We start from the raw sequence: 64,471 nt of genomic DNA, 5'->3' as shown, positions 1-64,471 counted from the left end.
AACCACTTAAAAAAAAAAAAAAAAAAAAAAAAAAAAAAAAAAAAAAAAAGATGCATAATATTTTGAGGCTTGAGGTACTAGAAAGGATATTTACTTTGCGGGATGTTCGGAGAGTAATGAAACCAGTAGGAATGAAAACAATACCCATCACCAAAAAGGTGCCAATAACCTGCAAATACCCAAATATTGTGATATGGCATATTACAGAAGAACTCATTACAATAGTTTCAGTTACTCACCCATGCTGGGGTGAGGACAGGTTTACATGCTGGAAGACTCTGCTGTGTAAACTGATATATAGCTGCAAAAAAAAAATCACAAAAGGAAAAATAAGTTATCAGTGAAAAAAATGCAATTCTCTTACCCTTTCTGATTACAATGCATTACGAATCAGTAAGCGCACCCTAGAATCATTAAACAAAGTAAAAGTATGATTCCCATATGACACTACATGGCCTACAATTTCTAGTCTGTCCATCTCCATCTTTAAAACCTATCTAAGGTTATATTCCCATAAGTTTAGTACATTTGACGTCCATTAAAACTCAAAACAGATTACCCCAGAGTTCCAATTCAAGCTGTTGCCCTGAATTCCTTAACGACTTCAATTTTTTTACAAACATCACATACTACAGAATCAAATGTCAAAAAAAAAAAAAAAAAAAAAGCCTACAGAATCAATGTAAAACTTACCTTTATGTGGTCTCGAATTCGATTGAGTTGATTGGGCACCTATCGAAGCTCCAGAGGTACTCCCTTCATCCACATCCATCAATTATAGACTTACAGAAGCCTGCAACCCACATATAAAAGGATCCTGTTTAAGTCCTAATGATGAGACTTAACTCGAAAGATGATACAACAATTAGATATGATGATTCTGAAACTCCTATTATGTGTTTTATGACAAACTAAGATTATGTTTTGATTGATTATGACATATTTATGAGTTTTCTTTAATATTATGATTTTCTTTTCTTCTTCATTCAAGGCTTAAGCCTTGATCAACCTTGAGACGTAAGCCTCACCTCGATTAGGAAAAACGTCTCAGTTCCTAAAATAACATGTATCCAAATGACCTATCAAGTTTTGTAAGTTCGAATATTCTATTGACACAATTTGCCCTCTTTAAGTGATCATCCGACAATAACTTTGAATCTCTTTTTACTTATACAATGTTTTATAGTGAAGAACCCAGAATTACATTTTTATAATCAGCAAAAGATCAATATTGATTACAGAATTACATTTTTATAATCAGCGAAAGATTAATACTAATTCCATCAATTTCAACATCAAAATAAGAAAATAAAACGACCCTAATCAGAATATCGTGCAAAAGCCAGATAGTAAAAGCGTTGTATTTCCACCGTTCATAGATTATGAAAGAACATAAGAACTTCATACACATATAAACCTGAAATTGGAATAAAGATTGAATAGAAAGTTTCAAAAAACAAAAAAACAATTGGGACGTGAAATTACCTCTGGAAGGGGAAGAAGAGAGAAAGAAAGATCTGGGAATTTGAGTTTATGGGTTTTAGCTGCTTTTGGAATGGAAAGAACGAGGAAGGAAAATATAAGATTCGAGGTCTGCAAAACTGAGAAATGAGTGTGTTGTTATTCTTAGCTTTCAGACAGAGCAACTGTATTATTACCAAAGAGAAGAGAAATGGCCGATCAAATAAATAAATAAATAAAATAAAATGCAAAGACAATTCGTGAGTTAGACAAAACAAAACCGGTTGTTGATAATAATTTAATAATTAATAAAATCCTTTTTTTTAATGATTAGTAAAGTCCTCTTTTGTTGTTAATAAATCGACAAAATACCGTTTTAGTGTTTTTTTTTCTTGCAAATTTGTGTAAAAATGGCTGTTTTTTTTGACTTATTGGTAGAAAATGGTTGAAGTTTGTAAAATTAGATAAATAATCTCTTCATCAGTGATAAAGGGATGTCTAGATTGATTTGGTGGTATATCCAATATCATTAAGAATCGGTTTAGACAATGATAAAAAAAATTACTTTATTATAGTACAAATTTTAATAAACATAGTAGTTCTCAATTTTTTATGTCAGGTTAATAATTATGACCATCAATTATTATAATTACCACAGGTAATTGTAAAATCACTATCATGTACTATTAATTACAATAAAAACTGAACGTGTTTTTGTATTTTATCAAAACAAACAATTTTTTTTGTTTTTATTTTTATTTTAAAAAAAAAACTAAGTAATAGTAATGCTACCATGACATGTGAACTTATGAAGGACTTAAGCATTGGTATTCTTTTTTTTCTTTCATTTCTTATGGGTCACCTAGCATTCTTAATTTTGTAAATAACTACGTGATTAAAAGAGAAAGAGAATCACCCTTTTCCTATTCTATTTTCCCTTTTATATGTAGTAAACGCACGCCATAATTGTGGTCTTCATCTGTACGCATGAAGCTTACTCTTATGGGTGTGTTTAAAATTGATTTTTATTTGTTTTTTAAACGTTTTTACATGTCTTTTGATGTATGAAAATGGAAACATTTTGCAAACCGTGTTTGTTTACCAAATATTTTAAAAACGAAACGAAAATAAAAAACTGTGAGAATAGTTTTTGTGAATGAATTAAAAAACAGTTGAAAGTTATTTTTCCTTTTCTGTTTTCATTTTCTAGTACTTATCAATAATATTATAATATATTAATTAATAATTATAACCAAACACGATTTCACTTTTTTATTATACTCAAAAAAAATTTTAAAAAAACTAACCAAATGTAATTTCAAAATCAATCCTAAAATGATTATCACAACAATCTCATTTTTTTCTTTTATATTGAAAATAAAATTATTTTAAAAACGTTACCAAACAAGCCTTATATCTTTTAAATGCCTTGCATTTTAAGGCCCACTCTTATATCACGTTGGGGGCATATTCACTTCCTGTGAGGGCACTTTACAAGAACACCATAAGTTTTAAGCTTAAATTGACATGCAAATAAACATAAATTATTACAAAGTATGTCATAGAAAAATATATTAAAAATCATAAATCCATAAAATCACAAAACTCTCACAAAATTTAAAGATACTGAATGGAATACATAAAAATATAAATATAATTTTGCTCAGCACATAAAACTTAAATGATATTATTGTGATATATTGTGTAATAATTTTAGTGCCCATGACAAAACTCAATCTAATCTTAAAAACCAGGACATATTGCTTAAATATCTCTCTTGTGATACCTTAGCTCCTTAGTTATTGAAAACCTAAGCCCGTGTTTGTTTCAATAACTCAAACCCAACAATTCAATTCAAACCATAGTTTATGATTCAAATTGACGTTTAATAGATAATTAAATGAGGACAATTCAAAATATTAATAATAGTTCAAACCCTTAATTTTAAAATTTACCTCTTTTTTAAATTCTAACAATCCACATTATTTTTACGGTGAAAACAATTCAAAAGTATTTTTCTTTTAGTAAATTTACACCGAAAGTCCTTAAACTATTAAACACTTAAGACTTAACACATAGGTCTTTATTTTTGAAATGTTGACACTTGGGGTCCTTAAATGTGTTTTTTTATAGTTTCATAGGTCCTCTCTATCAATTTGGCCGTTAACTCCTCCAACTGCAATAGTTTGGTGACTTACAATGCAAAGTGACTTTAAATAAAAGGACAGGTCATTTCATTTAAGATTTTTTTTTTCTTTCATTTTGAAGTTTTTCTTGTTTTCTTTACTTTGTAATCAATTGAAATTCAAGACATGAATTCAGAAGGTTATTGTTTTTTCTTTTCCTTGAATGAAGAACATAATATGTAGTTACATTGCATCAAATGCACAAAAGTAAAAAAATAAAAAATAAAAGCGACTATTAGGGGTAATCCATTTTTTTGGTAAATTTTTTTTTTTAGTAAATATTAGAAAAATATTGATAAAATTAATGATAGAACATTTTGGGAAAAAAATTTAAGCTTTATTCTTTTTAGATTTCGAATTATAGCTCATACTTTTTATTATAGTAATTTCTCTCATAATAGTTCAAATTCAACTTTTTTACTATAGTATTTTTCTCACATTAATTTATTTTTCAACTCGAATCAACAAAAAAATAGGTCCTTCATGAAAAATATTAGTAATTTGTAAATTGCATCAAATTACAACAATTAAAAAATTAAATCAAATTACCTTTTGCGAAACATTTTCAATAAAGGGGGAAATTTTGGTCAATATCGGAAAAATATTGATGATATATCTAGGGCTATTCATGGGTTGGGTTGGTGCGGGGTAGGACTTTTTTTTCCCCGCCCCAAAGGGTGCGGGTTGCACATATTTGGCCCCAACGATGTTAGAAAAATTTCACAACCCAACGATGTTCGGGTTGGGTTGGGGCGGTGCGGGGTGGGTTGGGTGGTCGGTTTTAACATTCAAAAAATCAAAGACTTAAAGTTCAATATAATATTCAAACTTCATCATTAAATAGAAATAGTAACCATCCTTATCAGTCCGGAGAGAGAGCACCAGAGAAAGTGGACAAGACGGCGGCCGAGAGGACTGAGCAATGAGGAGAGAGTTATGAGGGGGTTCACGGGAGGGGAAGAAGAAGGAAAACTGAAAAGGAAGAGGCAAGAAGAGGGGGTTCACAGGAGAGGAGACCGAGAATGAGATTGTGAACCCTAATGTTAGTGAGCCTAGGGTAGAACTTAGGCAGTTCGGCTTGGGCCAAAAGCTTGGGGGTATGTTGTGCGGGTTGGGTTGGGGATTGCAGGTTGTTATGGGCCCAACCCGCAATCCACCCCAAACACTTCGGGCTAGAGATATAATGAGCTGCAAATTTAAAAATAATGCTGCGGGTTGCTTTTTTCGGCTTGGGTTGGGGCGGGGGGGTTGGGTTTGCGGGTTGTTCGGATTTATGAACGGCCCTAGATATATCGATATTGGTTGAAAATATGAGAGAAAAATAATAAACATTAAATTCTTATAAGCAAAAACTATATACATGCTATATACTGAAACGTACACTTAAACTTTTCATATTGTAAAAACTCCCAAACATAGGGAAGTTTTTTTATGAGATTTTTGCGACCTGAGTCTCTAAACTTTGCAACTTTTGACATTTAGGTCCTCATTTTAGGAATTTAGACACTCAGATCTCTAAATTTTGCAACCTTAACACTTAGGTCCTCATTTTAAGAATTTGTATACTTAAATCTCGAAACTCGGTCTTGTTCATTTCACCAATTCGAGTTTTCAGTTTTAGGTTTCTACAGTAAAAAGTTCTCAAAAAATGTCACATCTAACTTTTTCTGCTACAGTAAAAAACTCTCAAAAAATGTCACATCTCAACTCAAATTAAAAATTTGAATCCGCGAAGTGAACGAGCCTATTGACGCTTCTTTATTCTATTGTTAAATGCCATAAAAGATGTCAAAATATAGAGGCTTTTTTATGCTTAGATTTCCAAATATATATACATACATATATTTACAAAAAGGTCTTCAAAAGCTCTCATCTTTTTTGTTTTGAGTATAATATGTTATTTTTTGTCAAAAATAAAGGGATAAAATTATTTTGGTGCCATGCATTATAATAAAGCATGGTATTATAATAAAGCATGCAGTTGGTACTTTATCTTTTTAAAAATATTAAAATGTACCTTCAAATTTTTAAAAACATCTTTTAAATACCTTAACAACCTTTTTTGTGATGTGAAATGTCTAAACTGCCCCTCACATTAATTTACTCTAAATTAAATTTTACAAAATGCATTAAAATTAGAAAAAAAGTACAATAGAAAAAATAAAAAATACCTCTCTCTCTCCTCCCCTCTCTGTCTCTCGAGTCTCTCTCTTCGCTCTCTTTCTCTTCCCCTCTCTATCTCTCTTACTCTGCCTTTCTCTCTCTTCTTTTCTCTAACCCAGATAAGATTTTCTTCATTTCTTCCCCCACCAAATCTTTAAACAATATTAAACGAACCAAACAAAATCTGCAATAAATAACACATATAAAAAGTGAAGGCTTTGAGTTTGTGGTTAACGCATGTGGGCTCATTACGCCGTTGCCGACTCCATCACCACCATCCCAAAAAGGCTGAGTTCATCATTTCCCAAATCAATAACCATATTACAGAAATCAAGTTAAAGGGAAAATTCAATCCATCAAAATCTCTCAAATGAAAGAAAGCATTACAAGCAAATCGAAGATAATAAGTCATAAATTAAAAATATATACACAAGCAGATCTGGAAATCAGAGATTAGCAAATGAAAATAAAAAATTAAAAAACCGAAAGAGAGATCTGAGAGAGAAAGACCATCGCCGTCCTTCAACTCGGAGTTCTGGTCGTCGGTGAGCTGATCGGCCATTGCTGAAGCTCGTTGGAGGGGAAAGAGGGAGAAATCACGGGAATCAAACATGGTCTGATCGAGATTTTGGAGGAGAAAGAGTGAGAAATCACGGGAACCAAAAGCGTCGGCTGGACTCGCCGGAGAGAGGAACAAGGAAGAGAGTTTGCTCGAGAGAGAAGTTATTTTTGTTTTTAAGTTTTTTTTTTTTGTTAATTTTTAAATGTTTAAAAATAATTTCAGAATTTTTTAAAATTTATTGATCTTTATTTAATTAATGAGAGGATATAATGACATTTTACATTTTAAAAAAAGTACGAAAGCATTTAAAAAATGTTTTTAAAAATTTAGTGGTATTATTTTAAATTTTTAATATTATAAAAAATAAAAGATATATAATACAAAGTATTAAAGTAATTTTATCTCATAGGTTAATTATAACAATGAAGGACAACAAAGCAATTGTTATAAACAAAAAAAAAGCAAGAAATTATCATAACTATTATCGAGGAAATTGGCGGTCATTCAAACAATTGTATTAATCTGGCCATGTTTACTTATTCGTAATCGGGGTGGACATCAATTGGAGTGGATAAGATTTAGAGTGGGCAGGAATCAGAGTCAGAAATCGGAGTTAAAATAAGCTGTTTACTTAGGTTTCAGGAATTAGAATCGGAATCAATCTCAATCCTATTCATGCGTTTACTTACACTCAGAATCAGAATAAACTGTTATAAATTTACTTACCTACCCTTTTAGTAGATTTTTGTGTGTTCAACTTTAAAAAAAAAAAAATTGTATATTATGCTAACTATATATTAAAATAACTAACTAGTAATTAGATTTTTTTAATCACACCTAATTATTCATCTAAGTTATTTTTCTCAATAAATTTTAATTCAATTTCAAGAAAAGAATATGATGATGAAATAAAATAAGAACAAAATAGCAAAACTAACTAAAGTAGTAATCAACGTGTTCAACCCAAAAAAAAAAAAAAAAAAAGCAAACTGAAAACAAAAATAAAAGATGATTTATATCCTACCTGCAAATTGAAGAACCGGCAGAAGAGGAGAAGAGGATATCGTAAATGGTTGAGAGAGAAAGAAGGAAATAAACCCTAGAGAGTTAAATAAAAGAGAAAAATTAATGGTAAATTCGTAACTTTGTATTTAATATCAAGAATGGGTGGCAATCCGGTGGGGGGTGGGGAGAGTGCCAATCCCATTCCTCAACCCCAAATTGGTGTGAGACCCACACATTTTCACTCTCATTCTAAGATATAAATGGGTAAGTAAACATAGAGTTGATTCTGAATCTCAATTCTCATTCCCTACTCTTGATAAGTAAACGTGCCATAATTATATTGGTGAGTTAGTTCTAAATACAACGATTTAAGTAAAGAACAATGACGCAATAATTTGTTATCTAACAATTTGTTTATTATGAAGTTAATGAATGTGTGATAAGATTATTAATTTTGTGATTATTAATTGTAATAGTATTGGTCTCATTATTTTAATTCTTTAAAGTACTATGTGTATAAGGATTATATAGATTTATCACTTTACAGATTTACTTGATTTTGAGATGTTTGTAGATTTGATATATTTTTTTTTCTTTAATAACATGAACCTCATTTGAGCTATTCTTAATAAAAAAAATTGACGATATTACAAACTCACTCAAAATATAATGGATTAGATGGCCAATATCTTAAATGATATTTATGAATTTCTTATTTTTTTTATATAATAAGTTGTTTTGTTGTCATCAATTGTCATCAATTATCGTAATTTACTCTGTGTTACAATATTTTAACATGATTTTTGGACAAAAATAACATGTTATACTTCAAAAAGAAAATAAAAAAGAGGAACATTGAGGACCTCTTTGTAAGGGAAAAAAATACATATTTTGGAGATCTAAGATATAAAAAAGCCTCAAAATATTGATGTTGACGGTAGAAATTCGTCAATAGAAGTAATTCAAATTTAAAGATAGATAACGTGATTTTTGTGATCAAGAATACAATTAAGGAAGATTTAGAGAAATCAGAAAATAAGAACACAGATTTATAGTGGTTCACCCTTTATTCAAGAGCTACGTCCATTGTGAGGAGAAGAGAAATTCACTATGTTATAGAAAAATGATTACATAATGTCTCTCTGACTTGTCCTTTCTACATATATATACCCCCTGCAGCTTGAGTAATTTTTCTGATTTTATTCTAGGATATTTTCCCCATATTTTGGGATAATATCCCCGGTTGGTTTGGATTTTTGCCAATCAACAAGATTTTCTCATTTGCTTCTCCATTTTCTTCACTTATTTTAATTACAAGTCACAAATCTCAGAGCATGCCCTATACCTCTCTCGATCTGCGTGGACTCCACTTCTTAGGCGCTCTTTGAGCCATCTTCGCTTACAACTGCTAGTGTGGTCGACCTCTTGTTTTTCTCGACCACTTGAAGCGATCGACCGCCTTCATACAGTTTTCACTTTACAGCGTTCTACTCCTAAGAGAACCTTTGTTTGACGTGGCTGCTAGGGCAAAGCCGTCTCCAATCATTAAAATGTCCTCATTTATGACGCGTGAGTCCCATCTAATGTCCGGATTAGGGTTTGGAATTTTTACCCTATATTAATTGACATTGTTATGACATTTACCAGCAAAATCAGGATATAGACTAAATGTGCTAGCAAATTAAGAGTTAGGGATCTGAGTATCTAAATTCTTAAAACAGGGACATAAGGGTCAAAGGTTGCAAAGTCTGAGAAGCTATAAGGCACTGTTATTTTTATAACTCAAGTCACAACTTAAATTCTACTGCTAAAGTATTTTATCTCATAAAAATTTAAATTTAACTTTTTATTATAATATTGTTCTCTTACATACACAACTCAAGTTGATTGTGAAACAAACATACCCTAAATATCTATATTCTTAAAATGAAGATCTAAATGTCAAAGGTTGTAAAGTTTGAGGACCCATGACGTAAAAATCCCTTTATATATAAACTATAATCAGTATAATGTAATATATTTTCAACCTAAATATTATTTTTTAGATTATATGTTTTTAAATTGCATGTGGGCCCGCAATGACTAGAAGTAAATTTTTTGTAAATATTTTTCAATTATAATTAATTTTTAGAAAAAAAATTAACTTGAAAAAAAAAAAAAAGGTAAACCTATGAAATAAACTAGTTAACAATTTTCCTTTTCAATATCGTTCTTAACAAATTTTTCTAGAGCTGAAGAGTGAAGAGTAAATGCTCGCAAGTTGTTGGGTTCTCATCTCCCATTTCCATCTAACATGCTAACCTCTCAACGATCAAGAAATCTCCTCCTCCCCAATTCTTTCCTTCCCAAATTCCGGCACTTTCCCGGTACCCAAACACGACCTCTCAACACTCTCTCTTCACTCTTGAACCTCTGCACCAAACCCAGACAGCTCACCCAAATCCACGCCCGCTTCATCCTCCATGGCCTCCACCAAAACCCGACAGTCTCATCGAAACTCATCGACTCTTACGCCACCTTTGGCCTGCTTAATCTCTCTCAACAACTCTTCAATTCTTTTTCTAATCCAAATTCGGTTCTTTACAACGCAATGCTGAGAAATCTGGCCATGTTGGGTCATTTTGAGAGGGCCGTTTTGGTTTACCGAGAAATGGTCGAGAAATTCATTTACCCGGATGAGGAAACTTTTTCTTTTGTTTTGAGGTCGTTTTGTTGCTTGGGAGATGTCGAAAATGGGAAAAGGGTTCATGGGTGTTTGGTGAAACTGGGTTTGGATTCATGTCGTTTGGTGGGTTCTGCTTTGGAAGATTTTTATAGGAAAAGTGGTGGTAACACGGGTGGTGGATTGGATTATTGGAATTTTTTTATTGTTAAGGCTGCTCAAAGTGGAAATGGAGTGGAAAGTTTTAGGCTTTTTAAGAGGATGAGATTAGAAAGTGTAGAGCTTAATTCGGTTACTTTGTTAAGCTTGTTGAGGTCTAGTGTTGATTTGAACTTGTTGAGTGTGGGAAAGATTGTTCATTGTTTGGTTTTGGTTAGCAATTTGGGGAAAGATTTGGCTGTTAATACTGCATTGTTGTCTATGTATGCAAAGTTGGGTGCTTTACGAGACGCCGGAGTTTTGTTCGAGAAAATGCCCGAAAGAGATTGTGTTGTTTGGAATGTGATGATATCGGCAAATTTTCGAAATCGGCGTCCCAAGGATGCCCTTAGAATGTTGAGCTGCATGGGAAGATCAGGAATAAGAGCTGATCTATTCACTGCACTGCCTGCAATTTCTTCGATTGCGCAGTTGAAAGCGATTGAGTGGGGCAAACAAATGCATGTCCATGTGCTCAGAAATGGTATAGACTACCAAGTTTCAGTTCACAATTCACTTATTGACATGTATTGTGAGTGTGATAAATTAGGTTTGGCAAGAAAGATTTTTGACTTGGTGAATGATAAAACTCTGGTTACATGGAGTGCAATGATCAAAGGATATGTGACACATGATCAGTTTCTTGATGCTCTTTCTTTATTTACCAAGATGAAATCTGATGGGCTTAAAGCAGATTTCATTACAATTATTAACATTTTGCCTGCTTGTGTGAATATAGGGGCACTAGAGAATGTGAAGTGCTTACATGGGTATTCTATTAAATTTGGTCTTGGCTCACTTTCGTCGCTTAATACAGCGCTTCTTGTTAGCTATGCGAAATGTGGATGCATAGAGATGGCTCGGAAGCTTTTTGATGAAGAGAAAATCAATGATAAGGATGTGATCACATGGAACTCTATGATCAGTGCGTATGCTAGGCATGGAGGTTGGAAACAATGTTTTGATTTGTACGACCAAATGAAGCAATCGAACATTATACCCGATCAGATTACCTTTCTTGGAGTAATAACAGCGTGTATAAATTCTGGTCTTGTGGAAGAAGGGAAAAAGGTTTTTAAGGAGATGACGGAATCATATGGTTGCCAACCAAATCAGGAACACTATGCTTGCATGGTTGATCTACTAGGTCGTGCCGGGCATCTCAACGAGGCCAGGGAACTTGTGAAATCCATGCCTTTTGAGCCAGATGCTCGAGTATGGGGACCTTTGTTGAGCGCATTTAAGATGACGAATTCAGAGACTGGCCTTGCTGAGTATGCTGCTGAGAAGCTTATAACTATGGAACCGAAAAATGCCGGGAATTACATATTGCTCTCCAACATATATGCTGCGGCAGGAAAGTGGGACGGAGTTGCGAAGATGAGAAGTATTCTTAGGGACAGAGGGCTGAAAAAAACCCCAGGGTGTAGCTGGCTCGAGATAAATGGACGCGTACATGAGTTCCGCGTAGCTGATTGGTCTCATCCAAGATCTAATGATATATACACAATATTAGGAAACTTGGAGCTGGAAATCAAGATGCTAAAGGACAAGAGATTAGAAAATATGATTTAAACCCAAATTCTGTCACCAGAGGATTGGTTTTTGCATTGATTATGGGAGAGTAGATATCCCAAATTCTGTTCACGAGAGGATTAGTTTTTGCATTGATTATGGGAGAGTAGATATCAGCTTCTACAATCGTTACTAAGGAACAATAGCTGAAACAAAAAGACCATAAAAAGACAACGAACTATTTTTTGCTAGCCATAAAGAAAACGCATCACGGAGAAGGTAAAAGATTTGAGCTGTAAGGTGTTGAGTTGTTACGCGGCCTCTTTATACTGTACACTTTCCCTTTGATCGCGGCTCGACCTAATTCTCGTAACATCACACAATGGACCTAATTCTGGGGCCTAGGCTCACTTGCACAGGCACTAACTTGGGACATTGTATCAGAACATCAGTAATATTGTTGCTCAAATCCATGTTCTACATCTTGGTATGCTCTGTTCTGAGGACTTTTACCTACAGAAACGCCATTGAAGTAAAGAGTTCTAATTCAAATTATTCATTGCAAAGTAGAGGCATTGGGTTGGTGTGGAAGAGTTCTTGTTCCAACTGGTATAATTATTGGATTTTACATCGACTGCGTGCGTAGCAGCAGAAATTTCCTTCCAATAATGTTACATGTTAACCATAAACTTGAATTCTGAAGAACAAAAGAATCAGACTACCTTTTCATGTCATTGTCGTGTTCAGTTTCTGAGTACTTTCCTCAGAACATATTGGCAACAGCGGGCCAACGAAAGACGAACGATAATTCATATGCATTTTGTTGTTGATGATGACATTGATAATCCTCTGCTGTAGATTTATGAGCTGATAAATTATACTAAAACAGAGCTGTTTATTGTACCTCATTGAAATGAGTTTTTCCATTCTCTTTGGACCATTTTTACTTTTGCTTAAATAAATATTATACTAAAGCATCTGAATGCAATGTATTCCTTTACCAATCATAAACTAGGCGTAGATTGTCATTGGACTATCTCGCAGGGGCTTTCAAAACAAGTAGTTCTCTTTGAGTATTGCAGAGAAGCAAGAGGGGCCTAACAATAATGCCAAAATGTCGAGAGTGCTGCTTGTGGGTAGGAGAAGAGCACGACTCAATTTTTTTTTTAAAAAAAAAAAATCAAAAAGTCTAGATGATACGGATTCAATTCTTTCTTCTTGCGCCAAAAATCGTACTATTTTCAAAAGAAATAGAGTTACATATCTTTTTCATTTTCATTCAAGAGTTCTTATGTGTCTGTACGCCCTTTGAGACCCTGAGAAATGGACAAATTCCTTGGATTTCTAAAGTAAAAATAACCCCAAAATGCCAAGGAATCATAGAGGAATACTGTCGACACTAGTTGATTAGAGCCACTACTTTGGCAGATCAATTGATGCCAAAGGATGAAACTTTTTTGGAGACATGCTAAGGAAGGAGGAGCAAACATTTAAAAAAAAAAAACAATAATAATAAATAAAAAGGAGAGGTAGCACAAAATAATAATTCAAAAAGTAAAGTATACAATTCTACACACAAAATTGATATGTTGGACCATTTGTACCAACATTTGAGCGACAATTGACAAATCTCTTTGGGAATCCAAGACACTTTCATATAAAGACCTTACACGAAGTTTCATACTAATTCTCTGGTTAGCCATTTTCACGATGTTGCATCTTCTGTTGATGCATCATTTCCTCCTTTTGAATTGTTGTTTCCAATCCGTAGCTGTCTGGATGCTGAACAAGAAGGAAAAGGAAATAATAAATCACAAGAACAGCTAAAAAAAGATTCAGATATACACCACTTGATACAAAATAGCCAAAAACCTACAATCAAACTGGAGTATGGTAACTGCCAATTGGGAATTGGCAGCTTCAAAGTACCAAAATTAGGATAGCCTATTCGTTTGCATGTTCGTTACATTCTCACTCCATTTGTTTCCGTGGTATTTTCTAATCTACCATCTCTAATCAAACAAAAAAGTGTGAAGCAAAAACAATGTACTTTACCAGATAATTAAGTCAGTTGTGTGACTAATTTACTCTTTTTTTGCTTGGAGTTCATGTATTATTCTTTCTTCAGCATGTTAACCATTTTCACACGCTAAGGTGTATGGCATAATCTCCATCATTGACACACAATATTAAGATAGTTGGAAAATAGGACAGTAACAGAACTTACATTTAAGAGAGGATCCGGCAAGACAAGTTATCCTGGATTTTGTATTGGCCTCAGCCAATGGATTGGGTTTCTCCTTCATAGCCATACGAACATCCCAGACTCGTATAACCCCATCTGATGAAGCAGAGGATACTAAGTATGGATCATCATCAGCAGCAGCACCGGCATTCCTTGAGAGCACAATGATCCCCTTCACACGGCTAGAATGCGCTTCCTTAATATTGTATGCAACTTTCCCACTGTTTGTATCCCACGCTGTAATACTACAGTCCTCACCCCCAGTGAATAAAAGACCATTCTGCCACAAGTCAAAGTTAACATCTATGAATAAAGAGGAAAAAAAAACACATGCATTCCTAAAATAACTAAGATCACGATCATTTCTTTTTTACTTTTATTCAACATTCTGTCTTATATTAAAGATTACATACACATTCTGTGGACCGTTATAGAAGAAATATTGTTAACAAAAAGTTTCTAATCTATGATTCGATAACCGTAGACTCAATATATGACCAAGAAAATAATTCTCTTCAGCACCAGGCCAACTAACATCATCAAAGTGTAATGTCGGAGATCCCAACTCTTATGCCAACTTTTTGATACCAACTCACTTGGTACGTGATTTACTATATTTTCATTGGTAAATCCGATAATATTTTAATATTAATTGACGTGAAATTTTTTAGACACCAACCAATAAAAAAATAACGGCTCAAATGTCATGCCAGTAACTAAAAAATTAGAATAAAAGTTGGGATCTTTAGTGTTATTTAGCCATCAAAACAATTCATAACCAAAGTTTCTGTTGACGATATGATATTCAACATATGGCATCTCAAGTTCAATTCCTATAAAATCCGTATAAATAACTTATAAAAGCAGCACACTAAATATAGCTAAAAATTCACAAGAAGTAACTCTAAAACTGCCTGAATAAGAAGTTATGACTAAATGGCCTAAAAGAAAAATTCACAATTTAACAAAAAGAACAAGAAAACAAGATGAAATTTTTAAGCCCTAAGAAGCTAACCTCGCCGGATGCAGCACAGAGGACTCGCATCGGGCTCTCCAATTCGGCAACGATCTTCGCATCCTCAGCCTCATGAACGGAAATCTTCCTATCAACGACCATGAAGAACTTGTCCCCGCCGGAATCGAACCTCACCAAGCTCGCCTCCCTCCCTATCCGGCAATAAAAGCTTCTCCGGCCCCTAATCAGGTTGAGCATGCCGAGGCACTCGTCGCGGCCGACGGTCAGCGCCAGCTTCCCGGAGGGATGAATGGCGAGATCGTTGATTCCCTTCTTGTGAACTCTAACGGTCTTGAGGAGGACGAAGGGATCAGCATCGTAGATGCAGACGGAGCCGTCGGCGTCGGCGGAGACGAGGTTGCGGGGGAAGGAGAGGCCGGGAGGGGTGAAGAAGGAGAGGGAGGTGACGGAGGCGGCGTGGTCGTGGAGGGAACCAAGGGAGGAGGCGGCGGAGAGGTCGTAGAGATGGACGGTGTCGTCGGAGCCTCCGGAGGCCGCGGCGGGGCCGGCGGCGGCGGCGGATGTGACGGAGGAGAGGTGGGAAGGGTAGGAGAAGAGAGGGGTTAGGGTTAGGGTTTGGGTGGTGGGATCGGTTTTGAGGGGCTTGAGCTTGAATCCCCAGATGAATCGCTCGTATGAGCCTGCGATTAGGCTCATGGTTATGGTGGTGGTGAAAACTGAAAAGTATGGACTTGTTGAGGAGAAGAAAGAAAAATACGAAGGTTTGACTTGAGGAGGGTTTTGTATTGGGTTTTAGGGGGAGGACTGAGAGAAGGCAAGGATTTTTATTTTTATTTTATTTTTTTGGCTGCAACTCTGAGAGAAGGCAGTTTGTTCAAACTACAAATGTAGCCCCCGAGCTTTTGGTTTGCTTAACAAGTTGCATTTTTTTTTTGGTTTTTAGACATTGAAATTCCTCGTGTTTTGCCAAATACTCCTTTGGTGTTGACGTTGGCCTTGTTCTTTACGCTGATTTGAGTTTAGAATTTGAATTTTGTTACAGTAAAAAACTCTCAGAAACAATCACATTTAACTTTTTTACTACAGTAAAAAGCTCTCACACAACATCACATCTCAACTCGAATTAAAAACTCAAATTAGCGAACCGAACGGGCCCTATTTGTTTGAATTAAGAGCGTGTCTCTATAATTTCGACAAAACTTCAAGGGTGTCTAAATGAAGATGGGAATTAAAGATAACAAATAGAGACTTTAGAGACCTAAGAACGTCTATAAGGGAATTCTCTATTTTTAATTAAATTATAGTTAAAATAGTTAAAAAACTATTTTAATTAGTAATTTTTTAGTTAGTTACTCTAATCATACTTTATATTTTAACTAAATATAAATTATTTTAATATTTATAAAATTTAAATATAAATAATTTTATTTAATTTAAAAAAGAACATTTGCATTTACTGAATATGAAACAATAAAATAATACAATAAATCAAATAACTAGCCACTTTTTGCTAAGTATATTTAGCTAGTGTGAATGAATTCTCTAAAATAGCTAACCATATAGTTGGAGTGGAGAAAAGCTAAATCACTGTCTATTTTATTTAAAAACATGAAATAACTAGTATGGTTAGAGTTGCTCTATTTTAGTTCGGGACTTGAATGTCCAAATTCTTAAAATAAGATCTAAATGTTAAAGGTTTTAAAGTTTGGAGACCCATAGTGTAAAAATCCATTTTTTTAATAAGGAAAGAACTTCATAACATTAATAGCATGTTTACCTACATGTAATCAAAATGAGCATGAATTGGAATAGGTAGGATTTGGAGTCAGGAATCATAGTCAAAATAAATTGTTTACTTGGTGACAAAATTCAGAATCAGACTCACTCTAAATCTCATTCATGTGTTTACTTACACCCAGAATCATAATGAAATAGAGTAAAAGTTCTAATATATCATTTAAGTCAATTTTATATTTTTAATTTAAAAATAAATTATGTACTTATTATATTAAATTTAATCATAATTAAAATATTTAGTGTAATAATAGGGTAATAAAATAATAAATATAAATTTTACAATTATTTAAAATATAAAAATAAATTGTTAAAATTTAAATAAAATAAATAAAAAGAAAATATAGTGTTAAAAATTAAAATATATTATTGATTTATTAAACAAATAAAGTAGACATTTATTAACAATAATGAGGCTAATATTATAATATTAGGCAAATAAAATAATTTATATATGTTGTAATTATTATTTTTAAAATTTATTTTTAATTTTATATTTATAAGTAAAATAGGGGAATGATAATAATTTAATATTAATATTAAGAATGTGAGTCCTAATTCTAAGGGGGGGCATGAGAGTGCCAAACTGTCAATTTTATTTTTCAATTTCAAATTTAAGTGAGGCCCTCAATCAAACTCTTATTTCAGAATAAAAAAGAGTAAGTAAATATGAAATTGACTCTTATTTTTTAATTTTGATAAGTAAACATATTATAAGTGGCTAAATAAGCAAAAACAATAAAGGAAAGAATACAAATTAAGAAAAGCAGAATTTGTCAATAGATGGGCTACCTTATTTTTATCTTGAGATATATAACAATGACATCTGTGAATATCTTTAATAACACATTCATCATCAGATAAAATTGACGCTGCCAACTTTTGAGGTTTTTTTTTTTTAGTACTTTTAACCTTTTAACTTTTTTTGAGTTTTTAATAATTTGTTACAGATTTTTTAATTTTGACATTTTACTTCCAACTTATAAAATCATTACAATGAGACCCATTTTACTAACCGTCATCAAATTAGAGAACGGAAAAGCCAACGATGTCATCGTGTAAGGAAGAAAATGTTCCAAAGCTCAATTCAGATCCTAGTACAAATCATTCAACTCTCTGAATCAACCTTGAAAAATACTCAAATCTCTAAATCAACCCCAAATCAAAACTAAAATGATTAAAAAAATAGAGCATATCGTGACGTAATTTGACAAAAGTATACATTTATTTTATCTCAAAAAAATTAAATTTGCTCTACGTTGAGAACTCATATTGGTATGATAAAAAACACATCAAAATAAATAATATACAAAACAACTAGTTTCTTATACAACTTTGATGGATAAAAAGCAAAATTTTACTGTGCATCTTTTTAACCCTACGGTAAATTTTTTTTTATCTTTTACTATTATTATCATGAATTTTTTATGGTACGTTAATATATTAGTATGTCATATTTTCTATTTATTAAATTTATATTAAATTATGTATAAATTAAAAAATATATAAATTTAATAATTAAAAAGATTTGATTTACCGGTACATTAAATATATAAGAGAATCTCTCTTATTGTTATTATTATTTGTTTCTTTTTAGGCCATTTCCTGTTGATTGGTTGGAATTGGTGTAAGGGGAGTACGGAGCGCGAAGCATTCCTAAGATGGGTACCAGTTTTGAAAGTTTGGCGGCGGGCATGCCTGATGCCTAAAAATTTTTGGGCACAGCGAACAGGCGCCATTTGCTGCCCGTCTGACCATTTTGGCCGGGCTCGGACAACCCGAGGAAAATCTATTCCGACAGCCCGCCGCCGGTGGAGAAGTCGAGTTCGCCGTCCGCCGATTTTTTTTTTGAATTTTCCCGCGTAACCTGAATTTGCCCGAAAAAATGCCTGAATTCTTTAGACCGTTAGCCCAAATTTTGTCCGAATTTTTTTGACTGTTAGCCCGAATTTTGAACCCAACGGCTTTTTTTGCCCGACCCGACCGCCGCCCAAATTCTGCCTGAATTTTTGAACCCCAACGGCTATTTTTATTACCGTTGCCCGAACCCAACCCGATTGCCCGAATTTCTCATAACCGTTAGAATCGAATTTTTGGGGGGAAAAAAAAATTTTTTCAAGCCAAAAAATTTCCTATAAATACCCCCCTCCCCCAACCATTTTTCTCACCCAAAAACTCTCATCCTCTCTTAATTTCTCTCAATCTCTCTCAAATCTCTCTTAATCTCTCTCATATCTCTCTTAATCTCGCTTAAATCTCTCTCGATTTCTCTTAATCTCTCTTATTTTTCGTAATAGCTTCTTCTGGTTATGGTGGTGATATTCTCATTGATGCCCAATTCAACATCGAAGAAATGCAATTTCCTAATATTTTTCAAACGCAGGAATCGCAAACTACAGAAAGAATTGCTGAGGAAACTACAAATCCGAGCCCTGGTGGACGTAATGGTGGTGGGCGTGGAGGAGAGGCAAGTGGAAGTAGTGCAAGTGTTGCAATTTCTAAGAAGAAATGCAAGCGCACCTCAGCAGTTTGGGAGCACTTCAACACATTCGAGGAGGTCGATAATAACGGTAACATTAAATACATAGCTCAATGCAAATATTGTGGTGATAAATTACAAGGTAACACTATTCACGGCACTACACACTTGAGAAGACACTCTGAAAAGTGTCTTCAAAAGTAAAGAGGCGGACCCGATCTCCGCCAAACACAATTATCATTTGACTGCCAAATCGGTGGTCTAACTACTTAGAAATACAATCCGCAAGTCGATCGTATGGAAATGGCATGCTTAGTAGCCACATTATATCAACCACTTAGTTTTACCGAACAAAGGAATTGGCAGCGTTATATTAAAATTGTACATAATCCTAATGCACAATTTTTTTCAAGAACTACTCTTAGGAAAGATGCATTAAAATTATATAAATAAGAAAATGAAGCATTAATCAACCTTTTACACTCTACTAGTGGTTGTGTTGCGTTAATAGCATACATTTGGTCCGCCGTTGCCAACAAAGATTATTTAGCTGTAACTGGATATTATTATAAAGGTTTTGATTTAGATAAGAGAATGTTAGGTTTTAAATGTGTTATAGGATCATATACTGCCAATTTAATATATAACACAATTTTATCTGTCATTGATGAAAATAGTTTAAGGGATAGAATAATGGTCATAACATTAGATAATGCAACTGCAAATACTAAAGCAATAGAACTTTTTGAAAATAATTTAAGTTTATTCGGTAATAATGATATATTTCACCAACGTTGTGCATGTCATATAATTAATTTAATAGTAAAATCCGGTTTAAAATCAATGTCAGGTCATATTAAAAGAATTAGAGATAACATTGCTTGGATTCAAGGTAGTAATCAAAGAATACAAGATTGGTTTAGATTTCTACAAGCATGTAATCAAAATCCTAGAGCATTAACCTTAGATATGCCCATAAGATAGAACTCCACTTATATAATGCTTGAACAATGCATCCCCTATAACAAATTATAGGTAGATTTATATATGCTATAACAAATTATGTTAGTGCCAAATTAGGATCATGATTTATAGATGAAACTGATTGGCAAATTGTTGAACTCTTGTTTAACTTTTTAGGTAGATTTCACGAAGTTACTTTAAAGCTTAGTGGAACTTATTACCCAACGTCACTATTAGCGTTAGGAGAACTTTTAAGAATGTCTATTTTATTTAGTGAATTTAGGACACACGAGGTTTTAGGAGTTCCTATCGCCTCTATGGAAAAGAAGTTTAAAAAATATTGGTCTAAATTACCAATGTTGTATGGTTTCGGTGTTATTTTTGACCCTAGATTAAAACCAGATGGTTTAGAAAGTGGATTAGATAACTTAGGTGACTTTTTAGCTATCGACACTACTGACCAATTTCCTATTATAAAGGAAAAAATATTTTCTCTCTATAGCTCTTATGAAAGTAGGTTTAGAAACACACCTAATGTAGAACAATCGCAACAACGAGACGACAATCCGCATTCATTCTTGAATGTTTTTAGGTTGTCTAAGAAGAAGAAGAAGAAGAAGAAGACAACAACGACTCAAGGTCAAGAAGAATCTAGGAGTGGATCTTCATCAAGAGGTGGTGGCAACAGCGGTGGCTTCAACAAGTTAATGGCGTACCTGAGTGAGGGCTTAGTTGTAGACAATAGTGAAATGTTTGATCTGGTTCAGTGGTGGAGGGCAGGAGCATTAACTTGGCCGATCCTAACACGACTGGCAATGGATATTTTTTCGATCTTAGTCTCCACTGTTGCAGCTGAACAAACATTCAGTACAACCGGCCGAATACTTGAAAAACGGAGAAACGCATTGTAACAGGATATTGTTGAAGCTTTGGTGTGCATCAAGGATTGGGATCGTTTCGACCAACGCTTACACGATACAATCTCACCGGCAAGCCAAGAATAGATCGACGAATTTAATAGATTAACTTTTAATTTTCAAGACGATCCTTATGCTTCAAATTAAATTATATTATTGTAATTTGTAAATATTTATTTACTTTGTATAGTGTTATTGTAATCTTGTATAGACTTTGTAAGTTCGTCAAATTTGTAATTCGTCCCACAATGATTGCACTTTTTTTTTCCTTATCATGTTTTTATCCCAATTGGGTTTTTCTTGGTAAGGTTTTTAACGAGGCAATCATGAATTACAAATTTAAACATCAATAAAGAAATAATTTTTTTATATAGTTCGTGTGTTCATTCAAATTTTAAATTGTAATATATATATAATAATATATAAATATATAATATAAAAAATATTTAAAAATTCAGGCAACTGGGTCGGGTATCGGGCAGCCTGACCGGGGCTGCCCGAAGCCCGTCTAAGTAGAAAATTCAGGTCGGGTTAGGCAGCCCAAAAATTTGGGCAGTTTGGGCTCAGTCATTAGGTAAGAATTCAGACTTTTCAATGGTCGCGGGCGGCCCGTCTAAAGTTTCAGCACTAATGGGTACGGTTGGGAAACAAGGGAATAATAACCCAGTCCGATAGGCAAAAGGGAGTAAGGGTGTAATTCGGCCGGGTAGGGTCGGGTTGAGCCGAAAAATTGAGCCGACCCGCTCAGTGCGAGTTGAGAAAACTTTGGGCCGTAATACTCTTTTAAGCCCACAAACCCGCAACCTGTCGGGTGACCTCGGGTAGGCTCGGGTTACTCGGGTTGGTGAAAATCAATTTTAATCTATGACTTCATACCTCTTTTAACAGTCCAAAAGCATAAAATCCATAAACAGTCCATAAGCATTAACATAACATCAAACATACTTCTTAACAGTCAATAAAGTCTAGAAATAAAATTAACAATACGTCAAATAAATAATCCATATGGAGATAGTCCAGATTATAGATTTAAGAATTTAGGGTTACACACTTAAATCGGGCCGGGTCAAAACAAAGCGGATTCAAAATGCCCGTCCCGTCCCCCTAACCCGCATAGTGCAGGTTGGGACTATTTGAATCTGAAATTTAAAAAAAAAAAACTTACGCTTTCAGATCAAGTCAAGTCAAATCGGGCGAGTTATTCGGGTTTGGACTCATTTCTTACGCCTTAGGAGGGGCGTTCTCAAAACCAACACATTCAATTTCATGGTAATATATACCTGTGTGTGTGTGTGTGTGTGTGTGTCTGTGTGTGTGTCTGTGTACGCCATTAAAATTAGAAACCTTGGATTTTGGAATTAGCCCAAGATTTCCAACAACGAACCCAAATCAATGGCTCAACAACAACAACAAACCCTTCCTTCGCAACTGGATTCAGCTCAACCCCAATCTCTTCCTCCACCGCCTCCTCCGCCCTTCGATCCCAGTCGAAGTATATCTCTTTCTTTCCTCCTTCCATTCGTCCTTGTCTTCAAATTTCTCGTTTAAATACTTTTTAGAGACTGTTGGGCATCTGGGTCATGATTATTTCCGTTTGATATTGTATGTATTTATGAAATTTCTCTACTGCTTTAATTTTGGCTTTGTGGGTTGGTTTTGTCAGTTCTTTCTGTCATATAATTTTTTTTTTTAAATTCTGATTCCTGAAGAAATTCCTTTTTTTTTTTTATAAATAATTTGTTCGGTAAAATTCAGAGCAAAGTTTACTCTTACAAGCATTACAAGTAACTTTATTTTCTAATCTAAAAACGGTACAATGTAATGTCCATGTTTCTTGCCTCAAGATTTTTCCTTTTCGCTTAATGTGTGTTCATTTGTCATGCATTTAGGAGAAAAAGTTATGTTTTTGTTTAATTGGAATGGTTTCTCCCAATAAAACTTTAAGATAAATGGTTTTGTCTTTCATACAATTCTTATTTTGCTTTATTTATTTATCTATTTATTTATTTATTTATTTTGTGTTTCTTTGAAGTGATTGGCATCATCAAGAGGAAGGCTTTGATAAAGGAGTTAGCTGCTGTGTACCATGCAGAATGCCTTAAATACTGTCAAGAGCTTTTGGAACTCCAAAGAAAGTGGGATGAGGTTAGAATTTAGATATCACACCATTTTCTTCGTTCATGAATTTATGCTTTCTATCCTAGTCATATATTCATGTTGACATGATCTTTTTGGGACCTAAGCTTAAACTATTCGTGTACTGGATTAAATTGTCACTAATGTTTATAGTTCATACACAATTTTCTAGACCTTAGCAAGTTGTACACATATTCTGCTGTAGAAAAGGAAAATTTTAAAGATCTCTTGTCTTTTCATTTTTATCTTCCTCCGGTCTTGTCTCAATGATTCATCTAATAACAATCAAAAGGTACTTTTACTTTTTCATTTGGGTTTAGAGGCTAGTCCTATTTGGTATTTTAAAACTAATTCTGAATTCATGATCCAGTTTCTACCGTGGCATTTTGGGTATATGGCTTGAGCTGGAGTCTCCCCAATATGAGAGCAGCCAAATTACTTGTTTTGATGCTAGAAAGTTGCGGAATGGTTTTAGTATACCTCCAGAAGATGAACATCATTCACATGACTGTGTTTAATTGGACCAATAAATAGTGGATGAAAGTTAAAAACAAATCTGATAACCTCAACACTTTAAACTGTAAGTGTGAGATGGTAAGTGTTTTGGAGATGTAAAACCTTATCATATTAAACTAAACTGTGAGATGGGAAAGTGTTTTGGAGATGTAAAAGATTAGAGTTTGATAGCTTAGCAAACTTTACTAAAACTGATTGTGTTGGAGCCACTCTTGAGTGGTGCCTAGAATGGTACGGTAAAAACAATGGAAGAAAAACTTGACATCACTTCATATAACCATGGGCCATGGGTTATGGATCGATCTATGGTTCGGTAAATCCATCCTTGCTATTACATTCTTTTCTCATTTTCTTTTGTTCCTAAATCCTCACTTTGGTGGCTCCAACTGCCAGGAAAATTAACGTATTGTTTTCCATCTTCTTTTCACAAAATCTGGAAGCAAGTAGTTCAGTAGCCTTAGTTGTAGCTGTATGAATTGATGCATTGCATCTGCAATGTGCCTGGGGACCTTTGTACATTTTTTTTTTTCACTTGAAAAACTCAGATCTAAAAACCATTCTTTCAATGTCGCTGGTTGTTCAGTTTCTATAATCATTATTACACTCAGACAATCATTGCATTTGTTCTGAGTTAGACTGTCTAATTTTCATGGCTCTAGCCTTAAATGTTAAAGATGTGGTTTTAGATCTTACATTGATAACTTTTCTTTATCTTCTCACTATTGACTGGTTCTTAAAATGTCCGCAGCCATTCATCGACTTGAAAACTCCAGAGGATGCGAGGAAAGAGACAATGCGACCGCCCAAGCGGCTAAAGAAATTACGCTAGGCACTTACTCGTCGTAGGATTAGCATCGGTTTCTGTACAACAATATTCAATAGGATGTGAAAATTTCCATACAGACAAACTCATGACAGTTTGTGATTCCTGATATTTGGTCCGTCTAAACATTTGTCATCTTCTATCCCAAGTAGTTAAGGGATTTTTTACTGTCATGTGCATTACCTATATGTGTGGTCCATTGTGGTTAAAGATCAAGCAGTCTGATATTTGCAATCCACAAGACTACAGGAGAGGTCTGGTTGTTGCTGCTTCATCGCTTCATTCATCCATTCCTACGCCTTTTATGCTGTAATATTCCAGTTTACAGGTGCTATGAGTTGTCTCTTCTACAGTGAAACGTATTCTCAAAGTAGTGAATGGCGAAGGTTTCGTTTCCAAAGCGTTTTTTACACTTTTCAAGGAGGAAAAAATGAAATTGAAAATGAAACGGCGTTTGTTAGGAAATATTTTGAAAACGAAAACGAAAATGATGATAATAATTTTTGTAAAGAAATTTAAAAAATAGTTGAAAGTTGTTTTCATTTTTCTATTTTCATTTTCTAATATTTATTAATAATATTATAATATATTGATTAATAATTATAATAAAACATGATTTCACTCTTTTATTATATTTAAAATAATCTTTTAAAAAATCAACTAAATACAATTTTAGAATTTTCTGTGTTTGGAATTGTTCTTATTTTTATTTTTCACATTTTTCGAGAGCAAAAAAATGAAAACGATTTTAAAATAGCGTTTGGCATAATTAAAGATAAAAAATGAAATAACAACAATTTTTTGGTTTAGTGTAAAATGAGAGAAATTAGTCATTTTTCATTTTTTGTTTTCATTTTTTCCTCTCTCGAGCAGAGAGAGGGAGAGACATTAATGAGTTTTTTTTTATACTGAAAATAATCTTTTTATAAAACTACCAAACGCATTTTCAAAAATGATTTATGTCTGAGATTGAAAACGTTTTCATTTCCATTTTCATACAAAAAATAAAATTATTTTGAAACGAGTTCCAAACGCATTGTTTTTTTTATGAAAATGAAAATGAAAACGTTTTTAATCTTAGACAGAAAATATTTTTAAAAATGTGTTTAGTAGTTTTATCAAGAGATTGTTTTCAGTATAAAAAAACTCATTAATGTCTCTCTCTCTCCTCGAGAAAGAAGAAAACGAAAACAAAAATTGAAAAACTCTGCTCGAGAGAAGAGAAAACGAAAATAAAAAATAAAAAACAATTAAAAGTCATTTTTCATTTCTCTCATTTTACACGAAATCAAAAAATTATTTTCATTTTCATTTTTTATTTTTATTGCACCAAACATCGTTTTAAAAACGTTTTTATTTTTTATTTCTTAAAAAACTTAAAAAAAAAGACGGGATCAATTCCAGCCAATATTTCAGAAATGTTATTATTATAAATGAAAATTTTGATCCGTTCAATTGCTTTCCACGAGTTGAAACATTTAAAACCGTTAAAAAAAACCCAATAATAAACTTCCAAACTGACTAAACCAAATAATAAAATAAAAACCAATTGATTTAATTTAATTTGATTTGGTTTAGTTGGTTTTCACTATTCGTCGTTTTTTTTTTTTTTTTTTTTTTTTTTTTTTTTTTTTCTTTTTGAAAATATGTCGGTATTATTAAATATCATGTTCTTTGGCGACTTCTCTCCCGTTATAATTCAATGCTATTTTTAGGCGACAATTTTCCTGCTGCATCTGTTATTTCATATGTACTGCAAAAGTAAAAACAATTGAGCCGAACTACCGCCAGCACAACTCGCCAACACGGCAGAACAGTTCTTAGATTGTGAAGAACAAAATGTAATAAGTTTGTTGCCCTAAGAACTTTTCAAACTCACAAAATAAGATTTACAGGTTCAAAATTGAAGATTCGTACATATTTATATGGCCCTACTTTCTTTTTAATTTATTTTTCTGCTTATGGAAACCAAAGCTTCAAGTTTCCAACACTACTCTGTTAAGCAATGTGTCTCTTTGAACTTACAAGTCCCTATCTGCAAAAATCACAAGAAACCAATTTACAAAACCACTCAGCAGACTAAGAATCGAAAGAATCTAGAGTGAAAGAGATTAACTCAGCAAGATGCATACATTTGTTTTAGGGATGACAAAACCCTTTTGAACCTTTGCAATGGACAACTTGGTGCGGGTCCTTTAAAAAATGTCGTCCATATCTTTTGCAACGGGCAGCTTGGGGTAGTTGGCGCAGAAACCTGCCCTTCCATGGTCATCTCAGCTGATTGTCCCATGTCATGAACTAACTTCACAGATTCCGAGAGTCGATTGAGTAGATTCACCAAGGCAATCACTTCATTTCTTTGCAACTGCAGCTGAACACCAAAACAATAATGTTAAGATAAGTTTTTTTCCCTTTTTTTCGCGTCTTAGCACCCGCATGAGCTCATAAGCGTTGCGGGCCAGTGGTCAATGAGATAGCCAGTGGTTAAGGTAAGTAATTTGGAACTTAGCTACTCTTCCAATTGAGGAAATAGCCGATGACCCTAGTGCTTGGTCATGCAATGCATCAATAAGAAGAGATCAAATATACGTATGCATATGAGGTGCAAATGATCCACAACTCATTAATTCAAATAGGCAAGTAACTTACGTTCTGGCCCAATTTCTCATGGCCATCAACAGAAAAGAGGATTTTTAATGCAGTACCAAGACCAAGAACCTGAAGCTTTCCCCAAAGTCGACACTTCTCACATCCTACACAATCCATCAATGCACTGCAATGCCAAGAATCAGATGAGTAAAATCTCATATAATAACATTATAACATATGTTTTGGGGGTAGTTCATACACCATCACAACATTATCATTATAAGACTTTTGTTCACTATTATCATCAAATAGCAATGATAAATAATTCTGAGAATTCAATGATAGAATAATATTATAAGTTCTAGCAACAACTACTTTAAGCAAAGGTGATCCATTTACTAAAAAGATCACCATTGGAGAAAAATAAAATACTGAACTCAAGAGGATTTCAAAAACTACCTTATGTTCCGGAACTGCTTTTGTATTTTTTGCTTTAATTCAGGTCCACTTTGGCCTTTCCACAACTTAGCTTCATCAAATGGGAGAGGGCAAGCAGCTTGTAGATTAGGATTATAGAGAAGCTGTTTCATCAAGGACTGTGTTTTAAGATCCTCAACTGGGTTACCAGTGTCATACTCAGCATATTCCAAATAATCTGCAGCCTAAGCACATTCAAGGGACCAACATTAAAATTTCATCAAGACATACTCTTAGAGATGAAAAGAAAAAATCCACCAGGATAAAAAATCCATTGCCAATGCATTCAAGTTGAATTCTTACCTTTGTCACAGCTCGGAGGACAAAGAGATATGTGAAGTACAAGTTTCGTATGCGATCAGGATATCTAAGGACCCGATCATGAAGTAAAGAGATATTTCGACCCCACTGAAATACAGATTAAAACAGTCATTGCTAATATGTAACAATCATAAGACAGATAACATCTAAACAGATTGCACCATGTGCAAAAAATTAGCCCACTACTCAATATCGCAACTTAAAAAGAAGTGAAATGAACAGGTTCAATCCACAAACACTCAGTCGAGCATGAAGATTTATTTATACATGCACGTTCAGACTGTAAGACAGGGCTATTGACCATTGAGAATTGAGATGTAGTGTCAACACCCATGTGTATGACACATATGGGGCTATGATTAAGGGAAGAAGTCTTGTAAACACCAACTTTTCGTTATAAAAGAGCAAAATGGCTAGAATTGACAGAAAAATACTAAACAATGTTGTACCGAATTTGTAGCTTCATCAAGTAAATAATCAGCAGCGATGTGGATTGAAATAGAGGAGTGAAGACCAGAAATCAACTTGTACAATATTCTTTCCTCCTGGCATAATTCTTCAGATGGATCTGCATAGGTTGAAAATCAGTATTATACTTCTGTAAGTAAAACTTTGTGATGCATTATGATATCGTCTATAAGCAAGTGAACTAGAGGAATAAATGAAAAACAAATAAATAGAACAGCTTACATTTGGGGCAGTTTTCTGAGTAGATAGCATCCCATATCCTTCTAGCCGATGGCCCCGTGTAGCCAGTATATCGTTCAGGATTCAATTGGAGATTCACATATGTCATTTCATCTGAAAATTAAATGTGAAACTGGTTATGACATCAAATATTCAAGATTAAAGTTTGATACACCACATGATGCTTAAGAAATGAGTATTTTCCCAAGTAGTTCCCGAAACAGTTAATTTGTAATGCATACCGTTGTCTGTCTCGTCATCATTTGTCCAAGGATTGTCTGTAACTGTCCATCCTCTGAAAGCTTTACTATCCAGTGTACGGTCCACAGCTGCCTGTGGCTTTCCTTCTTGACACACAAGATCCTCTGATGAAAGGCCCTGATAGGAGTTCTTGAATGATTCAGGGAACTCGTGATCTGGACATTCACAAACACTACAATCTCGCAGACGGCACATGCCATCATCAGGCCAGAAAGGGCAGTCACACCATAACTTAACCTATCAAAATCACATAACCTCGGTTTCAGAAGAATCATATCAGAAGAGTAGTATCTATTCATTTCAACAAAATGTTCCCTCAAAAAGTACACTGTACACCTAGATTTTGTAAATTAAGTTAAGAAACGAAATCAATCATGATAATCAACGACAAGTAATTGAGGAGAACAACACTGAAAAAGGGAAAAATCTCAAATTCTTCCCATTGCATATAGTTTCATAAGACAAAAGCGTAATGGAAAATCCACCTTAACTTGTCTAGTCACAACTTAATACTTATAAATTTTTCAATACTACATCAAATCAGAATCTCAATTATATATCATATAGTTTCATAAGACAAAAGCGTAACGGAAAATCCACCTTAACTTGTCTAGTCACAACTTAATACTTATAAATTTTCCAATACCACATCAAATCAGAATCTCAATTATATATTAAAGATTGGGTTGTGGGAGGACAAAACCACTGAAAATTGTAAATTTTGAAAGTATGATGGCCAACATAGTAAATCGCCCACACGGAGTTAGTTATATGACACCAGGCTAATTTTATGCAAAATCCACCATAAGTTGTTAAGATATGAACAATAAAAACGTCCACTAACACATTAAATCAGCATTTCAGTTCTAAAGCTTTTTTATCTAAAAATTGGCAAAGCATTCAACTTTTGTTTTTGTTTTTGTTTTTGTTTTGTTTTGTTTTGTTTTGGTTTTTTTTTTTTTTTTAAAGCTCGTGTAAGATCAACAAACCTTGAAGTAGCGGAAAAAGGGAGTTTTGACAAGCTCTTGGAGCGACGGATGAAGAACTTCCTCGTTCAGACGATCCACAGTCTCGTAATCACAACAACAATCCTCCACTATTCCACTATACTTACGCATATCCTAAATGCATTGACCAAAATAAATTCAAAAAACACCCAAATTAATCAAAATTCCAAGGACCCAAAAACCCAAACCTTCGTTCCTCCATTTTCCCGTTAGCCAAACAGGAACTACAAAGAAACGAAGTGCAAGTGAGAAAATCATACCCGATCACAGCGACAGGGCTTATTACTCTGTCCGAAGAGAGAAATCTGAGGGGCGGTTCGAGAGGTCATGGCGACGGCGACGAAGATGGCGACTAGAGCTCCGACCACCCAGGCCCATCGTTTTGTCTGAATTCCAGCCATGAATGCGAAACTACAAGCTCCGAAAACTCCCAAATTTTGACTACCGTTTGGTTCTAAGAAAGTGAAAAAGAAAAAGAAGAAGAAAAGAGAAAAAATTTGTTCGTGATCTCCAAAGTATTATCTTTGTGTGTATGTGTGTGTGTGTGTATATATATATATATATAGGAGTGAAAAAACTGGTGGATTTAGTTTTGGTTTTGTTGTGTTGTTTGGTTTGGTTAAGAAAACGGATTTTGGTACAATGGGCAGAAAACAATAGAAAAAAATGGGCAGAAAAGAAAATGCCGGGAAAATTAATTAATCAGCGGCGGAGAGTGGGCGAACGTTGGAAAAGTCTTCGAAAATCAGCAGAACCGACATCCGCGAATCGGAGAAGGCGGTCTGGTGACTGGGCTTCCGATAAACGGGCCCACAAGTTTTAATGTTTGGGCTTCTTTGTATACTTGGGCTATAAGGCCTACTGCAAAGTGAATCCAGCCGGCTACGGCCTTCATAGCTGCTCTTTCTTGGGAAGTTAAAATACATGCCATGCCATCAACGTTCCAAGAATTTTGCATTTATGCCACTATACCTCTATAAATTTATGCCACTGGTTGGCATAAGTGAGAAGATAACATTATTTGAACTTAATGATATAGATATTAAGTTTATGCCATTGGGTGGCATAACTGAAAAGATGACATTATTTGAGTGGTATTTATGTATTTCTCTCAGTATGTATTTTATTCGTGTCTAAAAAAAAAGCAAAAAAAAAAAAAAAAAAGATCCAACATTTTCTCAGCGAGAATCACTTTTTAAAAGTTGGTAATTACTTATCCATCACAATAAAACTTTGAGAAATTCAGGTAAATAGATGTTTTTTAAACAAATGGCCGGATTCTTTTATTTTAGTAAAATGGCCGTCTTTTTCCAAAATCAATCAGTGATTGATTGATTTTTTATTATAATTTACTAATGACTTATCATTAGTAAACATGTAATTTATTAATTAAAATTGATAAATTACTAATCAACTTCGATTAATTATTAATTGATATTGATTAATAATGAAAATAATGAAAATTTATCAAGTTAATCACTAATAAATTTAAGTCAATCAGTGACTAACTACTAAGTTAATCAGTGATTAACCTCTAAGTTAATAAAAAATGCCATTTTACTAATATTACAAAACTTAGACTATTTTTTATTTAAAAAAAAAAAAAGAAATCCTGGCCTATTTTCCTATATATCCCAAAAACTGTGTGATCCTGTAGCGACTATCAAAGAGACATTACATGGACAGTGGTAGGCGACCCTCGATTGATTTACAAATTCAAGGAATGAATTTCGCAATAAAAGAAGAAAATATGAAGTAAAAGCACCCAACTCGATCAAGCTGATTATCAAGTCAACCAACTCGCTCACGTTCATTCGATCTACTCTTATGATATTGTATTTCTTGATCGACGAAACGAGCTTACTAGTTATGTTGAAATATAGCAAAATATATTTTATATACAAAATATTAAAATCATTTTGATTTTATATCTTATAGCAAAAAAGATTACAATTATTATAAAAATTACTCCGTAATTACTTTACTCCCAAAATACTCTACAAAAATTTGTTATACTTCAATTCCATTTTGTAAAGTAATTTCTCCCCTTCTTTCTTTTAAGAGTGGGTTCGAAATTTTGTCTTAAGAGCAACCATTCACATCTTTCATTAGTAAATATTAAATCTCAATATTACTTAACATGACAATTTTTTAGTGGTTACATGCATAATTTAGCCATAATTTCACAACTCACTCCATACAAGGTGTATAGTTAAAATCTCCTATCCTCTAATTCAAAATAATAGTAATAATAATAACGTGATAAGTTTTTAACATTTACCAATAAAAAATTGATAATATACATACTAGATCAATTGATATCAAGAAGTTAGGATAAAATGTGGGATATTCTCACTAAATTTAGGAAACTCCACCCTCAACTTAATTTGTTTAATTGAAAAGTTTAAGAATCTACTGATATATTAATTACAACCATATGACTTAAATCATTGTTACATAATTTAAGGTTATAATTTTTAGTTTTGTATTGATATAATAGCCACTCTTTTTTTTTAATTGATAGGCATTAAAGAATTGCCACATCAAGTGATACTAAAAGATTAACTCAACTATAAAAAAAGTTAATATCCCCAGCCATAAAATTCTATTAAATATCTTAAATTTCAACTAATTAGATAAAATATAAGATTAAAAATAGTGAGCACACTTAAATTTTGCATAGTTTCACATAGTGACACTTCAAGTTTAAAATGTCTTACTTAACAACGTTGATAAATAAACTCAGGATTAGAACAAAAATAAATATAAAAGTTAATCTCTCAAAAGGAGGATAAAAATTCATATAATCTCTCAAAAGGAAGAGAAAAATTCATATAATTAATAATGTTATACATACTGTTAGGTATTTTAATTAGTTGACAATTTATTGGTAATCTTGTAAAAATTTAAAAAACAGGTTCAAGAAGATTTCGTATTACAGAAGAAGATTCAGAATCAGATTTGGAGAGATAAAGATAAGGTCTTGGTCAAAGGAAGATAATGCATTGGTTATTTGAATTTAAATGTGATTCTAAAAAGAGATAAAGGGGATATGGATTTAAATTTAAAGTGGAGATTAAGCTTAGTTTATCTTTGGGATATATATATATATATTTATTGGCACTTGGAATTTACGTGATGTTATCCACATGGAGCCAATGTGATGACTAAGCCATTGTGAAGATATTATGCGCATGGAGATTTGAAGTTTGAATTATATTTGAAGAATAAATGTTTGTGCTGAAATAATGGGCTGGAAGCAATTGGATGTTTTCAATCTACTTTGGCATTATCTACTTGCCTTACATGCAATACTCGGTGGATGTTTTTTTGGAAAATCAATGAGATAATGAAGCAAAGTTGTTTGTGTAGATAAGATATCATACATATTACTTGGAGAAGATCGTGGAGAGAATTTGAAAAAGCTATCTTGGTGGGTTAAGAGATTTGTTATGGGGCCTATGTGATTAACGTGAAATAAGGGGAGTTTTATAAGCTTTATAAAAGTAAAGGCCTCAAGGTTGCTCTGTGATACATGGGTTTAATAGAATATTTTTAGAAAAGAGTCGGTGAGTTTTTGTGAGCCTTGCGCGTTATTGAGATCGTCCTTTAGGAGAGGGATTTGTTACTTTTGGGAGGAAGCTCTGTCGGTCGAAGGGAGTTCGCCATGCAGTTAAGAAGACGTGTGGTGCATGCTAAACAAATCACTGTGGAGATTCGTCACAGCGGCGTCATTGTCTAGGAGGGAGTCCTTGAGTGAATAAATCCGTCCAGTGTCTGTAATTTCTGGAACATAGTGAACTGTTTATTTTCTGGGCGTGACCCCGCAGAGTAGGTGTGCACACCGAACTGCGATATCATATCGTGTGCATTTATTTTACTTTCTGTATTACTGTATTTCCTTAGTAATTAATTTGAATAGTAAGAAACTCGGATCTTAATTAATCAAGCCGTATTCCAGATAGTGTTCCAACATCATCTGGAACATCAGACGTAACATCAGATCTAACACATATAATTTCTTAACTGTATGTAATTACAATATCGTCTTTGCGAGATTTAATCAGTGAGTATACTTTTTCATACTTCAATGCACCGATTTTTAGTTGATAACAGAAATAGACTCATAAAAGGGACAAAATCACAAAATTTTGATATAAAGTTGTTTACATAACTAAAATGTGAGAGACAAGAAGATAAGAAAAAGGGGAGAAAAAGGTCAAATGGATGCTAGGATTTTATCTAAGATATTTGATCTAGATGATGATATAGAGTACGTGTTATATTTATGAAAAGAATTTAAAAAAAGAGAAAAAAATTGAGGAAAAAGTTATATGTACTAGATTTAGGAAAATTGTAAAAAATAACAGATTTTTAAATTTAAATTAAGTATATAGTAACTTTTAAAACTATTTGAAATAAATAACAGTTTATATGGTATATGAATCATTTACACCGTGTAAATGATTCATTTATGACCGGTAAAAAATAACTTACGTGGTAAAAAATCTTAAGTATGTGGAAAAAATTCTTTTTACCTGTCGTAAAAAGAAAAATTACGTGAAAAAATGTTTTTACTAACGTTAATGAACCATTTACACAGTAAATGATTCATTTACTACGTAAACTAATATTTATTTTAAATAATTTTAAAATATGCTATTTACTTAATTTAGTTTCATAAATATGCTATTTACTACATTCTCCTATAGATTTATAAAAGAAACAATAAAAATTTATGAGAGCAAATTTAAAAACAAAATAAAATAAAATTGTAATTAGCTAAATTGTGATTATTTTGAAAGATAAAGATTTAGTGGAGACAGGTGAAAAATCATTGTAGTAAGTTAAATTGATATACACTATTACATATGGCACTACAAGAAAAAGGGATTTTTGCGACGATTTTTTGTCATCGTAAAAATCTGAGTGTCATCGTAAATAACGGTTTTTACGGCGACGTGTCGTCGCAGATATGTCGTCACAAAAACTTTTTTTGCGACGACATAGTGTCGCCACAAATATATTTGCGACGACATCTTTTTTTTTTGCGACGACAAGCGTCGCTAATACGTCGTTGTAAAATTCTCGTGATATGATCTTTTTTGCGACGATATTTTTCAAAATACCGTCGCAAATAATCTTACTTTTTTGTGACGACAAGTCTAAAAAAGCCGTCGCAAAAAACTGAAATAATTTTTTTTTATAATTTTTAAAAAATGGCAATTAATTAATTTTTAATTTATTAATTTTAATTTTACTCTTAATGTGTTTAATTAATTTTAATTTTACTCTTAATTAACACAATTAAGTTTTATTAATTAAAGTGTGTTAATGAACTTATTAAAATTCAGGTTTTCTAACTAAATTTCGACAGCATAACGACTTATTTTTCATATAATCCAAAAATCAAAACCTGCAGAAAAACAACTTTAAAATATTTCGGCACACTATAGCTGCAAGATGTGCCACCCAGAACAAGAATCATAAACATATACTAAATTTCAACAATATAAGAAAATCATAATTCAAATATTGTCATCATAATCCTGAATTCATACAACCAAAAACTACTATAATTTTAAACTAAATAAATATAAAAAACTTACAAAGTTCAAACCCACTAAACGGGAGCTGAAAATAGCAGGATTACATCGGAGGAACCGTGCAAACAAGGAAGAAGGTGAAAAATCAAACGCCTACATCAAATTAAAACATCAAACATAATTTTCAAATAACTTCATTAAATCCAATCTAAATAATTTTTTTTACTTGTTGGTTTTTTTGAATTGTTTTTTTTTGTCCCTTTCTATTAAATTTTATACTTTTTAGTGTACCTAATTAAATTATTTTTTCTTTAATTAACTCCCCCTGTAGTTTTTTTTTCTTCAAATTTATCCCTTATAAAATATATTTTCATGTGCTCTTTAGTTTTTTTTTTCCCAAGTACACTCTCACTTACTATTTCCCCATAAACATCTTTTATCTAATTTGTCCTTGTTAAAGTAATACACCTTAATAAAGAGAGGAGAAAAATTGAAATCTTCAAAAATTTAATTCGCATATCAAAAAATTAAATAAGTTGATATACATGTTTCTAAAATGTGTTTCCAGCTAGTTAATAGTGTCACAAATTTTGATATTCTTAGCTATAACTCTTTTGTATTTTTAGTTTATGCCCCTTAAAATTTTGGCTCTGTCAAGGCTAATCGCTCCATTAAACTAGCAATTCAAGGGGTTTGTTTGGGTCGTTTTCAGAAAAAGTTTACCCTATAACAAAATCTCTAAGAGGACGTTTGGTTTATGTATTTAGAATCATGATTCAGAATTATTCTCGTTTTACGTGTATTTTTTGTGAGAGAAAATACTGTAGAGAACTATGAATCATAATTCAAATCATTGACGAATATAGAAAACAAACGTCTCCTAATATTCAACTCCTAGAGCATCTAAATTCTCAAAACTCAATCAAAACACAAACTCAATCCTAAATCAATCCGTTTTCTTCTTCCATTTTCTCGGCAACCAAACATAAATTAGAAAAAGAAAAAAAAAGAAAAAAACTCACCTTTATGCAATCTTGGTGGGGCAGGGCGGCGACGGCGGGAGCGGGGCGGCGGGAGCGGGTCGGCAGGAGCGGCGGCGGCGGCGGCGACAAGGGGAGAGAGGGAAGGGGAGGGCCGGCGGCGGCGGCGGCGGCGGCAGGATAGGGGAAGAAGAGAGATCCGCTTGGGAGAGAGAGAGAATGGAAGAGAGAGAGAAAGAAGGGAAGAGAGACAAAGGGGAGAGAGAAGGGAAGAGAGAGAAGGGGAGGCGGTGGCGACGGGAAGAGGAGGCAGAGAGAGAGAGATTTTGCAGGAGAGAGAGAGAGAGAGTGTCGGGGGAAAATGAGAAGAAGAAGATGGGTATAGTAGGTCAGATTTATTTGCGACGACATTGTCATCGCAAATAATTTAAGTATTTGCGACGACATTTTCTCGCCGCAAATAATTTTAAAGTCGTCGCAAATAATGATTTTTTCCCACGCCTACTTTTTCGTGAAATAAGATTATTTGCGACGACAAGAAACAATGTCGTCGCAAATAGTTGGATATTTGCGACGACTTGTCGTCGCCAAAAAAACGGATTACCTTGGCGCCAAAAATCCGCGCCATTAAAATTTGCGCGCCAATATTATTTGCGACGACATTGAAGTTATTAGCGACGACATGGTTATTTTATTTAATGGGAACTATTTGCGACGACATGTCATCGCAAATAGTGTATTATTTGCGACGACAAATGTCGTCGCAAAAAATGACGTCGCAAATGGCCTTAATTGTTGTAGTGTGGATTAAGAATAATATTACTGTGAGAACTTTAAAAGTACGTATAACTTAAAGCATTTTTAATTTGAAGTACTGCTAATGCACTATAAGGAAAAAAAAACAACAAAAATTGTATTACATAGCAGATTTATGAAACTAAATAAATTAAATAGTAAATTTTAAAACTATATGAGTCAATCATAAATAATTTGAGAGATATATAAAACTGAGTTTAAGGTGGTTAAGTGTTATGAGAAATGAGTAAAATTTAGGTGGAGAAAATATTATTAATCTTAAATCATAATTATGATCTTATTGAAGGATAAAATTGTAACAAAAAAATATTATGATTTAGTAGGGACATTCAAGAATTTATAATTGAAATACATATGTAAGGAAACTATATTAGAACGACCTGCATACTTGAGTCTTTGGTAGTACTGGAGATGGTTTTTCTGAGCTCCATAATCCTTGCAATGCTAATGAATGCTGATGTAAATGGAACGTTAAGTTCCATATCACTGCAAAAATCTACTAACTTATAGATTAACAGATACGTACGTTCAACGGTTTTAGATCAACACAAGTTATAAGATCGCCACAATATGTAGCAAGATTCATATATAGGAATTTCGTTACTGCAGGCATACTTGTTGTTAGGACTTAGGGTTCCATCTTAAAAGATTAACTTATTCGGTCACCACAGTACTCTTTTAAGAGAATAATATTTCCGCCATCACCATTGCTATCTACTTTGAGAGCCCATCAACTTTCGTCTAATCGTTCAATTTTCTCTAAGAGCTTATCTTGCACGTACACATGGCAATATTTATAATGTTTTTTGGGACTCCATCTTAAAAGAGTAACAGCTATATTAGGAGTAGCCCAAACTTCTTTCAAATCTCTTGTCAATTCCATGTCTAGCAAACGCGGGACTTTATTCGCACATTCCTAACACTTCTCTAATTAAAAGTTTTCTTCTTACTAATTTCGTTGAAAGGTTATATGTTTTTATCTTCCTACTACTGCATAGTTCTTATGAGATACATACATTACATGCATGCATATGCATACTTGCATACACAGATACATATACCAAATATACATACATACATATATACCCGATCTACCATTGATGTCATATACAGAGTACATTGATACATGTATATGTATCTATGTATATTTATTTATATACGTGTAGTGTAGGTTTTGATAAGAAGTTACTTTTTTTTTTTTTTAATGAAACGGGCATATTATTAATTAATTAATTAGCAAATCATTACGCACATCACAACTAATAAACGAAAGTAAAGAACTATGACAAATTACATGAACAAAGATTAAAAGAGCTAACAAGTGGGATACTGATGCAGCGCAAGATGAAGATCACCAGCAGACGACCGCTGATCAATTACCGGACGACCGCTAGGAGACGTGAAGCTGAAAATCGAAAGTTTCTAGATTCTTTTCACATTCAAGTTTTAATTTATTTTAGTTGTTTCTTGATATCTTCTAGTATACCTTTTAGTCTTATTTCTGAATGATTATGAATTTCAAATTTAGAATATTTAGAATTAGTTTAGTTACCTTTTTCTAGTTTCTAAAATTAGTTTTGAGATTGTTTCCTTCTAGTTTGTTTCCTTTATTTGTATTTTCAATTCCTTATTTAAAGGCTTCCTCAGTATTGTTATTTTGAGAGTTCAGTTTTTATGAATAAAATTTAGAGTTTGTTCTCGCTATTCAAATTTTCTCGGTATTCTGTCGAATCAAAGAGTGATGGAAGCCTATTTTTTTGGTATTCGTGAATAAATCAACAAGTTTATAAAAGTATTATTTTTCAGTATTTCAATCGAATCAACATATTTTTCCGATATTATACTCGAATTAACGAATATTAAGAATTTATCATCCTTTTCTTATCCGCTACGTCAGATACACCATTCTCGTCACCAAAAGTGTAGCGACAGGAACCATTACAAACTTGAGAAGACATCTTTAATATGTCTTAAAAAATACCAGCTTCAGGTGATCGGGGAAGGGATCCGCAATTGCACGCATCGCATTAATCGCATACCACTCATTTTCCAATTTTAGAAGCCATGTAAAAGGCGTGCTGGGCTCCTTCCCTAATGAATAAACATTCGGCAACATGAAGGGAGAACCAATCCTATAATGCGAATGGCGGCAGCTAAAAGAACTGCGCCGTGACAATCCCTTGCGACAACTCCAACACCCACAAAATCTAAGATGCTGCAGCCTCTACATTCACCTTATAAGAAATACTATGTGTGCGTTTAGAACTCGTTTTAAAATAATTTTATTTTTTGTATAAAAATAAAAATGAAAACGTTTTCAATCTCATACAGAAATCATTTTTGAAAATGCGTTTGGTAGTTTTATTAAGAGATTATTTTCAGTGTAAAAAAACTCATTAATGTCTTTCTTTCTCTTTCTCTACTCGAGGGAGGAGAAAACGAAAACGACTAAAAACCGTTTTTCACTTCTCTCTCATTTTACACTAAACCAAAATATCGTTTTCATTTCCGTTTTTTGTTTTTATTACGCCAAATGCTATTTTGGAAACGTTTTTATTTTTTCTTTTTTGAAAAAAACGTAAAAAAATGGATCAATTCTAAACGCAGCCTATATATTTATACACATGTATGAGAACCATATATATATATTAATTATACTTTACTTATGCATGCTGGGATAGTAATGCTTTATACCAAAGATTAAATTTAGTGTGAAATAATTATTAGTGCAAACGAAATTCGATGTAAAAAGGCTTTCGACAACAAAAAAAGGGAAAACAGATCGATGTTTTCGTTACAATATCGTTGGAAAGGAAGGAATAATCAGATTAGTAGTCATAGAGTCCAAACACTAGTTTGTAAACGGTCAAAGGGACCGGAAGACAGGAAATAAAATGTGATCACATGCTTTCTATTCCAGGGAATGGAAAAGATACTAGTCAAATTTCATATCTAAATTATGATTTCATAAAATATTCCTCCTACCCCAAAAGAAAATAAAAATAATAAAATAAAAATTATAACGAGGGTAAATGAAAATGAAATAACTCTCTCTCTCTCTCTCTCTCTCTCTCTCTCTCTCTCTCTCTCTCTCTCTCTCTCTCTCTCTCTCTCACTCACTATGTGTGATATTTAGCATGCAATCATTTTTCCATGCAGGAGTACAGCAGGCCCTTTATGGTTTGAGCTTAGTCTGTCGTACTAACTGCCTTATCTATTTTTCTCTCAGTGATGACCTTGTGCGGTGCTATCTGTTTAGCTTGGAATGGCATATATCTACTCAATTAACTGCCATTTATAATTCATTGCAAGATGGAAAAAGTATATATTGGTTGCATGATACACACACACACACACACACATATATATATATATATCTAGCTTGCTTCAAATATTGATCATTGATGTCTTGATCGACAATAATTAGTTTTGACTTTTGAGGATCAATTAACATGGTATGTAATTATGTCTGTAGCTGGTTAAGGAAGCTGATCATGCTTACTTGGGATTTGTCTTAATACATATATAAAACAGATAAAAAAAAAAGACATATATATATATATATATTAGTATTTGCATGTGATTATGTACTGAAAGCGGTATATATATATATATATATATATATAAGTGCTCATGATGTGGCTACTCTATATCAATAATATATAGACTAATAAATATTCAGAAGAATATTGCTGCTCTTTATCATAGCTTATATCTCACATGAATTGTAGGGCGCCCTATTTCAAGGCATTCCATGATCCTAATTATTATATGATCCTCTAAGTGTCCTTTATCTCTCACTTATTTAAAGGAATGTTTTACCTTAATTAATTATTATGGATTTTTTAGCACAAGTCACAAGGCAAGGGTAAAATTCCGTCCCAATGGTCCTAAACATTTTCATTCATATAAGTGATGAATCGAAGTCGGCAAAATTCTCTACTAATTTCCTGGAAACTGTGAAATAATGACTTTTTTTTCTTTTTCGTAATTTTTTCTTTTTTTTTTTTGGTTTAAATTGAGGCCATTCCGTTATATTAATTTGTACGGCATAGTGATAGCACAAATGGCGCATGCAATAGCTCCTTCGTATTTTCGTACGGACATGGACGTAAGACCAGTATATTTCGATCTCCTTTTGCACAACACAACAAAACCCTTATCATTTTGGCTCCGAATACCTCTGCCATATATCCCTTTCCAGTTTCCACGACTCGAAACCCTTAATTGATATGAAAAAAAAAAGAAAGGAAAAAAGTTGAAAAATATTTGAACAACCATAAGATATTGCACATGGCTAACAACATTGATAAACTCTAACTGAAACTGTGAAACATATATAATTTGATATATCAGCTTTTCTCTTCTTCTTCTTCTTCTTTTTTTATTTTTATTTTTTTTTATTCCTTTTCTCGAAAACAAATAGATATATGGACTAAAACACATAAAGACATTCAAAGAAAGCATAATTGATCAGAAATAGTTCAGAACTAGCTCTCTTAATTAGTATAGTACTAGTACTTTTTACACCCACGAAGTTCAATAATTAGATACATGATAGATATTAGATGATAATACATCCTATTATAAGAAATATAATTAGAAATGACCAAAAGTCTAAAACCAAATCCAGAGAGAGAAAACTGGCATAATAAAGAACTGATCATCATATTCATATATCTAGCTAAGGCCTTAAAATCCTATAATATTACTATGAAAAAGAAAAAGAGAAAGAAAAAGTCAAAGCCAAAGAGCACCGGCATCCTTGAGGAGAGGGACTAGAGTGCCGTTGATGTGGCAAGCCATGAGAGTCTCCACTCCGCCCAACAACTTCCCCCCAACAAACACCGCCGGCACAGCAGCCGCTGCCGCCGAATGCTGCCGATGCATCCCTCCTCCTCCTTCACCACCACTGCCGAACATGAGCTGGCTCAGCACGGCCTCGATGTCGCAGCCCGCGGCGTGCTCGTCGAGCTCGACGACTGCAGGGCCCACGCCGAGGCTGAAGAGGAGGCGCTTGGCGACGGTGCACATGCAGCACCGGCTCTTGCTGAATACCACCACCGCGTTGCAGGACCCCAGCCGCCCCACCATCTCGTACACCACCTCCATCCTCGCCGCCGGCAGGTCTCCGGCAGAGGCGCCAGCGCCTATTTCCATGCGGATCATCCCCCCAGCTTCCACTGATGATTTCTTCGCTACCTCCATGTATGTATGGTTCTTTTTTTCTCTAAAGAGATTATATGTATATAGTTCTTCTGTAGCGAAAAACCTAATGACCCTGTGAATGATGATATGAAACAGTGAAGGGAACAGTGGGTTTTATAGTACTGAACAGAAGAATATTATAATAATGAGAGGAAAAAGTTGGGAGAGAAAAGAAAGAAAACAAAAAAAACAAAAAAAAAGATGGCGAAGATGATCACGTCTAAAACTTTAAAACGTCTCTGAGATCTCCTAGGGTTTCTAAACAGATACTTCGAAATAAGTAAAGACACAAAACAAGTAGAAAAAAGAGATATATACGTGTACATATACATATAGTACCCGGCAAAATCTGAGGGGCTTTATCAGATTCAGCTATATAGCTATATTCGTCTTTTTTTTCCCTTTTCTTTGAGATTGTACGGACAGAAAGTCTCTCCTAATCACTCATGCATGCTTTCTAAGTCTTACAACAAATATATATATATATATATATACACACATATACTTAGGAACATATATAGCTAGGGAGACAGAGATATGCCTGAGGGTTTTTTAGCTTGAAACTTTCTCACCCTTTTTTTTTTTTTTTTTTTTTTTTCTTTTTCCTCTTGTTAATTTGGTCACGCGAATTTAATCAATCATAAGCCGTACACGTGTCATCAGTCAAAGCGAAAATCACTTTCTTTTTCCTTTTCCTTTAGTGTTTATTTTTTTCCATTTTGGCAAATTTTAAGCCAGACGATTCGATATAGTACCACCAAAAATCCTAACAGAAAAAAATCCTCTTAGTCACGCAATAAGAACACCATAACCTATCCTCTAAAAAAATAAAATATAATAAAAACAAAGAAAAGAAAATATATACGTGTTGTATATGTTGCATTTGGACCTTTCTAGTAAGTTGGCCATATACGTATAAATCATTGCAAAACATGTACATATATATATTTACTTAATACTCTGTTTACATATTTGCTATTAATTTATTTAACCCTTCTAAAAAATGGTATTTATTTAAAAAGGGGCACTTTTTTTTCATGGACTATAGATAGTAATACTGGTGTAAGAGTAGGAAGGTTTCTGGCTGATATTTTAAACCCAAACAGGAAACTGCAAAACCTGTTTCTTCTTTTGCAGAAGTTTGTAGAGAGAGAGAGAGAGAGAGAGAGAGAGAGAGAGAGAGAGAGAGAGTAGTATTAGTGGTAGTAATAGTGTGTTGTTTGCGGGATAGGGAAACCGACAAGCCGACAAAGAACCACTGAGACGCCGTCGTATTACCGTCAGTCTTTCTTTCTTTCTCTCTCTATTTTTCTCTCTTATTTTGCTCTTGTTGGCGATCCCTTTGTCGTTATTGGGGACAGTGACGCCGTCAGATTATGACCATCTACAGTAACATTATCGTTTTTGTACCGTAGGATTAGGCCCACCCCGCAGCCACCGCCAAGGCCCATTTTTATTGTCCCCTTTTTGGGACTTCAGTTGACCCTTCTCCTCTCTTAGGTAGGCCTTGTAGCTTTCCACTTTCAAGGCTAGTTTTTGTTCTATTGGGGGAATTATCTTATTCAATAAACATTTGATTGAGGAAAAAAAAAAGAAAAGAAAAGAAAAACGATTGCATTTCCAAGATTACAAAAAGAAAAACACCAATGAGAGAGAACATTGCAGTCCTTGTAGTTTAAGACAATGTAAGAACAAAATTTGCTGAAAGCATTAAAGGGTACTATTGATGTTTAAGTAGAGATTGAGACAGCGGAGTTAACGAAAATTGTTGGAACTAATTATCTCAATTTTGGGAAATCAGTTGGGAGAAATTTGCTAGAGTGATTATCTAACATAATAAAATTGGCAAAATAATCTTTTCAATTTTTATCCGGTGTTCTTTGTAAAAATTAATCGTTCTTAGTCATTTCATATTCATTTTGCAAATAAATTTTAAGAAAAATTATTTTACAAATAAAAAACATTTCCAATTAAGTCATTTTTACGAAGGGCTCGTTATTTGATAAAACTACGTAGATATATTGGAAGTAATCGGGACAGTGATCGATTGCCACCCCTCCACCAATCTATCTTACAAGAGTCACTACAAGAATTTGAATTTTTTGTTACCAAAAATTCGGTAACGAAAAGTCTTGTTTTTGGTAGCAAAATGTTTTTGTTACCAAAAAAGTTTGATAGCAAAAAGTGGGTAGCAGAAAGTATTAGTTACTAAATTTTTGGTAGCAAATAGTTTTTACTACCAAAAAAAGTTTTGGTAACAAAATGTATTTGGTAGCAAAATGTATGATATTCGGGGATCAAAAATTTCGGTAGCAAAAGGTTTTTGGTAGCAAAAAGTGTGAGCTTTCTGCTACCAAAAATTTTGGTAGCAAAATATATTTTGGTAGCAAAAAGTGTGACCTTTCTGCTACCAAATATATTTGGTAGCAAAAAGTGTGAGCTTTCTGCCACCAAAAATTTTGGTAGCAAAATATATTTTGGTAGCAAAAAGTGTGACCTTTCTGCTACCAAATATATTTGGTAGCAAAAAGTGTGAGGTTTTTGCTACTAAAATTTCAGTAGCAAAAGGTATTTGGTAGCAAAAAGTGCGAGCTTTCTGCTACCAAAATTTTGGTAACCAAATATATTTGGTAGCAAAAGGTATGAACTTTCTGCTACCAAAATTTTGGTAGCAAAATATATTTGGTAGTAAAAAGTGTGAGCTTTCTGCTACCAAAATTTTGGTAACAAAATATATTTGGTAGCAAAAAGAATCAAGTACCAAATATTTAGTAGCAAATAGACAGATTTATGTACCTCTATTTTTTGAAAAAATATATAAATAAAATATCAAATATTAATTTAAAAATCTCTAAATATTTCAATACATATTAGAATCCAAACAAAATACTAAAATAGTCATACTTAAACAAACCCAAACATTTATGTAAATATTGTACTAATAAAATCTTAGTATTACAAAAATGAAACACTCTAACAAATTGAGGCCGGTGGCGGCGGTGGCGAAGGATCTTCTATTCTTGGGACGGAAGGTTGAGGATGATCGGACGGCGGATTTATTTGTTGAAGTAGCTTTTGAATAAGCTCTTGCTGTTGCTGCATTAGGATTTCCATATCCGACATATGACGTTTATTTTCCTGAACTTCATTTTCAAGTTTCTCATATCCTAAACCTCTGTGATTCGCTCCAATGAGTGTTCTTGAAGACCTCAAAATACCTTCTTGAAGCATTTGAGTCAGAACTTGAATGTGTGTTATACATAGAAATCATTATTTGTTAGTTAGTTAAAAAGAAAAAAGAAATTATGGTTTCAAGTGGTAGTATACTTAAGTGAGTGCAAGTTAATTACATGGACTTCCTCCAAATGTTAAACTATAGATCTTGAGCCACCCAAATAACCTGCTTGCTTTTTGGAATGATTTTCCGCAGCAACTTGTGCTTTTTTCTATATAAATGAAAAAGGAAACATTTAAATACATTAAAATATAATAGAAATTTTGACATCATCTCCCCTATAATTTCAATTAACCTAGAAAATCTAAAACCACATATATTGGTTCGATTTGCATATCCAAAACCACATTCTCAAACAAACATCTCATAATACAGTTAAGTTGTTCATTTTACCTACCATTGATCATCGCCAAAGCAATTGGTGCACATCCACTCCCAATCATCTAGTTTAATGTATTGATTCGTAAATGTTGCAATGGATCTTTTCCTTCCTCAATAATGGCCTGATATTTTTAGTGGCACCGATATCGATAACCTTTAAAGCGCTCATAGAAATATTGATGTACAATGTTTTTCAATTGTGGATGCGCCTCAAAATCTAAATCAAATAGATCCTGAAGAAAAAAAAGTTGCTAAATTTGTTCTTATATAAGTGCAATTGTTATAAAGAATAAGTTACAATAGAAAATTTTACCTTCAATAGTCTTATGCATTCATTCTGTTCGTTTTCAGGAATCTTACCCCAACCACTATTCTTTAATAGAGCATGATGGTGAACTATAGAGCCGATTTTGCTCGCAAATCGGCCCGCATGCTCCCTGTAAACTCGGAGCTCAGATTCTCTAAATTGTACTTCAAGCTTTCCTTTCTTGGACACTAACTTGTTAATTCCTTAACATGTAGTTGGTCCTCGAACATTTGTTGACTGTGCTGTTTACAAAGGAGGTTAAATGTAGAATAGTGTAAAAAAAAAAAACTCAATTAAAAATAATTATTATGATCTTACGTGTATTTTCAATACGTAGAATCTTCGGAGGTTAATCCTCATGAAATTGTTGAAAATCTTGCGATGGCTCATTATCTGCTCGTGAAGATGTGGATGAGCCTAATGTGCCTAAAGATGCCACTGAAGGAGTCTGGGGAGATGCGTCAACATCCGGCAGAGATAGAGCGGATTTGGATTTTGAACCAGAACTAAATGATAGCTTTCTCTTACGAGGAGACATAACTGATATCCTGACACAATAAAAATAAAAATAGAAGTTAGTGATTGGAGGTATGGTATATTCAAACTTGTCACAGTTTTACAACTACTTCAAACAATCACAAATGCACATTTTGAAGTTAAACTGAAATAATTTGACCTAATCAATCACTATAATCAGTTACGGAATCAGTTTTCTTGGTGTCACCATCAATTTCATCATTGGCTTCTCCATTGAATTCCGTTTCAATTTCTTCTTCTGTTTCGTCATCGATTTTGTCATTGGGATCGATCCAGATATCAATGGTGAAACTATCAATTTCGAGTGGCCCAATATCCGTACGATTTAAGGGAGCTTCGTTAACATTTGTCGTGTCAAATGAAATGTCAACTGTTGGTCTCCGGATCGAATCCGGATGCGGAAGCGCGGTGGTGCGGGAAAGAGGCGGATCGTGTATAACAAAAATTTTCATAAAACTTTTGAGATACTCTATAGATTATATTAATTTATGCACGAATAAATTAATCTCATTAACTTATATATATCAATAACTCAAACAAGAAAAATCCCTGGAAGCCGACTCGGATGATAACTTGAGTTCTTTGACCACGAACAGTCCTTGCTCCAATCTTTGTGTTTAGAAAACCAATGTCTTCCACATCAATTCCTAGAATCCACGAAGACGTGTGTGTGGGCACACATGAGACAAAACGGGTTACAATAAACACTCAAATTTCTACAAACACCATCACATGCACGATGTGGAATTTTTGGAGAAAAATTTTTCCTTCCTTTCTCTCTTTTAAATTTCGGCCAGCCTTAACCCTTAGGGATGAAAAATTGTTTCCAAAATTTCTATAGAGAAATTTCGGCTACCTCTAAAATTAGGGCAAAAAACCATTCCGAAAATTGTCTCAAAAATAGTATTTATAGAGTAGAAGTCAAACTTCTAGAAGGAATCTAATCTCTATCTCTAAGATAAAGCTTGTTAATTATGTCCTATTTGAATTTTAAACCAAATCTCCTCTTTTCCTCTATCCTATATGGCCGGCCATTCTAAGGGGATTCTCATCCCTGTGTGGCGCCAATATCAGATAGGGAAGGAAGAGAAAATCGTCATTTATCCTGTAGTCCAATTTTGACTCAAATTCAAATTCCAATTTAAGTCAAACTTAAATTAATTTGAATTCTAAATTGAACAACTTATCAAATAAGTTTAAATGGATAAATCTAGATGTGTTCAAATTCAAATTTAAATAATCACATTATTTAAATAATAATTAATTCTCAATTAATTATTTTCGAGTATTTAATTTTAGAATTCCATAATTCTAAAATTCCCATTTTGCCCTCTGTGTCTGGCAGAATTACTTGGACGACGCGGGGACTAATGGACCTATAATTCCGAGCTCCAATAAAATTAATAATTAATTAAACACTTTAATTAATTAATTAAGTCTATTAATTCCAATAGTTACTCCACTATAAACTTGGAATTGCACTCTCGAAATTATAGATATTAATTACTTCTAAACTGTGAAGTGTCCATTTGATATAGTCATTGCATATAGATCAATCCTCCATAAATAATTCATAATTAGAGCAAGGTAAAATCCGTTAACCTCTCTAATTACTTCTTTATCCTTGAGTACCATTGATTCTCTAATGGATAGTGATTCATAAAACACATTCATGAATCGGAGCTCCTACTGGTCCAAGTACCGAATCAACCCTCAAGAGAATTATTTATCTACTTCTTTCTTAAGAAGGAATGGATTCCATCTCGTGTAATAACATTCCCGGCTACCTACTTCATCATGTCTCCAAAATACAAGGAATAGGATTCAGGATCTCAGAATCTGTACCGAGTAAATCAAAAGACACAAATCCATAAATAGGAGTTTGTTAAGAACTCAGGATTAAGATCATTCTATATATGACCATCGGTAGACTCAATTAGAATTTCTATACTTAACGGAAATTATTAGAAATTCATATTGTGTCTGTGTCCTTGTTCCACATAATCTCATTATGCGAAATACACTCATTCAATATCTCATCATATTAACAGTGCGGATAACACCATTCCATTCTAAATGGGAATGACATGTATTAATAATGTTTTAATTAAAGATTCCGAACTTTAATTAAATTCATTATGAACATTGATTTTTGATTATTATCCTTAAACATTATCCTCTCGTATATAACACTTATATACAGTGTTTAAGGTTACATAAATAATCATGAAATGTTCATTGATATTCACAAAATATTCATAAATATATGCACATAAAATAATGAATAAACTATTTTATTAAATAAATAATAAATATCCTATTATATCTCATGCTTCTAGGACACCATTCCCAACATCAACCTCATTTGACAACTCTTATTGATAAGGCTCGTTATCTTCTTCATCCTCTTGACAAGCCTCAACTGTTGTTTTTGAGAGATTCTCCCATATATGACGGTGATTGACTTTTTGAACTATTTTCCAAGAGTCACCTCTCTTTTCATCATTAATGTAATAGACTTGTTTCACTTGATCTACCAAGACGTACGGTTCATCCTCAAAGCATAATGAATCAGTTTTAATGGTGGTGAAATTATACTCTTTCTTCATCCTTCCATTGGTAGTATCAAACCATGAACACTTAAATAAGATCACCTTATTCCAATACAAAAATGACACCTCCCAAATCTCCTCAATCACACCAAAGAAATCACTTATTACCCCATCACAATCTCCCTCAACGTAAACACCAGAATTCTGTGTGGTATGCTTGTCATCTCGCATTTTAGTATGATATCGTACTCCATTCACCATACAACCAGGATATGAGTGAACAAAAATGTTACGCTCGTTTGCCAGAGCATACAAGTCATCAGAGATAGTTGTATCATCTTCTGCATATTTGTCTCTAATCTGCACCAATGTTGATGTAAGATATTAAGAAGAACGCCATTCACTATAAATTCATATTTCAAACGAAAGCAAGCGTTGTCTTACCTTATTTCCAAACCACTTTGCAAAGGATCATATTTGGGTATGCTGAATATCAATAAGATCAATGCCTTCAGATCGCAATAATGAAACATGTTCACTGTCAATGATTATGTGTTAAATTTCGTTCATGTCAGCTTCACGAACTGCTACATCCTTTCCCGGCATAGGAACCCACAGCTTGCTTAGCTCTAACAATAGTTCCTCACCCGTTTTTGATTCGGGAGGCATTCTTATTTCAACAGAACCATCAAAATTCAAGCCGGAACGCCAAGCATAATCCAAACTTAAATAACGGCGATGCCCTATATTACAAATCTTACTCTGTAATCGGAATGAAGCGGTTTCATCCACACACACTGGACAAGCCTTATATCCTTTGGTGGAGTAGCCGGATAAAGTACCGTATGCAGGAAAATCATTAATTGTCCATAATATTACAACACGCAAAGTAAATTGTTTTTTTTCAACTACGTTGTATGTTCTAACGCCGTTCTCCCATAACTCTTTAAGTTCATCAATTAGAGGTCTCCAATAAATGTCTATGTCTTTCCCCGGTGCCTTCCGTCCCGGAATTAATGTCGACATCATGATATGTGCCTGCTTCATACATCTCCAAGAGGGCATGTTGTAAGCCACCAGTAAAACTGGCCACATACTATATGGATTTGCCATATCTCCAAACGGCGTGAAACCATCGGAAGCAAGACCTAATCTGACATTACGTGGTTCAGCTGTAAAATTCAGATATTATTTGTCAAATTCCTTCCACGCTTCCGCATCAGCAGGGTGTCGAAGGACTCCTTCCGTCTCAACACGTTGTTTCTTGTGCCACCTCATATATTCAGCGGTGTGTCGAGACATAAATAAACGCTGCAATCTTGGAATGAGAGGAAAGTAGTGCATTTTTCTATGGGGAACTTTTTTTCTCCTTTGCATTACAATTTTTATACCTCTTATGACCACATACCGGACATTCCTTCAAATCTTTGTACTCTTTGTAATACAACACACACTCCTTCGGGCACACATGGATAGTCTTGTATCCCAACCCAAGCTTCCATATCATCCGCTTCGCCTCATAATAAGACTTGGGAATTCTTGAGCCTTCTGGAAATGCCTCCCGAAGTAACTTCAACAACATATCAAAAGACTTGTTACTCCATTGATTCAATACTTTTATATGAAGTAACTTCACCAAAAAAAGTCAATGCGGAAAACTTTGTGCATCCTTTATTTAACTCCCTCTCCGCTTCAGCGAACAAATCTTCTAAATTAGGTGTCTCTTCTTCGCAGCCCCCAATATCATTTATTTCTGCACCATCATCCATTGAAGATGGATTGACGTGCGAAAATGCATCATTTAATGCATCCACCATCTCATCTTTGTCGTCATCATTGTCACTTTTTTCTCCTTCTGCATCATAGTCTTCATCTTGTACATTGGGAGTAGTATCGGTTTCCTCCTCGCCATGATTAATCCAGTTTATATAATTTAAGCTAAAACCTCTAACAAAAATATGACGCTCAACAATATCTATATGATGGAAAAAACAATTCAAACATTTTTTGCAAGGACAACAACATTTTCCATCCGCATCTAGGTGATTATGTGCTTGTTCAATAAATCTTCTAACTCCATCCATATATGTCTCTGAAAGTCGGTTCGTCACATAAATCCAACTCTTATCCATATCTGACATGGTAGTAGATCAACGAATTAAAGGTTGGTGCCTAATGTCTGCTGGCTAAACAAATGCAAATAAATTTTAAATGCAAACAAATGTCTACCGGTGAACTGCCACTTCAGGCGTTAATATAGTATAATACAGTCAATAGTCAATTTTTTTCAACTTTGCCAAATGTCCTGTTAATCCGAATGACCGGAAATCAACTTAAGAAAAGCCAGGAAGCAACTTAATCCGAATGACTGGAAATCAATGTCAAAGCCATGAAGCCAGGAAGCAATGTCAAAATAAGAATACAACTTCAAAGAAAAAAAGAAAAGCATATATCCAATACAGATTCTTGTCCTAAAGGCTCAAAATAGATTCAAACTGATTCAAACATATTCTTGTCCTAAAATGCTATAAAAATAAAAACTTTTCCACGATGAGAAAGGGAAAAGGGAGATAAAATTGACCAGAAATGAGGAGGCGTTGATGGTGAGGGGAGAGATCTTGGGTTTGTCGGCAACGACGACAATCGGCGGCGACGACAGCGACAATCGGCGGCGGCAACAACGACAATCGAAGGCGGCGGAAGCGGGAATCGGAGCCTACAACGCTGAGAATCAGCGGCTAGAGAGAGAAGGAGCGAGAGAGAGGAAGAAAGGCGGAGGAATTTCTGGCAGAGATGCGAAGATGGCGAAGTGTTTCCGAAGAAGGGGAAGAAGGGCTTCTTCGGGCGGCCGAGTTTCTGAGGCAGAAGGGGAAGGGCTTTTTTTGTTTTAATGAAATTGATGTGTGTGTGTTTAATTTTTAAGGTTAAATTGATTTTCCCACCAAAATTTCGTTCTTTATTTTGTTACCAAAAAAATCTTTTGGTTCTTTTGGTAGCAAAAAATTTCTTTTTGCCACCAATATAACAATTTGGTAGCAGAATCATGTTTTCTGCTACCAAAATTTGGTACCAGAAACTTATATTTTTTGTTACCAAACATTATTTTGGTAGCTGAAAGTATACTTTTTGCTACCAAATATGAATTTGGTACCAGAAAGACATATATTAAAGATTAAAAAAATAACGTTTTAATGTCAAAAATGATTTAAGAATCATTGTTCTAATAACATTATAACAAAAAAATATAGTTTTGAAATTGAGATACATTATTCAAAGTTAAAAATCAATCAAATAAGGAAATTATATACTATTCTATGTGGAACATATACTTAGTTAACAATATCACATATATATAGGGTGGGTTTGGTATTGCTTTTAGGAGAGAAAAAGCACTTATCCGGAAATTTTTCTTTGTTCCTCTCCTCTCCTCGCCGTTCGAAGCAGGTTCCCCGGCTCCGTTTACTGGCCTCTCTCTCCGTTCACCGGCTCGTAACTTGCTTTATTAGTAGAATCTGTAAAGAGTTTGTATTTAGCATAACTCTTCCATTTTTTATCACCCATTCTTATTATGCTACTAAAAAAGAATAGTCCCCAGTGGAGGACAATGTTTTTTTGTTATCTCATTATTACTGTTCCACTAAAATAGCATAGTCCCCAGTGGAGGACCATTTTTTTTACTCATGCTACTAAAAAACGCATAGTGCCCAGCGAAGGACCATGTTCTTTTGTTTCTCATTCTTACTACGTATTGTCCCAAGTGGAGGACCATGTTTTTTCGTTACTCTACAGACGGCAATGAAATCAAGAAATCAATGGTTTAAGAACAGAACGAAATGAAATCAATGGTTTAAGAAATTAATGGTTTAAGAAATCAAGAATGAGGCCACGAGAGTCTTGGACGGCAATGAAATCAAGAACAGAACCAAACACAATTTTTGGTAACAAAAAACGCCTTTTTGTCACCAAAATAAGAATTTGGTAGCAGAATCATATTTTCTGCTGCCAAAATTTGGTAGCAAAAAATTATGTTTTTTGATAGCAAAAACTTGATTTTTTACTACTAAAATTTGGTAGCAACAAATTATGCTTTTGGTAGCAAAAACTTAATTTTTTACTACCAAATTTTGGTGGCAGAAAACACGATTATGCTACCAAATTCTTGCTAGCAAATGTTATATGTTTTGCTACCAAAAATAATTTGGTAGCAAATACCTCGGGCGGGAAAAAAATTTGCTTCCCGCCAACTTTTTGTTACCAAAACATTTTGGTAGCAAGAAAGTCATATTTTGCTACCAAATTTTTTATAACAGAATCTTATGTTTTTGTTACCAAATATTATTTGGTAGCAAAAAGCTCTTGGCAGGAACCAAAATTCTTTTCCCGACATGTTATTTGTTACCAAATTATATTTAGTAGCGGATTGTGTTGTTTTTGCTACCAAATTTGATAACTAAAGCCTTGATATTTTCAGCTACCAAAGTTTGGTAGCAAAAAGTGTGTTTTTTGCTACCAAAAATATTTTGGTAGCAAAAGGGTTGGTCTCTTAAAGTCACTATTCTTGTAGTGAGTATAGAGAAATCTATCTTTTTGTTTTTTCTCTCTTTTCAACTTTACACTTAAAAATGTCATAACTTCTATGTTTCAACTCTAATTGTGATTAATTTTTTCCTATGTGTTCATAATGAAGAGATTGGGATCAAATCCACATCCATATTGTAAATTTAAATATGTTATTTACAAAGAGTTTTTATAAGAAAAGAGTATATGATTTGCTAGGTTTTGTGCAAGTCTTTATATAATTATGTCATTTTAAATAATTGGGTACTATTGTGGCTATTTTGTTTTTTTATTTATAAATTGAATGACAATTGTATTTTTGAGTGGAATGACATAAATAATATTTTTTACCATCTTGAGTGGTAGTTCTGAAATTTTTTCCCTTTTATAAAAATTTGTTGCAAAACCCTAATGACAGTTTTCAATACTCAATCGAAAAACAATTTGGATTTTATCCCCAACTCAAATTACGATCTATTTGTATATCTAATACCGGTTCAAATTGTAGTTCATATCACTGTAATTCAAATTCTACAATTCAAACTAAAAGAGTTCAAATTATTACAATTCGAATTGTCAAACCAAATATTTTTTTCGCCCTTCTTTTTCTGAAACTTACTATTTTTCTCATAAGGATTGCAATGAATATTTGATTAGGGCGCTTGTTTAATATATATTTTTTAATTTCTTAAAATGAAGTATGTTAGGAGTATTTATTTTAACACGTTTATACTTAAAAAATAATTTAACTAGTGGATAATTTAATATAAATGAATTATGTAAGGAGTGTAAATTGGAGGGTGGCGATAGAGAAACCTATTTCCTTCGCTACATAAAGAATTATTGAGAATTTTTATAGTACTGCTGAGAGAAAAAATTTTGATACCATGCTATATACGATGATTTGTGAATTTTACGTTGAAATCTACAAATTTTAAACATTCAAATTGCAAACATTGCACACATGTGGACCGGCATGATGCCTGAAGACACTATAAAGGATCCATAATTACTTGATTGGAAATGAAGATTTTAAATGAAGTAATATCTAAAATAAAATAATATAAAACAAACTAATTACAATATATCATCTTTCACAAAGGCTTAAGCCCTTCTTAGGACATTCCTATATGTAATATGTAAAAACAAATGGTATACGATTGTATTAATTTTATGTAACAATGATTTTTAAAAGCCATTACATAAATTTTAATCAATAGATTTTATAACTCATTTTTATACAGATTGTGTATCATGTTACTACTATCACAGTGTAATACAAATCCTGATGACAGACGGAAGTAAACCATCTTTTACGAAAGTTTTAAGGGATTTTTTTTTTATCATGTATATATTTTGTTTTTTGTTTTTTGTTTTAATTACCCAATGGTATTTGAATAGACCGTGGATCTTATTGGGCCCATGGAGTGTACGACTACAGACTACAGTGCTCCATTCTTGGACGACATCAGGTGGCCCTGCATTCAACCTTGTATGACTACAAATGGCCTTGCAAATTAAATTCTAATTTAAATTTTTTATTATAATATTTTCTTTCACATAATTCATTTTTTAACTGAAGTTTTTAACTTGAGCCTAAAAATATCACTTATGATAGTGCAAACTACCATTTATGCCATCAAACTGGCATAGTAAAACTTGTCTTTCATTAAATCGGTTAAAAGTAATGTTAAGTCGCACAAATTTATATTTTAAGTGTCATAAATATAGAAATAAGAAAAAATGATGTTAATATACATAATTTCTCTTTGCGATATATTTTTTTTAATGGACGCCAACTTTTTTTAGCAAAAATATGTATTCATAAGTTTCATCCTTTCCAAATATAATCTTTTTTTTTTTTTTTGTCGTTGCTTCTTTATTATTATTATTTTTTTTTAGTGAACCGGATACAACAGGTACACCATCTGCAGAAAGGTCGGATAGATTTCGACTTTCATATTAGGAAAAAAAACTAGAAATACCACTCACTTTCATTGTCAACAAACCATGTACTTTCTCTTCACTTATTATACCTCTCAAACGGCATTGAACAAGGAATTAATTATGAAAATTTCCCCTTGATTATAACTCTTCTAACAGTCTTCTCAATCTTAAAACAGTAACATTTGTTTGTATTCCTTAGTAATTAGAATTTATATTATGTACCAAACGCATTAATTTCCATTAAAAATCCACACAGAAGGAGTTGTTATTTCATATATAAGAGGAAATAAATGTTACCTCTTGAATGTCGGAGTGTACATTATTTACAAGGGCTATATATGAGAAACAAAATTTATACTTAATTTTAATCCTTGAACAAATGTCATTTTATTCTCACTTCTTTACATGTCGCAAAAAAATAAAAAATAAAAAAAGGCGCCGCATTAATTAATGTTGCACCTTCTAGGTTCCCTCATGAAATATTAAGCTATTCATAGTATACATACATTACCTACCCCTATTTAAAAAAAAAAAAAAAGAATAAGAGGAGAAAAAGAAGCTCGGAATAAATCAACCGTGAAATGTATCTTCTTATTCTATTCTTTGAAGTTTCTGAAATGGACATATGTTTACTATGACAAGAACCTAAGTGGGTATCTTCTCCACTGCTAACTTATATGTATTGATACTCAAAAAAAAAAAATTTTATTTGCTCAAGTACTAAAACCTATACTCCTCTTGATTTGAGTTGATATTTGTCTCTGAATCACAGTTATTATTCAAAAGAAGTTAAAAAAGAACACTAAAAGAATGGGGGCTTTTGACAATGAAACATTCATCAACAACACCGTATCATCACTAAAAAATTGTTAGCATTATATTGTCATCGCTGAAAAGTTTTTGTTGCCTCCAACAAAAAATTCTCATGTAGTAATTGGAGAAGTATTTTAGCAGCAAAATTTTTCGTCGCTGAACGTTTAGGAAACAAAACTCAACTTTTGTTACAAGAAGCATGAAAAATGTATTTGTCGGAAGTTAGGATAGAGTTAAGTACGATTCTGTTTTGTTCAAATTCAAATAGGATTCTATTTTATTCAAATTCAAATAATAAAATTCGATTATATGAGGAGTTGAGATATTTGTGGCAGCATCTCTTCTAGGTCTTGATTTGTGGCAGAAAAAGAAGACAAATACCCTTTTAGATTACATAGATCTTAATTTTTATCTATTATTCTTGATTTAATACCCTTTTAATCAAACATTATATTAGGTAAAAAAGTTTAATCAATAATAAAGAGTAAAAATTTAGACTCACACACTTTTAAAAGTAAGTTCAGTAATTTTCTGTTATAGCATTAAATCTTCAAGAGCCCAACTTTCGCATTGTGATGACCAAGTATGCTTGAAATATTTTTTTGGTCAAGATATATGGAGTGCAATCTTGAACACAGGTTAGAAATAAACATAAAGCGTTTAAGAGAGCTAGAAAAAGCAAAATTAAAATAACTTGATCGTGCACTAGCTTGGAATTGGAGGCAATATTTAACAATGCGTACGGATGTTTATCCTTAAAAAAGAGGATTAATCTCATAAATGGTCTTTGAAGTTTACCCTTAATTCCATTTTGATACTTGACTTTTAAAACGTCACATAATTGGTCTCTGAGATTTTACTGTGTTTTAATTTTGGTCCTTTCGTTAACTAGGTGTCAAATATTTAACGAAATCTATCTACATTTGAAACCAAAAATAGAAACAGCTGAAATTTAAAGACTATCTGTGCAAATTAATTTTTGTTTTTTCTATTGTTTTAGTCCCTTAACTTTAGATATTTCTAATTTTGGTCCTTACTTTCTATAGATTTCGTCAAATATTTAACACCTAACTAGTAGAAGGACAACCGTCAGAGTTCTAAAAAGAGAAAGCTGGAGAGAAGGGCCCTGCAACAAGCTTAGAGGAGGAGTTCTTTAGGGTTAGTAGTCTGGCTATTCGTCGAGCTGCCAGCCTCCACAGTTTTTTGGAGACATTACAGAGGTCACCGGTGTCTGGTTCGTGCCAACGGAAGTGTGGATAGTCACTGAAATGGAGTTGTTCAAAGGGAAGCAGTTTCTGGTCTTCTACCTGATAAGTGCTTAATTTCACATATGTTCCGGTTAATTCTCTCATGTGTCCCTACTTATTTCTTTAGTATTTTGTGTTTTCATTGTGTTTTTGTGTTTCACAGGTGTTTCAGAGGCTAAAGTAAGTTTGGAAACTCAAAAGAATCAAATTGGAGAAGTTTCAGGTACCTAGGCCTTGAAACAGGCACCACAGTGCTTACAACCATAAAATCAAGCCAAAAACCCGAGGCATCAGAGTCGCGGTGCTGGAACAGTGGTGCCATGGCGCCACTTCATGTATCATGGTAGGGCCGCAGCGCTACATATAAAGGCCGCGGTGCCTAGCGAAAAACAACGCACTACATACTAGCGCCATGGCACTACCAACCGGGGTCGTGGCGCTACTTCACAATAACTTCTGAATTTTGGGGTTTTTGGACTCTAAATTTTACCCTAATTGACCCAAACTTAGAAATCTATAAGTAGGGGACTTTGGGGCTTAAAATGTAAGCTTTTTCCTCATATTTTCTATCTGTCTTGATATCAAAATGAAGAAGAAGAAAAAGAGGAGATCAAGCGGTGGCTCTAGAGAGGATTGTCTGCATAGAGGTTATTGAAGAATCATCTTAGTTCTTTCGTTTATTCTCTTCCTTTTTCTTAGTTTTTATTTTGTTTTTCAATTATGTTAAATTAGGTTTTATTTTGGTTGAGGGTGATTTCAAAACCCTAGACATGGATTTGTTATTGAATATTTATATGTTATTTTCTAATTTTCTATTGAGATTGCTTATGTTCTTCCATAAATATTGTTCGTGATTATTTTCTTGTTTTGTTTGGGTGGCCAACTAAATAGGATTTTAGAATATTCTATTGCTAGATTAGGAGTCTTGATTCGTAATTGTATTGAATTTCTAATCATTAGTAGCGAACTGTGGTCAATAATTATGGGAGGCTTTTATTTGATTGCATGTGGAACATAACCTACGTTGAATGATCCGAGCTTGTGTGATTTTTATCTAAATCAACCTATCTTTCTCATCATAATGCTTCCTTTGGATTGAATCTAGAGAGCTTGTTCTAGGTTGTTTGAGGGAAAGGGATTAAATGAAGAGCTTATTTTTCTTAACGATGAACTAAGGAAAGATTAGGGTAACAGAGCCTGTTGTTATATACGGTTGATAGTTTTGTTAGGGAATTGGGAATAATATTATTTGTTCATTATGATTCCATTGTCTAGTAGTAGAGATTGATCCTTTAACTAGTTTTCTTTCATTGATTGTTTCTTCTTTATTCATTTCAAGTTTTTTCTTTTATTTAATTTAATTTAGTTTAATATTCCAAACCCCTTATTTATATTTCTATTTTGCAAAATTAATAACTTATTGATTAAAACCAATCCTCTGCGGGAATGACCCTTGCTTAACCACTATACTCATCACGATCATATCTTAGCAAGATTTATAAATTTGATATCCCCTAGAAACAATCATCACTGCCTTAGATCTAGGACGCGTTCACCGCTAGATTTCATTGAAACTCTGGGAACTAGATCGTGGAAGAAGGCAAGGAAGGTAGTCTAAAGCGTGTGGCAGTCGCCGCTCATTGGCGGCGGTGCTTGGGTCCCACACGCCACCGTGTCTCCGGTGCTTTTGTCGCCGTTTCAGGAGCTTTTCTCCGGTGCCACTCTTACCATGTTTCACATACCTCCGGCTTTGAGGGGCTCAATTTTGCTAGTTTGATTTCTTGGAATCTTTGTAGAGTTTTTTTATATTTTATGTTTTATGTTTTTATTTGTGTTGTAATAACGGTGATGGTGTCTCCATCTACCGCGTTAGGTCTTGGCTAGAGGGTGGTCTCCCCACCACTCTAAGTCCGAGTTATGTACTCCATTTTGGGACTGAGATGTGGTTTATTTGGAGTCGTTTCGAAGTGGTCAAACCCTGTTATAGTGTCACTAATTGGAGGAGTTCTCTTCGTTATTGGATAAGTGTTGCGTTTGTGTTGTCTAATCATGTGAGTAGCACCCAGTTCTTGACTTTGGTTTTGTCCTGTATCTTAGCTTTTTAATAGCTTTTCAATGAAGTTATGTTGTTGCTTAAATAAAATAAAATAAAAACTAATAGAAGGATCAAAATTGAAACAACGTAAAATCTTAAGAATTAATTGTGTGATGTTTCAAAAATCATGACTAAAATGAGAAAAAAGGTAAAACTTCGGAGTCCATTTATGAAATTAACCTTAAAAAAGAACTTTCATCGTACCAGCAAAACATATTGACATTGTATAGATAGCGTGTTTGTACACTTCCAATATGCAAATTTGCACACTTCTTTATCAAGAATCACAAACTGTATATCAATTGCTTTGGAGACATATCTATCTTAATTAGTTAGGTAATTAATTTCCATTTGTAACATCTATCTTAATTTTTATATTATTGTTTAAATTGGGTTTGAATCAGTCAAACTAAAGTAATATATAAGTGAAATTGGGCTGGGTGAAATTAGTTTAGATTATTCTTTAGTTTGTTCTTTCATTGACGTTTCCATACTCATTATGGGATTAAGGGCATGTGGTAGTGTAGTGTTTGGTTTAGGTGAATGTGTTAGTTTGTAATCTTTTCCTATACAAGAACCTCTAACGAAAGTATGAAGTGTGATGAATTATTTTGACATTTTATACTATTGAGAGATTTGAGTTTCCCGAATATTCAGTTTGAAGGTTAAAGTTCTCTTGAATTAACTTTATTTATATTTTTATATTCAGTTAAGATACAAATGTATATATAAATCCACACAGACTCCGTTTTAAAGTGTTTCCACATTAAAAATTATAGAAAAATAAATAAAAAAGAGAGTAATGTGCTCACATCCATTGATAATAAAATAGAGAACTTGCTAATTAATAAGGAGCAATATTACAGAATCGGGTGAGTTACTAAATACTATAAAATCTCCTAAAATCAAGAGATTGCCTATTTAAAAATTAACAAAAATTAATTAAAACTAATATTAAAAATTAGTTTTTCCAAAGATTCAAACCCTAAATTCAAAAAAAAATTATAGTAATTAAGAAAATATGTACACAAATCAACACATTATAGTGTTTCTAATTCTTTATTTACAAATGGACGAAAAGACAAACCAAGATCGAAACCCTAACAAGAAATGTTAATGATTAACGGAACATCAAAACATGAAATAATTATAAAAACATGATACTCATCTCAATTCAAATCACAATGATCAACAAGATGATCATGACAAATCATTGAACCATGCGAAGAAAAAACCTTACAATAGGGTGAAAACAAGCCCTAATGGGGTCACGAACATAAGCCCTCCAACATGAACACAGGGCAGCCTTTTTCCTATTCAGCTTCTCCCAGAAAGAAGCAAAGATGTTTTGGTTCCGATCAGTGAGACAAAGGGCCGAGGGCTGCAGATAAGGCGACGCCGCGCTCTTGATCCGACGATTCTTAAAGTGACTGCTGAAGTCCTTTCCTTCCTTCAAGTCCCTTAGGCTTGTGTACCGGGGAATGTCGAAGTCAGCGATCGGGGGATCGTTAGCCGATGAGGAGGAGGAAGAGTTTTCGGGGAATTTGAGTGAAGGAGACTTTCGTAGCTTGTGATGATTGAGATGGTAATGGCGACGAACAAGTTTTTTTTGGTGGCTGGTTTCAGTGTTCATTGTGTGGGGAGAAAGGGATTGGCTTGTACGGCAAAAGTGAGTGTGGAAAGCTTGATTTAGAAAATGTGGTATGGATGGAATTGGGTTATACGTTAGGTTTTTATCAATGAACTAAAAATATGATTCTTCTTCTTCTTTTCTTTTTTCTTTTTTTTCCCCTCTTTTGAGACCACAATTTAGTTTACTTTGATGCTTTTATTTGTTGGTTATAAGAGAATCTCGGGGATGGTTGATAAATGAGTATTTGCCCATTGATTTAGGATATTTGACCAAGATTCAAAAAAAGGAAGAAAAAAATATATATTTGACCTAGTTTTGGTACGTATGTAGGGCTTAACTACGCTTACTCTCTCCATCATTTTTATTTGAAATACTAAACACTGAAAATTACAATAAAGTACAAAGTAACTACAAGTAAATAAACTACATTTTTTTTTTCCATGCAGTTAAAAAAAAAAAAAAAAAAAAAAAAAAAAAAAAAAAAAAACATTTTTTTTTTTCCTACAGTTAAAAAAAAAAAAAAAAAAAAAAAAAAAAAACTACAAAAAGCTTCAAAAAGAAGAAAAAAACAACAAAATTGTTAAGTTCATAAAATCAAAGAAATAAATAAAGCATCCATGAAAAATTAATCCTTAATTCTCACTCATGTGCAAATCACAACGAAAATCCCAAACATCAAAACTTTTTGGTTTCAATCTATTAGATAATCAGAGGCTAGATCACACCAAGCCCAAACCCTTAAACGATCAAATATTTATCATTTTATATATCTTTTCACGATCAACTCGATATCCGCTTTGGGTCTCAAAAAGAAAGAAGCCCTGATCTCTTAAGCCCAATATGCTTGAATTAAAACAAGATGTCTTAGCAAGGAATAGAGTGAATAAAAAAAGAAGGGCTAAGACGAAAAAGACAAAAGACAAAAAAAAAACCAGGTACTTTCAGTTCTATTGTATTATCTGACTATAGTTACACGCTGTAAAGGTTCATTAAGTTAATATCAATTTATTAAAATGGTAATATTAAGTGCTTATTGACTATGAATCTGCTTATTTTTAAAATTTTAATGTTACGTGTAATCTAGTTATTCTTTTTTTTTTTTTTTTTTAAGGAAAAACATATTGCGTTAAACTGAAACAACGATATTGGCACTTACAAATTAAGAATACAATTGGGATATTCTTTCACCTAAAAAAGATCTTCATTATGCAAAAGAGAATACTTCACTAATGTGTGGGTAGTCCCGTTACTACAACGAGAAATGTGACTACAAGAACTACCATTTGCTTCAGTCATCAAGATCTTGATATCGACTAAAATTGGAAACTCGGCAGCATGAGAACAAGGGTCATTCACCGCGCGAACTGCGTTAACAGAATCACATTCAACTAGGGAAACCCGAAGTCCACTGTCCTTAGCAAATAAAACCCCCTCACGTATAGCTAAACATTCAGCAACAAAAGGGGAGTGCAAACCAGGATTTTTTTTTTTTTTTTTTTTTTTTTTTTTTTTTTTTTTTTTTTTTGAAAAAGCCCCAAGAACAAAACCTGGAGAGTCTCTTATTAAACCTCCAACACCAATGAAATTAGTGCTAGCTGTAACTGATGCATCAACATTTAATTTGAGAGCATCTCCATCTGGGGCCTACCATCTCTGAACTGTCGAGACTGGCTGATTCACTAAGTGTCGTACTTCCAACTGAGCATGCTGGGTAATCGTTCAGCCAAGAACTAGCAGCTTCAAGATATTTTGCCTTCCTGGTCAAGTCTAACAAAGCCGGGAATCAATTGTGGAGAAGGTTACCGTCGCTGTTTCAGCGAAAAGGAGACGAGTTTTCATGCTATAATTTCGTGCGACTTTGCAATGAGAATTTGGAGTTGTAGTGCCTTTTGGTCTTGTCTCCTTGCTTTCCCAGATGACAAAATTGATTATCTTTTACTCGCATTTTTCAAAACTATTAAGTGTATTTTTGTGTTGACTTATTTTTGGCAAATTGGTTATAAGATTGGCTGGTATTGTAAATTAGTGGTCCTCTTAAGAAAAGTTTGGTTGTCATATTTATTAGCTGCAAATCAAAGATCTTGATTGCTGAAAATCAAGAGTGGACTTTTTGGGGTATTGATGGCTGGTGATCTTCAGGCTTGAGGGTGGTCTAATGGGGGTGATGAAGGCAGAACGTGTTATGCAGACACAGGGCTGAAAAACAGAAAAGTTGCATTTGTTCATGTCATAATGAGACTGTAATATTAAGCGTCGTTTGATGTGTTGCGACGGATTGTTAGAACACTTTTGAGTTGGCTCTTCGGTAGAAGAATTCTTTGGTTTCGGGAGGAAACCGTCAAGACGAGTGGTGCTCGCTGATCAAGCTTCCTAAGGAGATTCTAGGCAACAGTGACATTGTCAAGGAGGGACTCGTTGAGTATGTAAGACTATTCGGTCCTCTGTAATCTTTTGAACTTAGTGGATTGATCACTGTCTGGGCGTGGCCCCGCAGAGTAGGTATGCGCACTGAACTGCGATATCATTTTCTGGTGTCCCTTATGTTTCTGCATTATTTTCCTGCATTGCAGTTTTGCTGGTTTAATTTTAGATTTTATGTTAAAACAATGTTACAGTAAAGTCTTATAACACTCTTTGTGACACTAGTGACAAAAACGGACCTAACAATTGGTAT

At 33.5% G+C, this 64,471-nt stretch overlaps 6 protein-coding genes across 6 annotated transcripts in view; 2 read left to right on the top strand and 4 right to left on the bottom strand.

Moving 5' to 3' along the window:
* Nucleotides 1–1,625, bottom strand: part of LOC21389356 (putative ALA-interacting subunit 2) — an 11,027-nt gene extending 9,402 nt beyond the window's left edge. The window contains exons 1-4 of the mRNA XM_024162255.1: nucleotides 1,486–1,625; nucleotides 694–793; nucleotides 240–301; nucleotides 95–169 (exon numbers count right to left, since the gene is read on the bottom strand). Coding sequence (XP_024018023.1) covers nucleotides 95–169; nucleotides 240–301; nucleotides 694–772 — 216 coding nt within the window. The 5' untranslated portion in view covers nucleotides 773–793; nucleotides 1,486–1,625. The remainder of the gene's footprint in view (nucleotides 1–94; nucleotides 170–239; nucleotides 302–693; nucleotides 794–1,485) is intronic.
* An 8,003-nt stretch (nucleotides 1,626–9,628) lies between these two features.
* On the top strand, nucleotides 9,629–12,104 carry LOC21389355 (pentatricopeptide repeat-containing protein At1g11290, chloroplastic). Its single transcript, XM_010088706.2, has one exon. It carries the CDS (start codon nucleotides 9,671–9,673, stop codon nucleotides 11,810–11,812), a length of 2,142 nt encoding a protein of 713 aa, XP_010087008.1. The 5' UTR covers nucleotides 9,629–9,670; the 3' UTR covers nucleotides 11,813–12,104.
* A 1,163-nt stretch (nucleotides 12,105–13,267) lies between these two features.
* LOC21389353 (p21-activated protein kinase-interacting protein 1-like) lies at nucleotides 13,268–15,871 on the bottom strand. The gene is made up of 3 exons (XM_010088704.2): nucleotides 15,013–15,871; nucleotides 13,980–14,277; nucleotides 13,268–13,534 (listed from the first exon to the last, which is right to left on the bottom strand). Exons 1-3 carry the CDS (start codon nucleotides 15,667–15,669, stop codon nucleotides 13,458–13,460), a joined length of 1,032 nt encoding a protein of 343 aa, XP_010087006.1. The 5' UTR covers nucleotides 15,670–15,871; the 3' UTR covers nucleotides 13,268–13,457.
* Nucleotides 15,872–22,315: 6,444 nt separating this feature from the next.
* LOC21389352 lies at nucleotides 22,316–24,978 on the top strand. The gene is made up of 3 exons (XM_010088703.2): nucleotides 22,316–22,618; nucleotides 23,159–23,271; nucleotides 24,527–24,978. The coding sequence occupies exons 1-3, from the start codon at nucleotides 22,519–22,521 to the stop codon at nucleotides 24,605–24,607; spliced, it is 294 nt and encodes a 97-aa protein (XP_010087005.1). The 5' UTR covers nucleotides 22,316–22,518; the 3' UTR covers nucleotides 24,608–24,978.
* A 1,337-nt stretch (nucleotides 24,979–26,315) lies between these two features.
* LOC21389351 (endoplasmic reticulum oxidoreductin-1) lies at nucleotides 26,316–30,630 on the bottom strand. Its single transcript, XM_024162204.1, has 10 exons — nucleotides 30,204–30,630; nucleotides 29,926–30,057; nucleotides 28,918–29,173; nucleotides 28,679–28,789; nucleotides 28,438–28,556; nucleotides 27,971–28,075; nucleotides 27,650–27,852; nucleotides 27,251–27,374; nucleotides 26,734–26,972; nucleotides 26,316–26,636 (listed from the first exon to the last, which is right to left on the bottom strand). The coding sequence occupies exons 1-10, from the start codon at nucleotides 30,342–30,344 to the stop codon at nucleotides 26,633–26,635; spliced, it is 1,434 nt and encodes a 477-aa protein (XP_024017972.1). The 5' UTR covers nucleotides 30,345–30,630; the 3' UTR covers nucleotides 26,316–26,632.
* An 11,395-nt stretch (nucleotides 30,631–42,025) lies between these two features.
* On the bottom strand, nucleotides 42,026–42,493 carry LOC21389349 (glutaredoxin-C5). The gene has a single exon (XM_010088700.1). The coding sequence runs from the start codon at nucleotides 42,491–42,493 to the stop codon at nucleotides 42,026–42,028; it is 468 nt and encodes a 155-aa protein (XP_010087002.1).
* Nucleotides 42,494–64,471: the final 21,978 nt, after the last annotated feature.

The sequence above is a fragment of the Morus notabilis genome, unplaced genomic scaffold, assembly GCF_000414095.1.
Source record: "Morus notabilis unplaced genomic scaffold, ASM41409v2 Scaffold153, whole genome shotgun sequence".
Lineage (NCBI taxonomy): Eukaryota > Viridiplantae > Streptophyta > Magnoliopsida > Rosales > Moraceae > Morus > Morus notabilis.
Note: the sequence above shows the minus strand (reverse complement) of the source record. Positions and strands in the feature narration are given on the sequence as shown.

Bases quoted from the DNA above. Each gene is read 5' to 3' on its own strand.
- LOC21389353 (XM_010088704.2), bottom strand. From the start codon at position 15,669: ATGAGCCTAATCGCAGGCTCATACGAGCGATTCATCTGGGGATTCAAG. The intron at 14,278-15,012 runs GTTAGCTTCTTA...GACTTGTGGCAG, and splicing joins TCTGTGCTGCATCCGGCGAG to AATGGTCTTTTATTCACTGG. The intron at 13,535-13,979 runs GTAAGTTCTGTT...CTTCTTGTTCAG, and splicing joins TGCCGGATCCTCTCTTAAAT to CATCCAGACAGCTACGGATT.
- LOC21389352 (XM_010088703.2), top strand. From the start codon at position 22,519: ATGGCTCAACAACAACAACAAACCCTTCCTTCGCAACTGGATTCAGCT. The intron at 22,619-23,158 runs GTATATCTCTTT...GTTTCTTTGAAG, and splicing joins GCCCTTCGATCCCAGTCGAA to TGATTGGCATCATCAAGAGG. The intron at 23,272-24,526 runs GTTAGAATTTAG...AAATGTCCGCAG, and splicing joins TCCAAAGAAAGTGGGATGAG to CCATTCATCGACTTGAAAAC.
- LOC21389351 (XM_024162204.1), bottom strand. From the start codon at position 30,344: ATGGCTGGAATTCAGACAAAACGATGGGCCTGGGTGGTCGGAGCTCTA. The intron at 28,076-28,437 runs GTACAACATTGT...TCTGTATTTCAG, and splicing joins TTGATGAAGCTACAAATTCG to TGGGGTCGAAATATCTCTTT. The intron at 27,375-27,649 runs GTAGTTTTTGAA...TTGGCATTGCAG, and splicing joins AAGCAGTTCCGGAACATAAG to TGCATTGATGGATTGTGTAG.
- LOC21389355 (XM_010088706.2), top strand. From the start codon at position 9,671: ATGCTAACCTCTCAACGATCAAGAAATCTCCTCCTCCCCAATTCTTTC.
- LOC21389349 (XM_010088700.1), bottom strand. From the start codon at position 42,493: ATGGAGGTAGCGAAGAAATCATCAGTGGAAGCTGGGGGGATGATCCGC.